At 40.1% G+C, this 54,081-nt stretch overlaps 1 protein-coding gene across 1 annotated transcript; it reads right to left on the reverse strand.

Moving 5' to 3' along the window:
* Positions 1 to 3,536: 3,536 nt before the first annotated feature.
* On the reverse strand, positions 3,537 to 46,526 carry CRB1 (crumbs 1, cell polarity complex component). Its single transcript, XM_018564546.1, has 11 exons — positions 46,179 to 46,526; positions 41,046 to 41,241; positions 40,810 to 40,946; positions 37,729 to 37,896; positions 31,362 to 32,297; positions 28,099 to 28,758; positions 26,046 to 26,672; positions 22,274 to 23,171; positions 14,187 to 14,315; positions 13,126 to 13,252; positions 3,537 to 3,768 (listed from the first exon to the last, which is right to left on the reverse strand). Exons 1-11 carry the CDS (start codon positions 46,498 to 46,500, stop codon positions 3,553 to 3,555), a joined length of 4,416 nt encoding a protein of 1,471 aa, XP_018420048.1. The 5' UTR covers positions 46,501 to 46,526; the 3' UTR covers positions 3,537 to 3,552.
* Positions 46,527 to 54,081: the final 7,555 nt, after the last annotated feature.

Raw genomic sequence — 54,081 nt, forward strand, 5'->3', positions numbered from 1 at the left:
AAAGGAATCACGGCCGCTCCGACAAAACGGCAGGAAAATGTCACTTTCGGCATTTAGCCGAAAGTGCCATTTTCGGCCGGCGCCCCCCCTTCCCTTTTCGCCCGGGGCCCGCGCCCCTGCTGCCCCCCCGGTTGTTACGCCACTGCTTAGATTTAAGAAGTATGTCATACAATAATACTTTTACAGAAGTCTTTCCTTCTAACTGGCATATAACACACATCTTCAAATATCCTACAACAAAGGTAGGCAACCTTGGCACTCCAGCTGTGGTGAAACTACAAAACCCTTTATCCCTGTGCCTCTGAGAGTCATGCCTGTGGCTGTCAAGAGTCTTGCAACACCTCATAGGACTTGTAGTTCACACTACAACAGCTGGAGAGGTGAGGTTGCCTTCCCCTGTTTTACAAGAAAACTTCTACAAAATGTTTTGCAGATTTCCTTCCATGTACCTATACAAAAAAACCTTTTATATATACCATGATTTATACAGACTTCCTGTTTTTTTCAGTCAAGGCACCAATAGAATCACGTAAAAGAAACCAGAAAAAGTCTAAAATATCATCTCGTTAGATTATAAATCCAAACAGAAGAGAGCTCGCTGGATAGTGCAGGTAGAATGTGTTAATAATATAAAATGGTAAAATGCACTTAAAATAAAGTGACTTTATCAGGGCATATCACCAGGAAACTCCTCCCAAGAGGAACCAGGACAGTGGCCATAAATGCACTCTGTCTGAAAAGCCGACAGTAAGGGAGGGCACATGCCAAACAGATGGGAAAATGCTGGAAAAACTTGATAGGGGCGACACTGCCATACTGTCCCAAGCCGGCTAATAAAAAGAAGGGGGGACCAGAGTGGTATCCTGGTTCTAATGCTACCTCCACAGTACCCATATGTTGTGGGGCCATGGCCCTTCCTCAGAGTGGAGGAGTGAGGTACATGGAATATATTTTAGATGCAGTTTGTGCAAAACAAGTCAGTTGTAAGCCCCATTCACACCTAGGCGTGTTGTTGCGCACAAACACGCGCAACAAAACGCTCAGCACATGAATTTCCATTGATGTCAATGGCCCCGATTCACACCTAAGCAAACTGCAAAACGCCTTTTGCTGGAAAAAAATCCTGAGCTCCTGTGGGGTGTTTTGCAATGCATTTGGCCCCATAGACTTCAATGGAAAAACCTGAAAAACGCACGGCACAAGCATTTTACATATTTTTGTGTTGTTATGCGCGTTCCCCCATTGACAGCAATGTCTTGCAATCTGCCAGCAAGACGCACATAAAAATGTGCAAATACAAGCAATATCCACCAGGGGAAAACACTCAAAAACGCTGACATTAGGTGTGAATGCAGGCTCAATGATAATGCACTGACGGTACGCATGTGGCAGCTGTTTTGTCTAGACCCACTTTGTTGTCAATTCTGTATGGCTGCAATGCTGTCACTATAGTATCAGAAGCAAAGGCTATCACTGGGCAGTTCTTCCTAGATTTGGCCCCCCTTATGATGCTCTCCCTCACCAGTGATCAGGAGCAGGACTAGGCAGGATGTGCTTCTATTCATGTATACCTCCGGATAGCATACTCCCAACTTTCTGAGATGAGAAATGGGGGAATTCAAGCACAATGGGGGAATTTCAATAAAGGTTTACCTCCACTTTTCCGGCAGTATGGAACTTTAAATGGTCCAGTGCCAAATTTAAAAAAGCCCTGTCACTAGTTTCTGTAACCAACGGTGTCTTTGACAACTGGTGATGCTACAAGTGGATGGAGCCTAATGAGGATGCTGAGGTACTAGTTCCCCATCAGGTCTGCTCTGCTGCTGAATGAAAGCAGGCAGTAGGGAACTTCTATAGCCAATAGCCAGCCTGCTATTGGCTATAGAATGTGCCTGCTGTCAATCAGCATCAGATCGGACCTGATGGGGAACCAGTACCTCAGCATCAGGCTCGGCCCACTCATCATATAAGTCCTCTGTATAAGTGGCAATGGTGGAGAGCTCAGTAACACTGAGCCTGTGATTTTATCAGGCTCAGTATTACTGAGCTGCACTGAGGACAGAGTGTCCGGTATGGACACTCCGGCCTCAGTGCTCCTCCACACTACAAATGGTGGGGCTTGAACCAAATTCATGTACCTGTTTCCAGCTGAAGAGTGTCACAGCTGAGCTGGATAGAAGCTGGCGTCTGGACATTTTAAGAAGGATTCTTTGCCCACAGATCCAGGTATCTTACAGAGGGAACTGAAGCCAGCTGGTGCATGAAAAAGACTTTGACCACTCTCTCTTTCAGGGTCATAGATTTACCTGTCTGCCCTCTTTCTATCAGCATCCATTTCTGGACGTCATTCCCATAGGATCTGTTGCTGCTATTTCAGAAAACCCTGTCCTCCATTATTTCCTGCTTTTGGATATCCTGCATCCCTAAAGCATCTCACCTGAGTTTTGTATTCAGCAATACATTGTAAAAAGCCCCTGAGATTTGAGTCTGATCATAACCTGAAGTTGTTGGTGTTGCTGGATCTGGAAACAGGGCAGGTAACTGCAGGTAGGAGAACCCAAAATTTACCAGCAGGCTCCTGTGGGGGCCATCGCTACAGTTATGAGGAGGCAGTCCCAGACAGTACCAATGCTGAGTTATCTTGGGGAAAGCAATAACAATTGGGTAAGGTTTATATCATGTCTGACTGTATTCTCCTAGGTAGATTGTTGCCTGATGCTCCCACATAAACATTACATTATCGAAGGCCATATCAGAAGACTATTATCTGATATCTATAGACATCTCAAGTCTTTCAATGCTGCCCATAGCCAGGTATACCTCTTTTAAAGACAAGAGATTCAATATTTGCCCATGAAAGAATGGTAGATATTGACGGTGACGTGTAGCTGCCTAAATTAAACAGATTTCAGATCTTATTGGTGTTTTCCCTCTTCAATAGGCTTGTACATGAAACGATTGGCTCTGCTTTTATGAACAATTTCATCAGCTGCCATAGGCGTCAGTCCACATTGTCCAGCAGGTTGGATGGTTTCCGGTTTTATTGCTACAGATTTTGTACATTATAGATGTTAAGGTTAAGTTAATAAAGCTCAAAACAAACAATAGACACTAGAAGGATGTTTGAAATAGAGCAATGATCAAATGATCAAATGATCAAATAGAGCAAATGATCAAAACACTTTGTCAACTGTATCTGTTTGGCATCCCTATAAAGAGGGGAAGAAGTGCATGTGCCCAGCTTCAGCTCATTATAGAAAAACAATAGACTGTGAAAGGTTTTTAACCCATCTGATCCATATTTTCCCTGTTAGCTGATGGCTGGTGCAGGAATCTCACACAACATTTATGGGTATGTTGTATCTTTAGAAATTGTTGAATCTATAGTCCTTTGTTTTATATCTGATGTAGGAGTGCATTATTTGGTAGCATGGTGTAGCATAATGTCCACAGTCTAAGTGATGAAAGTCCCAGGTACATCTGTTCACGGAGTATGCTGCAGATGGCTTGGTGGTGCTTCTAGAGCTGCACTGCTAGAAAGGAGAGTCCTTATTAGATGAGCCTCTCCAAATGAGGCGGCTGAACAATATTCCACATCTCTACTCGTGATCCTTCTTTCTCCTGTCTGCTTGGGCTGTAAGTTCCTTGGTTTGACCTCATGCTAGCTACAACAATGAATATGCACAGGCCAGCACACACAGCAAAAAAGAGTGCCAGAACCACAGAGGCCACAACAGTAAAAACTCCCGGAGGCAGGAAATCTGACAACTGGAGGAGAAACACAAACAGTTAAAAGTAAGATCACCTTTTATTCTAGATTATGAACATTTAGATTACTGCTCAAGTCTAGTCACAATTGGTTCTATTTAATGTGTAACTGTGGTTGGGCTGTGGACCTTCCAGTATTTACATTGTCAGCCGACAACAAGATGTAGACGTGTGCATTACAGAGATGTACAGCATATGTTTTTTTCTTGCTTAAATCCATCCCTCATTGATCACTGCAGCCTGTAAGTTTTTTTAAATACTTAAATACCTTCATGTCACTGTATTAAAATAAGTGCAATCCTTAGTGTTGGTGAAATAAAACTAGTCCCTTATCATTAGTCAATCGGAGCAAAATTAACTCCATAGGGTTGGTTTCCATGGCAGCAACAGGAACCAGGCCACTTGGCAGCTATAAAGTAAAACTGGTGCCAGCTTGCTGCAGGAGACAATAGTGATCCATGTAGGTTGTCTTAACTGCCTGGTCAACTGTTCTCTCAAACAATGGGGTGGCATACCGGCTCAGAGCAAACACCTGAGCAGAATGGTCATATTGGGAGACTGTCTTCTATGGGTACCTGTAAAGAGTTTTCAGCCAGGCTGGGATCCACTCATATTGGTTCATTTACTAAAAGAGTAAAGCATAGTCCTTTGCTTTAGTGAATAAAGTAAATGTTGTTCACTTTGTTTACCCAATCACATGCTCTGGAATTCTGCCTTGCGCATGGCTGGGCGATGGCTCAGCTTCACATTATTCAAGGTTATAAACATTTCCTACTCCCTTTGGTGAATCAACCCTATAGACTATCACTGAGAGACCGCTCAAGTGAAGCATAGGCATTGTACCACAATACTAACCAGGATGTAGAGCCTACATATGAATTGACAACATCTGGCTGTTCCCATATGTCTGTATATTTACACATTGTATACAAGGCTTGTAAAAATTATCATTAATAATAATTATTCTAATAATAACCCTCAATTTAAATAATTGCCATCAAGCAGATTACATTCACATAGTGTGTGTGTGTGTAACATTGATATATATGACAGGGATAGGAGGTCCCCATTGGTGTCACACCAGGCAGGGCAATGACTTCATTACTTCACCTTATTTATCGACAAATGTAGCATTTAGAAGAGACACTTTTACCTTACTTCTGGGACTCACTGTGCTCCAGGGCCGAAGCTAGGGTGGGGGGTATGTGTCCCGGGTGCAGCTTTAGAAGGGGCGCCACTGGTTGTGTGGATGAAGAACTTCTCCCTTGGGGGGGGGAAGCAACTCTGGCCTTTTGCCCCAGGTGACAAAATGTCTAGCTTCCCCACTGCGGTGCTCCCTCCTCTTACTCTTCTAGGGTCACTTACACCAGTGTTTCCTTGGCCAGGATGCTTCCCCTAGTCATGGTTGGAACATCCCTTTTGGGACCTGTTGTGCAGCCCTTGGACCCCTTCTTACTCAAGACAGTGAAGCCATTCTTTAGAATGATAGTTGTTAAATGGTCTGGTTTAATTATTTCATACTTTCATGGGTTTTTCTGAGCTGTATATCCCTTTTCACTTTTCATTTTTGTCCTCTGATCTTTTAGAATAGATCTTGCTGAGATACATTTTAAATGTGCACAGGTATTTTTTAAGGGGGCTGTAGGGAGTACAGATGTGGGAACATTGATTTGTACTGAGGCTGTAATAGCAGTGATCTTTAGCAGTCTAATGTAATCTTACTGGTCTGGTTGGAGCAAGTCCACAGTCTCCAACTACTCCTACAACATAACTGCAGTCTCTTATCATTTGTAGTATGCCCATAGTCTCTGGCCATCTACTGCTGCATGACTGTCATCTCTGGCAACTTTCTGTAGGATTACCTTCAATGAATATGATTTGTGGCCCTTTGTTGATGTAAGGGGCTGCATTTGAGGAACCCAAAATCAAGCAAGTTGACCACCACTGAGGTTCAATTCTGTTGGTGTACTTGTGTTCCTCCAGATGTGCATTCTCCAGTTAGGTGTCAACACTAACACCGTTACCTCACCAGTACACTTAATCTCACATATTTCTGTCATTTATTGGGGGTCAAGGAGCTTACTGCTCCTACAATATCCTTTCAGCACCTTCACAAGAATCAGATCATCTGCCATACAGAAGGCCTACTTGAGGTGGGATATCATACTCTCAATGCTAAATAACACTGATTCTTTACTTAGTACCCCCTAGGCCTACATAAAGAACTCAGCTGCCTAAGGCACCTATACACACACACTTTTTTTTCTCAGTCGTCCTCTGCTGTATCTTGCATCCATCCCAGGGCAGAGGATGCTTAGAGTCTGGCCTACAGAGTGGCATAGTTCCCCTAACACATGGAGCTCAAAAGCAATGTTCCTTACTTCTCCTTAGCCTGGTCTTAACTATCAAAATCCAACTGTTAAGCCTCCGCCCACCTAAACTACTCTCTTTGTTGAAGCAAAACTTCACCCTGTCATCTGAGAAAGCATAATCGTTGCTGCAAAGCACTACAACGCTCAAGATGAAGAGTCCCATTATTCTCAATGAGCTTGTTTACACCTGAGTTTTGTGTCACTTGCAAGAGGATGAAAACTGCATTCAAAAAAGCCTCTAAATCGCATAGGTAAGCTCATGCTCAGGTGTGAATGGAGCACTTCATTGTTTCTATGCGAAGATCAGCTTTTTGAAGGTTGGCATTTGCATAATTAGAAGCACTCCTACTCATGCTCCAAGCACTGCTTTATAGGAGGGGGTCTGTCTATTCTCCCATGGCCAGAAATCTATGTTTTAGAGGGCTCTGGAAGCAATCTGGGTAGGTAGTCCATTAAGGTAAAGGTAAGATGTGGGACCTTATAATGCCTACTATTTAACTTTAACCATAGTTTTAACTATATGACCACAGCACAGTTTTACTTTAAATGTTACCTTTCTTCTTTCTTTACTTTTTGTCAATTTTTAAATGTGAAACAGAATATAAGACATTCATTTCTTTAAATGATTTTAGGCTCAATCAATCAATCAATCAATCAATCAGAAGAGTAAAAAAAACAGGTGATTATTTTCTAAACTGCATTATAAAAAGTGTGGTTGGACTGTTTTCAATAGCATTATTTCATCAATTTTGTTTATCTTCACTCCTATTGCTATTCCTTTTAATTTATATACTATTTGCATCTTGTACTTTATTGTTAATAGACCCCCTACAGTATTCAGACAGTGCATCCACAACTGCAGCTGTTATCTTGTATTCCAACACTAGCAGTTTTTATATTTTACTATGTGAGAATATGAGTACATAAAAGCAGAATGTGACTATATAAAATACACATATTTAAAATACAGAGGGTGAAACCAGCTAGTGAGGACACAAACCGCAATAAAATCTGACACTGCTTCTGTTACTTTCCTACCCAAAAAAAAAAGTTTTTAGCTACATATATATATTTTAATGCTTTAAAGATAAAAAAACAATATACTATTGCTCTATATTGTGACATATCAGGAATTTATTTTTCCAGACTTGTAAAGATACTGACTGGTAATGAAATTCTGCGACTTTCAGGACCTGATTAATATAATGGATATTTCATGCATATGCAAGTCAGTCTGTGTTTTAAAAAGCTCCATGCGGCACCCCGCATTTAACCAGAGGACCTTCTTGGGCAACTCCCTATCTGCTCTTATGATTTAAAAAGGTTTTACAAACAAACAATGAACTTCTCTTATTTGCTACCTTCTGGTCTCTTAACTTTACCATTGAAAGAGTTTTGTTATATCTGTTCAATAAGTGCAAAAAAAACCCCCTGCTGATACAGCCAAAAATTCAGTATTTATTTATTACAGGTATATATATAGTGCCAATAATTTGCGCAGCGCTTTACATAGTTGCACATTTACATCAGTCCCTGCCCTCAAGGAGCATACAGTCTAAGCCCCCTATCTCCCATGCATACATACAGGGCCAATTAAGACAGCAGCCAATTAACCTACCAGCACAAGCGCTAACCACTATGCCACTGTGTTTGTAATTTCTTGCACAACACAATCCTCTGCACAATGCGCCAAGAAAAGCACCACGCCAGGGGTTTCCTGAGGCTGGGTGTCACCTGGGGGCGGAGACCGGGTGACACCCCGCTGTGACGTCATCGCATATGCGGGGTGGTCTTATTGACGCCTGCTGGCGCCCCTCTTGGTGATGGATGCCGGCAGAGAGAGGAGGGGACGTTCACCCGGCGGGATAAGGTATGCCGCCGGGTCCCCTCCTCTCTCCTGACACTTTCGGACTCTCGGTCCGTGACCGAGTGCCTGACTTTTCATAGGGGGTGACTGACAGTCATTTTGGTCACCTCTGCCGCTTTGGCACCCGGGTGCGGGCCGCACCTCCCTTGTGACGCCACTGCACCACGCCAAAGGTTTATGAGTCTAAGAGCATTTATTTCATCATAGAATTCCAAAGATAACCAGACAACAAGGGTCAAGCCTATAACATTCCTCCTTATATCAGGGCTTCAAGGGCTAACTTGAGTGATCACTCCTTACACAAACAGCTATTGAAAAATACTTTTGGTGAAGAGGAACGAACCCGCCATTTTACTCCTGTGTTGACTCACCCTCCAATAGCCATCACTTTACTCAAGCCAGTACTTGAAGCCCTGAAGAAGGGAGAAACTGATAGTAGTAGATAGCTTGTTATATTCAGGCATGTATGATGAAATCAATACTCTTGTACATTTGACAAATTCTTTGTGAAATCATCTATTACTGGTCAAAGAAACATCTGACTGGTTTCTAATGGGTTGTTGCATTCTGCATTTCGTCACTGTTCTGTGCTGCACTGCCTTACTACATACTGTATACCAGGGGCTGACTGGCAACTTTTAGCCCAGGGGGCAAGTACAACCCAGAGGCCCATGGTGCAGCAACTTGGCCCCCGTCCCGCTCTGCCTCTGCCCCCGCTTCCCCCCGCCCATCTGCCACTTTGGCAATCCATGTAACGGTAGTGTGAACGGTATGATGATGTGAGGACTCCTTGTAAGTCCATAAAAGGGGTGACTGGCTGGGTGATGGTGCTCTCCTCCCACTGGGCTCCCTACATGGTTCTGGCCTTACTCCGCTCCATGTCCACTACTTAGGCACTCTCACCCACTGTAGACCGCCGCTGGCTGTCCATGCTTCTGGGCTGTGAGCGGTTAGTGGGAGGGGCCGGACAGTGTCAAAGTCAGTGTTCTACAATTTTTCTCGACCCTATAAATTTTTTCGAACCCGTCACTTATGGTGGGGCTGCGTCATCTGAATCAGCTGTGTTCATGACCCTCTTTCTTCATGCACATGCGCACCTGGAAGTGACGCGGCAGAGAAATGTATGGGTTGAGGAAAATTATAGAACACTGGTAGTGGAGGGATGCTTCGTCAGTGTGCTACACGAGCGCTGCAACCCTGGTAGTTCTGCCACTGACTCAGAGTGTAATGCAGAGTGCAGAAGTCAGGGGTGTGATGCACAGTGCAGAGGTCAGCAATAAAGCACAGTGCAGAGGTAAGCGGTAGGACGCACAGTGCAGAGGCCAGCGGTGTAATGTAGAGGTCAGCATACATGCAGAGGCCAGCAGTGTAATGTTGAGGTCAGAGATCAGTATGTACGCAGTGCAGAGATTAGCGGTATAATGTAGAGGTCAGCATGTATGCAGTGCAGAGGCCAGCGGTGTAATGTGTGAGGTCAGCATGCACGCAGTGCAGAGACCGGCGGTGTAATGTAGAGGTCGGAGGTCAGCATGTAAGCAGTGCAGAGGCCGGCGGTGTAATGTAGAGGTAAGTATGTACGCAGTGCAGAGGGCGGTGGTGTAATGTAGAGGTCGGAGGTCAGCATGTAAGCAGTGCAGAGGCCGGCGGTGTAATGTAGAGGTCAGAATGTACGCAGTGCAGGGGCCGGCAGAGTAATGTAGAGGTCAGCATGTACGCAGTGCAGAGGTCACGCAGAAAGAACAGGTACTTACAGTGGTACTTTTCCTTCCTTCTTCAGGTGCTGTGTCCTCTTCTCTTCCTCTCCTGGTGGTGGGGGGGGGGGGGGGCTGTGAAGTTGCCTGCATCTTCTGAGGCAATGCCTTCAGTCGCCTCATGCTGTCTCCTGGCTTTAGGTCCCGCTCAGCATATCCTGCCAGCCAATCGGGTGCAGCCTCCCTCCTAGCCTATAGCAGCTGAAAGGGGGTGGAGCTTCCATCCGTGGCTGCCGAGGAGCCCGATCGCTGCACGGGCATCAAATGATTATTTTTCTCCTTTACAAACGGCCCCCGCTGGCACCGCTGCAGCGGGAAACACTTATTTTATTTCTCCCTTCTCAGCCGCAGCCCGAAAGGGGAGAGGTAAAAACGAGTGATTACCGCTGCGGCGGCCGTTTTTACAGTCATCAGAGAGGCCCGGGGGGGCAATTGCCACCCTGCCCCCGACCCAGTCCGCCCCTGCTGTATACCTACTTGAGAAAGCCACCTATGATATGCTTCATTTAACAGTATTGCTGATAGTAAAGATGATGACACGGATGATGATGAAGACAGTGGTTAAAGTGATGAGGACAGTGGTAAAGGTGAATACAAAGAAAACGATGATGATAATAATATTAGAAAGAATAAGCAAACATTCAAGATGAAAATGTATACATTTTAATGAACACAGAGATACATAAAACACAACAACGAACAGTACATTTAAAATCTCCCAAGCGGGCACATAGACAACAGTTCTAACCCTTCCACACTTTGCCAAAAACAAAATAAAAAAGGTTTTGCTATATCTTCACACTGTGGTGTTAGATAGTATGCCCCCCACTGTGCATTGTTATTCCTCCTGTCGACTTTACTTTAAGAATATGTTTGAATAGTTACTTCTGGTCATGAAGAAGAATGCTGTGAACTGTGTTTATCGGCATGGTCTGCAAGATGAAGATGATAGGGTCTTAGGTTCTTACTGTAATTACAATTCAAAAGACCACTGGAGGCAATAAATGTAACCATTGCTATCCCTGTAGTATCAATGCGTACATTTATGTGCTCATTCCCTCCCGTGGTCTCTTGAATTGTAAAATTGTGTCGATTTCTTTCCTATGACCCTTACTACCATCTAGTGGCTTTAATGTGGTGTTTTCCCCATTTACTTTATGAACCTATTGAAGAACGTTCGACAAGAAGAAAAATTACACATTTGTACACTTGTTTTTGCCCCATTCTTATAACACTTGGTTTACTCACACAGAACAAATAGGCTATGGAAACTTTTTATAAATAGACCCCTATGTGTGTATTATAGCTTGCATTTAGCATTCAGGTAAATACATGCTATAGACAAACAGAAATGTGTCTCTATCAGTGAATTTCTCCTACTATGGCACAGAACGGAAAGCTGCATCGGTAGAGATGCACCAATCCCCCTTATGTACAAAGGCCCTTATAGAGCAAATATTCGGGGAATGTTGTATGAGACCTCCTGCGCTGATTTTAAGCACCTAGGTACAGGTGATACAGACACAAAATGTAAACAACAACATTTACCCAAAGCAGCTTAAATATGTTGTTTGAAAAATTGCAAAGACGATTAATGAAATTGATAGTTAATGTACAGTCTTTGGAAACAATGATTTTGTGCATTGATAATTAGAATTATTGTTTTTATAAACCTATTTTGTTTATTATGCTTAATGAGGCAAAAGTTGTTATATTAAGATACTGCAAGTCTCCAGATAGTCCATCTATTAACCCCTTCATGACTGAGGCCCTTTTTTAAATTTTTGCACCCATGTTATATTCCACATTTTAGGCCTGAAAATGACGTAAAACCCCCCAACATTATATATTTTCTGAATGCCAAGACCCTATAGAATAAAATGGTGGTAGTTGAAAATTTTTATGTTGCGCAATATTAGCGCAACTCCTTATTAAACCCCAAAATTTAGTGACAAATTTAATTAAAGATGCAAGATTTATTCTTTGGAGAAAATACAGTGGAAATATCAAAAACAGTTGCAACTTTTAACAAAAGCTGAATTGGTAGAACTTTATTAAACAAATCAATGTTTATGTTAATATTTATCTGTAGTTTTTGATATTTTTTTCTTTATTGTTTTTTTTTAAGACTATCTGTAGAATAGAAGATAATTTCATGTCTTGTATAACTAAGTTTGGTTCACCATTTTAATCTGGACATAGGGAATAGTATAGGCATAGTCAAACTGGGTATTTTGTGGCCATATACATTTTTATACTTATGTATATTTATTTTTGTATACACTTCCATGCACTATTATAGAGCACATCTGTACCTTTTACCCTCCCCCCCTATTTTAACTTTGATATTATAAGTCAAGAACTCAATTGTGTCATAAAGTAGCAAAATACAGCTGTAATTTGTCACATTTTATGAATAAATAATTGCATAATTTGTTTTTGATTTGTTCTCCTTAATAGTTGATTGGTATTATACGTAAAAGAAACCTGTGCAGAGAGAAACCTGGGGGCAGCCATTGCTGTCTTTTCCTACCAAATGCTGGTTAAGTAGCTGCCATGCTGATCCAATGGGTTCAGCTCTTTCTGAGTCTCTGAAATGGGACAAGCATACAGATCAGCAGTTCTGACTTCAGTCTAACTTAATTTGCGGCATTCTTGTACCAGGTCGGTGGCTCGAAATATGTTGAAGTCAGAGAATAAGCATTGAAGCCAGGAAGCTAGCATTTTTATAAGGATGTCAGCAGTGCCAGCCTCCAGGTTTTTCTCAGCATAGGTTTAATGGCATAGATATTGCATTAAACTAAAAATAATAATAATAATAAATAATTTAGGAGGTCTGTATAGCAATCTGCTGGTTCTAGGCACATTGGTTGCTGCCCACAACTAAGCAGACAATACAGGCCAGTGTATGGAAGCAGTAGCTCACAAACCCACTGTACTACTTACTGTGAAACTTATTTTACAGTGTTCCCATAGAAATATTCCCATTGATATAATAAGATTTATTTAGTTAAACAAAATAAATATAACTGCCTGCGATACTCATAGCGACCAACCTGCAGTCAGAGAAATCAAATGAACTCAATGGATGCTATTTTCCTGTGTGTACTAGAAAAATAGATGGCTGCTTTGTATAGCATAGACACATGTCTACACCAGTTATACACCAGCCCCATTACCTGTGTGGCTGTATGAATGGGTATTAGAAGCATTGGCTGATCTGCCAAGGAAGGGTTCACTAATCATCATACTCCTGATCCCCCCACTCTACTGCTGGCTCATCATCCATGCGGAGTATCAGGTATGAAAGCATTTGGAAAAGGTTCTGCCACAGCAGCATGGACACGTAGAATGACAGGTCGCTTACATCGATCTCGCACAACGTTCCAGCAAAATTCAGGTCACAGATGCAGTGGAATTCGTTGGGTAGGTTCTGGCAGAGTCCTCCATTAAGACAGGGATTCGATTCGCACTCATCAAAGTCAATCTCACATCTGTAAATTCACATAACAAACAGTGAGAAAGGGTTCTGTTTTGGGTAAATCTGTTATTGATTGTGAACATTGCTTGCAGCCATAGCCCATTTAAATTGGGGATTTTCCTACTGTCCTGGCATTTATTTCCTATGATTTATAAACGAAAGTAAGAGAAACAGACTTTTTTTAAAAAAAAATGTTGGTTTTTTTTTTTTACTTCATATTGTTAAACAATTTTAAAAAGGCAGTTAATAAATACTACTAAAAGAAAGCTCAATTTGTTCCCCTAAAATGATATGAAATTGAATTATTAGGATTCTCAGGCAAACTTGCTGGGCTCTGAAAACTGAAAAATGGCCTTTTAATGAAGGGGGTGGAACCTGCCGGTACTGAAGTGGTTCAATTAAAATGTAGAAAAAAGGTTCCCCTGAAGAGAAATTGAAGGGAATTTATCAAAACTGGAACAGGCAGAATCTGGAGCAGTTGCCAATGGCAACCAATCAGCATCCACCTTTTCATTTTCAAATCTTAACTGAACAAACTGAAGAGAGAAGCCGATTGGTTGCCAATTGCTCCAGTTTTGATACATCCCTCCCATTATATTTACCTATCCCAATGTAAACACTGGCAGTTTTCACTCTCTTTAGGAGAATTCTCTTCATTTGACATTGCTGGGAGTTTCAGGCTGCATTTACACTGTTCCATGTAAATGCGGCGTGGGAAGTATGCAAATGGATAGGTATGAATAGGCCCATATGGTTTCCCTTTCCCCTTTACACTAAACTGTACTGCGTAGATCTGAACCAGCCCCATAGTGAAAATGGGACTACTGCAAAGTAGCACTCAAGTTAGATGATGTGGCACCTGACTCTGAGGTTTGGGGCATAGACTCTGACACGAGAGTAAAAATCATAACACCTAAACTCTGTCATGTTAAGAAGACACAACTAACCTTTTTCCAACAAATCCTGGTAGACAGGAACATCCCAGCACCCCATTCACCTCAGTGCAGTTACTATAATTATAGCAGGTGATATTTTTATTCTTGTCTCCACAAAATGTTGACGGCATTCTGTTAAATCTGCAATAAAAAAAATTAAAAAAGAGACTTTGAAGTACAGAAATTGTAAATGTTTTGTCAACTAGCTGCTGAAACCAAGAAGCAATAAATACATTTTGCAGATCAATGTGGTCTTTGCTCAAAAGTAGTTCTGATGTCTAGGCAGATGTTTGATGTCTCTATTTGTGGGGTCCTACGTTAAATGTTTGGGTGCACTCGGGGGTAAATGGTATATAAGGGAGGAAGCGGGGAAGGGAGCGGAGGCCAATAACATCAATGTTATACAGTCCGATTGTTTTCCTAAAGAAGATCTGGTCAATGGACCTGGGTGAGTTGACAGGAGTGCAAAATGATAATGTTTAGTGCGTCAAATTGGCTGGCCACTCACACACACAAACACGCATCGATGTAAAATATATATATTTTTAAAACATTTGATCAGAATATTTTATTATAACCAGCAGGGGTGTGGAATTCCTATCGCCCGGGACAGGGAGTTTCGGGCATTGGGCAAGTAGTTTTTTTCTACGTTTAGCCCGGCTGCGGGCAAGCAGCACGGCTAAATGTAGTGTGGGAGCCGTTTCGTACAAGTGATGTTGGACGGCTGCACAGCTGTCCAAAATCACTTGTAACGAGCCTGAATCTCACTCCCCTCGCTCCCCCTCCCCGGCGGCTGGCCGGCCATGTACCTCACCCGGCTGCCTCTGACTTCTTTTCTGCCATGGTCTTTGGGGTCCCCCCCTCTTGTGGGGGACCCGGGGCCAGGCAAATTAGATTAGGTTACAGCACGGAGCAGAGAACGGTTCTCTGCTCCATGTGTACAGTGATACAGGAATGCAGCCTTCCCGTCACAGAAGAACGAGCACAGTGCTGTGCTAGAACTCCCGTGTTGGAGTTGACAGGGTCAATAAAGAGAACCTGTCATGACCAAATGCTTTCAAACAGGGGCTTGTTATCCCTTGTGTAATAGCAATAAAGTCAAGTGAAAAAAATAAATAAATGACAATGAAAAATGGAAAAAATAAAAAGGCGATAAAGTAAAAAAAAAAAAATGAGAATTAAAAATAACCAATATTACAAAGTAAAAAAAAAGTAAAATTAAATTAAAACCCCGCTGCACCCACCATCTGCATGCATGGGGTATTGTGTGTGAGTGGGCGATCCGTTACCGCACGGCAATCGTGCACAAAATCGTGTGGATGGCCTAGCAATCACAGAATCACACACCACTGCAGATTGCGCTGGCGGTGCCATTATTGTCTAATGGCACCCCAGTCACGCCTGGCAGATTGTGCAGTTTCCCGCCACAATACTGCCCGTGCAATCAGTCATAATCACTGTTGAAAACACTGCATGGTGCGTGTTGCGAAAAAAGGTACATGTACCTTTTTTCAGTGATTGCCACACGGATGTAACTCCACTGAAATTAATGGGGCCGCGAGGCAACTGCTGCATGCAACCGCACACGATCGCCCAAGTCTGCACCAGCCCTAAGTGTAAATTCATTTTTCCAAGTAAATTGGAAAATGGAATTACCTGCTCAAATCTGGCCCCCTCCCCCTCCTGCTATACTTACCTTTCAGTGAATGGTCCTTCCCATCCGCCAATATGGGTGTACTATCTGTAACTGTGCCATGTATTCTAAATTTTGCTCGCAAATTGCAAGCACCCGTTGGTCATCGCGGTCACCTGACGCCACTGACCAATGAGAAGCTCTTCTTGGCTCTGCTAAATACGGTTTTGGGTAAAATTTATTTTTTTGTATCAGGACAAATAGATTGTCATGAGGGACAAGTAGATCGGGCCCCCGCGTTAGTCCTTGGACAAGTAGTTGTTTTTTTTAAATTTCCACACCCCTGCAACCAGATAGCATTTTTTCTCGATTTACTACAAATATGTTTACCGATTTTTACCATATTGATCCATATTAAGATTGCAATTGTAATCACATGTGCAATGGTTTTCAACATATCTTAATTTGATCCTTTCTTCATGTATAACACAGGAGATTGAATAAACAAATAGTTTCGGTAAACTACGTGCACTACAACTCCTCAAAAACCATCACAGATTTTTCCAACCTGTCTGCCTATGAGGTAATGTTAATGTCATCAATGTCATAATGGCCCGCTCAAGAAACACAGCGACAGCGGAGATCACCAATTTCTAATCCCTGATCAAGCACATCACTGGATACCTTGCCCGTGGAACATCGTTCACCCCCGTTCCAAGGTGCGGCCGCACTTGCAGGGGAATTGTCGGGCCACCTGTCCACAGTAGATGTGAAGTGAAACAGGTCGGGATCAAACTCAATGGAAGTTGGTGCAAGTGGTGGAAACATTACGCGATCAGCAGGATTACAAATGTTTTTTGAATAAAAAACCTTAACTAAGAATACCACTGGAATATCTATCATAGAAGTACGGACTCTTCCCCTTGTGGCCACAAGTGAGGAACAAGTGAGTAATCCTATCATCATATGCTGATACATTAGGATCCACCACCTCATAACGGTGTATCCGTTCATATAAATGACTGCTGCTCTGCCCTGCGGGTATTTCAACCCTGTTTATTTCTGTCCCACATTGAGTCACTTCAGGGAAGCTACGCGATTTTTAAACAAGTTTTAAATGTAATGAGGTGATTTATCTTTATGTGTTGCAATGTTTAAATAAATATGTTTGGATGCACTTTATATTATACTTGAATATCTAATTATTGGAGGGCTCCTACTATGCGATTTCTATGCTACGTGGTTTGCGCTGTTTGAATACATTTTTCTGAAACCCTGGAGCTCTGCCCATAATTATATTTATTTATATATATTTTTTCTTTTTAGCGTTACTCCTTTTTACCCCGTTTTTGCAATCTAATGTTAATGTCAGTAAAAAAAAGCAGCCGTTGGTAACAGATATGTTGGAGATCTGAATTTGTGTAGGTACACTACCTTTGCCTAAAAAGTAACATTCTCCAGAATGAGTCTTCCCAGTCAAAACATAATTAATGTTACATGTACTTTCATAAATCTAGATAAGTACAATTACTATCAGAAATTATGTTGAAAAAAACCCCAGAGAACACCCTAGAGAGAATGCCTATTTACAAGTATGTCCATCAGCTAGACCAGCAATGTACAGGTGAAACTCGAATAATTAGAATATCGTGCAAAGTTCATTTATTTCACTAATGCAACTTAAAAGGTGAAACTAATATATGAGATAGACTCATTACATGCAAAGCAAGATAGTTCAAGCCGTGATTTGTCATAATTGTGATGATTATGGCTCACAGCTCATGAAAACCCCAAGAACCCCAAATCCACAACCTCAAAAAAGTAGATTATTACATGCAATCAATAAAACAAGGATTGTACATAGAACAATATCGGACCTCTGAAAAGTACAAGCATGCATATGTACTCAGTACTTGGTTTGGGCCCCTTTTGCAGCACTTACTGCAATTACTTTTGCACGATATTCTAATTATTCGAGTTTCACCTGTAAGTGGGTGGTAGAAGAGAGAACCTTCTGCCACTGCAGCTTCACCTGATCCCCCTGAAATAAGCAAGAACTCACTCTGCACTATTGTACCAGCTTGTAATGTCACCATCAATGCCTCCTGAAGCAGCTAGCATGCACTGGGAAAATTGTCTGGGATTTGGGATATTTTCCATTACCTGTGTAATTTCTTCCCCATCCATGAAACCAGAGGAAGTTACATTTTATTATTAATCTATGGATGGATTGTTGAGCAAGTTTCAGCCATCATATCTACATGTAAAGTAACGGGGCTTGAGCGTGTTTAGCTTAGTAGGTCATCCTGGCTGTTTGTATGCTAAATAAATTTGCTGCACATGATTGGACTTATAGCATTTTTAACCCCTTCGTGACTGACGTACAGTGTACGTCGCCAGCATCGGGGCTGTTTAAACGGACTCCCGGCGACTTTTGCAGCCGGGACTCTGTTTAAACTTGTAGAGCCGACTGTCGGCTTTACAACAGAAGCGATCCTGGCGACTTACCTGTCGCCAGATCGCTTCTGCGTCCCGAAGAAGGGGCCGCCCCCCCCAGCTAATATTGCGCAACATAAAAATTTGCAACTACCACCATTTTATTCTATAGGGTCTTGGCATTCAGAAAATATATAATGTTGGGGGGTTTTAAGTAATTTTCAGGCCTAAAATGTGGAATATAACATGGGTACAAAAAATGAAAAAAAGGCCTCAGTCATGAAGGGGTTAAGGATATATTTAGACTTGGCCTTAAATGGTTCCTGGCATGTATGTGATATACAGTATGTGTGTTTTTCAACATTAAATGAGAATGTATCCTACCCGTGTTTACCAAGAACCATCTGAAGTGGGTTGTCCTTTCTTCCTTTCTATACATTCTTATTAATTTCCAAGAGAATTATTTTGACAATCATAAATTAGTAACAAGGAATCCCACTACATGCAATTTTCATAGAATTCATTGTGGCTAATTTCAAGTATTGCAAGGTAAAAGGTCACAAACAGTCATCTTGTTATTACTAGAGCACAGTGAAAAATAAAACAAAATGATTCTACTAAATCTGAACTCAGTCTCCAAAAATATATTTTATGTTCCAAAAATATATTTTATGTTCTCTAAAACTCTTAGATCCCCAATGTTTATCAAATAATTAAAAAGAGGCATCTATTCCTTGTTGTACTCCCAAATTATATAAAATGTTTTAAAGATGATACCTCAAATAAAAATAAAATAAAAGTTTCTTGGCTTCTTATGAGTTGAAATTTTTACTTGCTTGTCCTTGTTTGTAATGTTTGGAGGGGTTGTGAGAGGTGAGGGGTTTGTTCATTATCATTTGAAAAGTGGATTTGAACACTCCACACTCAGCTGATCACGCCAATGTTTGTAAACAACTGGGGACACATGGTACTATGTGTCCCCAGTTATGAATGAACAGGAAGAGCTTTACATCTCTTTCTGTTAATTCATCTGTTTCTCAATGGGGAGAAACACTCACTATAGAGGCTTCTACCCATTCATAACTGGATGATTGTAAATATTTCCTGAATCAATAGGAGAGCTTTCCATTCATTCGGACCAGGGGGTGTAGAAAAAGAGATCAAGGACTTTGTGTCCTCAATTTCTTTTTCTATTTCAAAAGGGAATTGTCAGGGGTCTATTTACACCCCTGATACATTGACGTCACCGGACTCCTCCCACCTTCTCTTCGTTAGCCGTCACGGACATCGATGTCACCAGACTCCTCCCCCTTCCCTTCGTTAGCCGACGGAGCCACTTGGGGAAGGGGGGAGGAGTCCGGTGACCTCGATGTCCGTGAAGTCACCAGATCGCCGACGGGACTCCCGGAAGCCGGCGGAGAGGTGAGTGTTTTCATTAGCGATCAAAAGAAATTGAAATCGATCAAAAACTTTAACGATTAACCCCTTCGTGACGGGAGACGTACAGTGTACGTCCCGTCACAAAGTGGCTATATGACTGGCCACGTACACTGTACATGCCGAGTTATATTAGCCTCTGTAATGCTGGTAACTGCTGATTCTCAGCAGTTCCAGTCATTAATTAATGCCTCACTATTGAGACATTCATTAATGAAATAGTTAAGCTTTTTTAAAAGAAAAGTTTTTTTTATAAAAGTAGATAGAGTTAAAAAAAAGTAAAACAATTGAAATAGAATAATTATTTTTAAATGTGCTCCAACTCTGATTAAAGCTAACAAAGGCACCTGTAGGGGGGAAAAAATTAGATAATATATTCACCTTTCTTCTGGCTTCCATAGTGTAGAAGGTGAAGTCATCCTTCTGCCAACAAAATCCCGGGATTTGAGAGTACTCCAGAGAAGACACTGCAGCACAGTTCTGGAAGTGTCTTCTCATTGAGATATGGGCAGCTCTACATTCCGCAGATCTCGCCGGAAGGAGAATGACATCCCTTTTCCTCCAGAGGACAGAAGCCGGAGGATGGGACTTTACAAGTCTGAATATATAGATTCCGCACATGTCACAATATACAGCAATAGCATCCATTTTTGGGAAAATTCGACCTTTTATCATTGAAGTCAGCTTGAGCATTTCCTCTACCGCCAATGATTAGACTGCAACATTGTATATTTGTAGCAATTCACAAGGCGAAAGCGCTGCAGCAGGGACTGATCTGTGGCAGACGTGAAACACACTAAAGCCCCATTCACACTGAGCGATTTGCAAATCGCGCAAATAGTTGCATTGAGCAAACTAGAATCGCGGCAAAATCCGCTCCAAAAAGGGTCCTGCTGTAGCGACGCACGACCCGCGACAGCGACCTGCGATAAATCGCTCAGTGTGAATGGGGCCTAAAGCAGAACATGAAACACTATGCCAGGGGTTTTCGCATAAGAGCTGAATATATGTTTGCACCCAGAGTAGTATTAAAGGAGAACTATGAGGTGAGTGCTTTTCACTCACCTCATAGTTCTAGCCGACCTGCGACAATATTATCAACAATTGCAATGGCATGTGAGACAGGGACCTTAGATTGCAAGCTCCTTGAGGACAGGGACTGCTGAGACTGTACAGTATTTAAAGGGATGCGTAAAATTATTGGTGCTATATAAATACCTGTAATAAATAAATCTTAATAAATTGATGAAAACCATAATTCTATAGAAAACCACAAATCAACCAGCAAAAAAAAAAGATAATTTCAGTTAATTATTATATTGATGATAATTGGGTTTACAATATATGACTGTTTTACATAAATATAATGTATAATAATAGGAATTATTATTGTTAGTATCATCATCATTATTATATCCATACATTTGTATTTATATTACTGGTTTTTAAAACATCCTTGTGTCCAAATATAGTAATCTGCTTTTTATAATTAAAAAAAGCAGAACATTTTAAACCATCTGTAAAAGTGAGTTTCCCAATACACTGTACTTGATTTCAGAATCTGAGAACCCCCAAGTATAGATTTTGGAACTCTGTTTGGGGGATTGCAATAAAAATAGTATGGTGCACTCCAAAATAGCTTTTGACCTCATATGAAATTATTATATGATTTGATTGTATGATTGTATACAGATTGTATACAGCAGATTGAAGAAGATTCATTCAAGGCAATTTATTAGCCACAAGTTATAAGTTCCTTTCTCAAGCAAACAGTGACCACTTGGTCAGAGTCATCATGCTACTTATATTATTACTGTATTGTTGACATTCAATTTTATCTAAACGGTTATAGCTAAAAGGGTTTTTTTTCCTGCTAAATATAACTAACTTGGAAAATAAAACACAAAAATATATTATTTAAGTTAAAGCTAAACTCCAGCCAAAACATTTTTTTTTTTGCTTTGGATAGAGGGTGTGTCGGTGAAAACGCCATTGGGGAGATTTCCCCTCACATTCTGTCCCTTGTCATTTAGACAAGAAGTGAGGTAAACCTTTTTTTTAAATTGGAAAAATGGAGTACAATCTCTACAAGGTTTTTGTTGCTGCCTCTGTCAACACTGAGATCTCCCCTCATTGTGTGTTCTGGTTTGTCAGGGAGCCACAGGGTATGACATCAAGGTATACCACAAGGTATGTGTCACTAAGACAGTGTGACCGACTAAAAAACGTTTTATATGGTTCATTGGTATAAAGGTAGCCTTATGCAAATTGATGCTCTACCTAATTATCAGGACTCCAAGCAAGCCAAGCCAGCTACAAATGCAAGTGATGGCAGTGAAGATTCTAATGCAGCTAAGTCAAACACATACACACATCTGACTTATAAAGATGATACATACATTCTTACCAAACTGAGAGCAGATGTTTCAGATTGTGAGAACATACTGTGAAGAATGAAGGTACAGTTGTGTTATTAAATGCAGATGAAATGGCATTTTCAGAACACTGTAAATGTAAGAAAGACCTAGGAGGTGTAACCACAGGGAAGTCATATCATGATTCTAAACAAAAGGTCCCCATAGCCAGTTCTCACCTGCAGTTTAGTCCTGTAAAATTTGCTGGGCAGAGGCAAAAGTATCCTGCTGTTCCTGCAATGCAGGTGGCACCACTTCTACACAGATGGCCATGGCAGCTATGGATTTCACAGTTAGTTCCACTGTAACCATCCTCACACTCACACTTATAGCCATTGTTGACCACACTGCAGTTTCCATGTACACAGGGGTTGGACGCACACTCAGTTATGTTGACTTCACAGAAAGTTCCAGTCTTCCATGCAGGACAAGTGCATACTGGTTGGGTGAAGACATCATTACAGCTGCCTCCATTCATGCAGGGTTGAGAGGCACAGGGGTCAGACTGCAGGCACCCAATGGCAACACTCGCAGGAGAGATTTTCACAAACTGTTCCTTTTGTGGTTTAGTTACAAAGTAATCTGAATCTGCAAAGTACGGTAGGTGTATTCCTTCTATTAATACAGTGCCCAGACATCCAGTAAAATTCCTGTTTGAGCCATTGTTGTTTATACCCACATAAATCTCTGTGCCCTCTTTTAGGAAGTTCAAATTTCCCGTGGCTTGTGAACCGATCATCTCAGGCTTTCCATCTATTTCCATCTGCCATATGGAGGACTGTAATCCAGGAGCAACCATTGACAAGGAGACACTGTGCCACTGGCTGTCACTCACTGATACCACACTTATCAACGTTACTGCGCTAAGGCCATTGCCACTTTGTAGGTAGAAATGCAGCTTTTTGTCCTGGACACTAATTGTGATCCTCTCTGGTTCTCTGTTTGCATGCAGCAGCACAGAGTCAGACTTCAGAGTGCGGAAGCCAATGGTCAGGTTGGTGAGGTCCCTGGTAATCTTCCCATTACTCCTAAATAGGATTCCATTGCCTTCCCCACTAAAAAATGCATTGGAAACACCTGTTTGAAAACATAAAAGTAAAGGGATTGATCATACCTCATAACAGATTAATAAACTATGAAGATAAAAAAAGGCCGGTCAGGTCACTGACTTCTGCTTATTCAAGATTATTATTGTCCTGACTGCATTGGTCAAACAAGCAGGAAACCAAAGTCTCCGTCCTTGATTTCCATTTCCAGCATACTTCGGAGACATCAATCATTTATTTATTTCCTCCGAATGGGGTCTTTTAAACAATCTCTCAATGACCTCTCTAGCTGTTTGTAATGCGACGTAATTCATTCTCAAAGATCACAACAAAGACTCTAAAGTCAGGTTTCAGCACCTTTCTAGCAGCTTATAAACACTTGTTGTGTGTTTACATTAAAAGACTGGCAGGCCACCAACATTTTTCTCTTCTAAAAATTCTAACATTTTTATGCCTCTGCTGTGAACTTTGAAGATAATATTCTAAATGGGAACTTTTTGTAAAGTACTTTTACTTCTTGTTCAGAATATCTAAATACTGTCGTGTCTATAGTGGGGGCACAGGCCCACTTTAACTTAGTCCATAGGTGTCAAACTCAAGGCCCGCGGGCCAGAAGCGGCCCGCGACGGAATTATCTCTGGCCGGACTGATCATAATTAAATATCATTAGATCTGGCCCTGGGACTCATGGGACAGAGGAGCCGGAGAGCTGCCGACGGCCAGAGGACTGCATTACCCAGCAGGCAGCAGCACAGCCTGACAAGGGAGGTGTGGCCATGAGGTGAGGTGACTGAGAGGGGTCCCGAGGTCCAGTCCAGACGACGTGAGGTGCTCCTTGGCGGGAATCAGGATCCAACACAGACAACAGGGAGCCAGGAGAGCTGCAGTCTGCAGGTACTGTGCTGTGACACTGTCAGACCCCCCACTGATATCTCCCCTGCGTAATGAGGAGAGAAAGCAGGGGAAGAATCCACAGAAGCGGGCACCAGATGGAAAAACTTTTTCGTAAATTCTGCTGTTGCAAATGCGCTGTACTATTTAATGTCTGTTTTTGGCTTTTATGATTTAAATATTTAGGCTATTTCCTAAAGGGAAAGTAAATAAAAAAGTAAAAAAAAAATGTTTTTTGTAATTATGTATCATGCTTTTTAATAATTAAAAGTACAGGCTTTGCTATTATACCGTGAGATGTACTGTATATGGAGCTGTATTATACTTTGTGATATACTGTATAGGCCGCGGTATTATACTGTGCGATATACTGTATAGGCCGCGGTATTATACTGTGCGATATACTGTATATGCCGCTGTATTATACTTTGTGATATACTGTATAGGCCGCGGTATTATACTGTGCGATATACTGTATAGGCCGCGGTATTATACTGTGCGATATACTGTATATGCCGCTGTATTATACTGTGTGATATACTGTATATGCCGCTGTATTATACAGTGTGATGTACTGTATATGCCGCTGTATTATACTGTGTGATGTACTGTATAGGCCGCAGTATTATACTGTGCGATATACTGTATATGCCGCTGTATTATACTGTGTGATATACTGTATATGCCACTGTATTATACCGTGTGATGTACTGTATATGCCGCTGTATTATACTGTGTGATGTACTGTATAGGCCGCAGTATTATACTGTGTGATATACTGTATAGGCCGCGGTATTATACTGTGTGATATACTGTATATGCCGCGGTATTATACTGTGTGAACCAGCACGGCCCTCAACTTGAGCATTTTTTTAATTTTGGCCCACTGTGTATTTGAGTTTGACACCTCTGACTTAGTCCAATATAAATCACAGGGTTAGTATAATAAGTACATTTTACACTCAGCAAAGCAAATTAGTATTCACTTCAGTTATCCAGTCAAATGCAGGGTGAATGGGGGGCCAAATCAAAATTCTTCTTTATTATATCAGCTTCTTTATCCTTTGGTCTTGAGTATTTATTCAAGCAGAGATACACAGTTAAATACATATATGCGAGACGCCTTACCTGCCAAAGGAATTTACAATTCTACCCAGCCTATTCTGAGATTAATATAGCCCAGCCAGGCAACATATCAAGGCTGGTGACCTCTTTTTCTGTACTGCAGTAAAGCAATTTAGCTTAGTTATTTTCCTGCCCAGCCTGTGATTTGACAGTGAAAGCAGTAGATTGATAAATTCACCATGACTAAGCTTTTCTTTATGTCAGCATGTTCCTTGGCAGCACCTATGTTTATGTAGCAGAGACTGCTTGGCCCCTGGTGCTGGCCTGCCCTCTCCCAGTCTGAGCTGTGCTGTGCATGGGTGTACAGGAGACTGATATCAGGAGAGATTCTGGGATTTATAGTAGTTGCAATAAAACATATGTTTTCATGATTTATTCATGATTATGTAATTGCATTATTTGTTGTTGTTTAAATCAGCTTGGAGATCAGCATGGGGATGCCATTTCTCTATCACATGTTATCAAGGTACACAGATAACTGTGGCTTCTGGCTTTGAATGTCAGCAGTCAAGGTATTCTTTTATGCATTTAGGATTTAGGGTATGATAACGGTTTGCTCTGCAATGATCTGACCCTTTAAGCATGTGATTGGCAGTACAATATCAGGAAGTAGTAGGAACTATCAATTTGCTCATGACCAGCCCCACAAACCTTAATGCTAGCAACTGCATCCCTGGTAACCCTAATATCTCCAACATGGCCCAGCTGAGCCTAATGGTAGCAACTGCTAGCCCTACCACTATCCTTCTGTTAATCCTAAACCGTGGATGTGATGTCCATTTGAACAGAGGGAGATTACATATCTGAGCATGGAAAGGGTTGCGGAAATATCTGGTAGGCATAGAATTTTCATGACCACAAAAAAATACAAGTAATACTGCTTGCTTACACTCATATCCGCTGGGCAAAGGCTGGCACACAGATCCAAGAGGGCACTGGGTGAGCTGGCACCAATTCTGCTCACATGTCTTTCCTGCTGTAGGGCAATTGTTTGTACACCCCTTTGTCACATTGCTCAGAAATGGGTCTCCAATCGACTTAGAACTATGGAAGAACTGCAGAGGTTGGTCATCAATCCTAAGATCTTGAATACAGCCTTTAAAGTATCCTCCATTTAGAATGGTTTCTAGATGGTTTACCAGTCCTCCTACATAAAGAGTACTTATGTTCTGTTGTTTATTCATGGTCATAGATATTTGGGATATTGATGTTGAAGAAGTGTAGACTTCAAAATTGTCTTTTGTCAACTTTAAAGAAACCAAGTGAAATTGAAAGTCATTGATATTGAACTCTCCTTTTAAAATGATGCCGCTTCCAGCTTTTGCTGTTAATTTGCCATCTTCAATAAACACTGTGATGTCATAGGTTGTGGAATTTCCCAAAGCAAATAACAAGCCGGAATCATGTTCTGCCCTCACAAATGCTGATAAAGTGATGTCATCCATATGTGTAGCCAGATTGTGGAAAATGGCATATGAAGATACATTCCCATGTCCAAACTCCACAGCTTGATATTCTGAAAGCAGCAATACAGATTTAACAAGCCGCGGTATTATACTGTGCGATATACTGTATAGGCCGCGGTATTATACTGTGCGATATACTGTATATGCCGCTGTATTATACTGTGTGATATACTGTATATGCCACTGTATTATACCGTGTGATGTACTGTATATGCCGCTGTATTATACTGTGTGATGTACTGTATAGGCCGCAGTATTATACTGTGTGATATACTGTATAGGCCGCGGTATTATACTGTGTGATATACTGTATATGCCGCGGTATTATACTGTGTGAACCAGCACGGCCCTCAACTTGAGCATTTTTTTAATTTTGGCCCACTGTGTATTTGAGTTTGACACCTCTGACTTAGTCCAATATAAATCACAGGGTTAGTATAATAAGTACATTTTACACTCAGCAAAGCAAATTAGTATTCACTTCAGTTATCCAGTCAAATGCAGGGTGAATGGGGGGCCAAATCAAAATTCTTCTTTATTATATCAGCTTCTTTATCCTTTGGTCTTGAGTATTTATTCAAGCAGAGATACACAGTTAAATACATATATGCGAGACGCCTTACCTGCCAAAGGAATTTACAATTCTACCCAGCCTATTCTGAGATTAATATAGCCCAGCCAGGCAACATATCAAGGCTGGTGACCTCTTTTTCTGTACTGCAGTAAAGCAATTTAGCTTAGTTATTTTCCTGCCCAGCCTGTGATTTGACAGTGAAAGCAGTAGATTGATAAATTCACCATGACTAAGCTTTTCTTTATGTCAGCATGTTCCTTGGCAGCACCTATGTTTATGTAGCAGAGACTGCTTGGCCCCTGGTGCTGGCCTGCCCTCTCCCAGTCTGAGCTGTGCTGTGCATGGGTGTACAGGAGACTGATATCAGGAGAGATTCTGGGATTTATAGTAGTTGCAATAAAACATATGTTTTCATGATTTATTCATGATTATGTAATTGCATTATTTGTTGTTGTTTAAATCAGCTTGGAGATCAGCATGGGGATGCCATTTCTCTATCACATGTTATCAAGGTACACAGATAACTGTGGCTTCTGGCTTTGAATGTCAGCAGTCAAGGTATTCTTTTATGCATTTAGGATTTAGGGTATGATAACGGTTTGCTCTGCAATGATCTGACCCTTTAAGCATGTGATTGGCAGTACAATATCAGGAAGTAGTAGGAACTATCAATTTGCTCATGACCAGCCCCACAAACCTTAATGCTAGCAACTGCATCCCTGGTAACCCTAATATCTCCAACATGGCCCAGCTGAGCCTAATGGTAGCAACTGCTAGCCCTACCACTATCCTTCTGTTAATCCTAAACCGTGGATGTGATGTCCATTTGAACAGAGGGAGATTACATATCTGAGCATGGAAAGGGTTGCGGAAATATCTGGTAGGCATAGAATTTTCATGACCACAAAAAAATACAAGTAATACTGCTTGCTTACACTCATATCCGCTGGGCAAAGGCTGGCACACAGATCCAAGAGGGCACTGGGTGAGCTGGCACCAATTCTGCTCACATGTCTTTCCTGCTGTAGGGCAATTGTTTGTACACCCCTTTGTCACATTGCTCAGAAATGGGTCTCCAATCGACTTAGAACTATGGAAGAACTGCAGAGGTTGGTCATCAATCCTAAGATCTTGAATACAGCCTTTAAAGTATCCTCCATTTAGAATGGTTTCTAGATGGTTTACCAGTCCTCCTACATAAAGAGTACTTATGTTCTGTTGTTTATTCATGGTCATAGATATTTGGGATATTGATGTTGAAGAAGTGTAGACTTCAAAATTGTCTTTTGTCAACTTTAAAGAAACCAAGTGAAATTGAAAGTCATTGATATTGAACTCTCCTTTTAAAATGATGCCGCTTCCAGCTTTTGCTGTTAATTTGCCATCTTCAATAAACACTGTGATGTCATAGGTTGTGGAATTTCCCAAAGCAAATAACAAGCCGGAATCATGTTCTGCCCTCACAAATGCTGATAAAGTGATGTCATCCATATGTGTAGCCAGATTGTGGAAAATGGCATATGAAGATACATTCCCATGTCCAAACTCCACAGCTTGATATTCTGAAAGCAGCAATACAGATTTAACAAATACAAAATTCTGCAAGAAGTACTAAATATTGCATTATATATATATATTCATGTATTCACATCAGTGAGCAGCCTGTGCCCCATCACAAGAGGATTTTCAGTACTGTGATATAAAAGTGATATGCGGCTCTTGATCCTTTGCTAACTCCATGCTAAGAATCTTTCAAAAGAATACAAATCCCCAGTATATTGGTAGACAGTCTGATGAACACAGTGCTAGATGGTTAGTAGCAGATAGATTCTTTTGGAAAACCTTGAGCTTATCAAATATGATACATTTTATGTGCATAAATTTATATACTGTTTAATCTGCGATAACAGCATAAGAACATCTGTTATTTCAGCATGACAGTTTTTAAAAACCAGATCTTCTGAATTACCTACTGTAAGTGAAATGTGCTCTGACTAAAGAGAGGTACTCTTCCTGGTTTATAAACTGTATATTTAGTTAGGAACATTTTATTGGATGTCCACTTGTTTCCATTTAACGTTTAGGAGTTTGTTAAACTCTGGTTGAGAAGCTCATTTAGTATTAGTAGTATACTGGCCTATAATGAAATAAAGTTAGGAAGAGCCCAAACTCTCAGCTGCAAATATTTTTCCTCACCGCTTCTCTGACTACTATAGGATTAATCTCCCCTTACAGGACACAAACAGCAATAAAAATCTAGAAAAAAATAATAAAAATCTAGAAAGAATTCTAATTGTATTCTATTTAAAAAACCCTCTAATTTTATTGTCTGTTTCCCAGTTGGAGGAATTATCTTTAACCTTCTTTCCTGATGACCAGAAAGTGAACAGTAATCCGAGACCCAGACAGCAATAAAAACATAACCAAGAATCAAGTGTTCCCACGCTCTGTCCTAAAAGTAGAACAGATTTAGCTTGGAGGTTTACACACACACAAAGGCCAAGTAGACCTAGTTACATATAGCAATGAGCGTACCAAGCAAAGTTTGGTTTGCTGGACGTTAACCGAACTCAGTGGGAATTCTGCAAACCCCAAAACATAGCTCCATTAAAAAGTCTATGGGAGCAGAATCGTGTACTTTTTTTCTGGCCCCTTTCAATGCCAATTTGCAAGCTTTTGTTAAAAAAAAAAAAAAAAGGGGAGAGGCTGTCTTGTAATGAAAAACATTAAAAATGTACAAATCCTTTAAATAGCATGCTTGGGGATGCCTTAAAGCTACATGTGATGTACGCCGTCACAAATGACAAATAAACAACCACCTCTACATGACAAATCCTTTTCTTTAATTGTTTGTTAGATAGGCGTAAGACTGATGTTTTTAGTTATTTGGAAATAGAAATGTGAGGAAATGGTGGAATTAGATGTTTACGAATAATAAGAGATTAGGGATAACTAGAGATAGTTGGCAACCCTATGTGAGGCAACTGTTTGCTGACTTATTTTCAAATATTGATGCTAATAGGAGCAAGAAAAGGGAAAATCAAGTTTTTTCATATTAAAATGATCCTATCACCACAGAGTCAATTATTTAAAAAAAAAAGGGGCAACCCTCCAAAGAATCCCCAAGACAATAAAAAATTTAACATTTAGAACTTATGCATAAACATTAAAGTGCTTAGTGATTATCCCGACACAGTATGTGACATCACCAATAGTTAAAATCAATACAATCTCAACAATCACATATTGTGTTGGGATAATCACTAAGCACCTTAATGTTTATACATAAGTTTTGAAAAACTTTAGCACAGTGACTTTATTGTCTTGAGAATTCAGAGAGTGATAATAGAATTCACTTGTTTTCACTGCTTCCGACACATATTGAAAGGAACACAAAAAACGCGGATTTTAAACACAATTGCAACCCTCTAAAGAAGATCGTCCATACTTACCTATTTGGTGACCTGTATCTTGAAATGTCACTGCTTCACTGCTCCCTAGTCGCTGCAGGTATTTCATATTTTCGGTTGTGTGAATACCTTCTCCACCCTATATGCTGTATTTCCTCTCACTAGCTCAAAAGTCACTACTGGACATATGAGACGGAGGGAGAAACCTATGCATGTAGTGGGGGAGCAGGTATTTGACCCACCTGCAGAAAATAGTAGAGACGCAGTGTTTCAGGACCCAGGCCACTATAAATGCCAGTATATATGATCTTCTTTACAGGGCTGCTCTTCTTTATTTAGGTGACGCTGTGGTGGCAGGGTCACTTTAATGTATATAGGCATGGTGCTCCACACATAACATCCCATATTCAGAAAACTACAGCTCTCAAGAATTCCAATAGATCTTAAATTTTCTAGATGGACCTATTAATTGTGTCAGATATAGTGAGTCATGTCCTTGCCACATACTGTATAGAGTCAAATGGAATTAGAAGCTGAAAGATGCATTCAACATCTAGAATTTAATTTGTATTTAAAAGGATGTTATAAAGATCATAAATATCTGCCTCTGGTCCCACTTACTTGTTCCTGTCTATACCTACGCAGAATGGCTAAATACTTTTAAAACAAGTTCACAATTTATGATATATTTTGTCTGTCACTAAAAATTATGGTAGCAAATTAGTTTAATCACTTTAAGTGATCTCTTTTCTTACCTGCGGAGCAGTTTATCCCTCTATAAGGTCTATAGCAATCACAGTGGTAGTTGATCCATAGATTCATACATTTCCCCCTGTTTTCACAGGGATGGTTCTCACAGTGGTCTTGTCGCTGGCATCCAACTTCAACACCAACCGATTCTCCAAATTCCTCTGTAATAACAGTGGAACCCACTCGGATATCCCTTAAGCAGCCCACAAACCAGGATTGTATTTCTTCTGTGCTATTGTTATGATTTCTCTCTCTGGTTTTCGCTGGTTGTATACCGCCTATAGACATTCCCTGAAACTCAATGATTGTTGGACCTTCATACTTGGACAGGGATACACACGTATTATCACAAGAAGGGTCAAGGACTCTAAGCTGAATGTTTTCTGCGATTATTATTTCAACAGTATGCCAAAGATTATCACTGACATTGTGAGACAAATGCAGAAGTGTGCTCCACTGAGTGTTAAGAAAATCCAAGAATAAAAAGCTCTTTTCTATAGAGAGCGTCAGGGAAGCCGGCTTGGTTCCAATGCTGAAAATAACAGCAGTTGTCTGGACCGTGGAGAAGCTCAGAGATATAATGGAAAATGAACCCCCTTGGGGCTGAACAGTAATATTTCTAATAGGAAGAATTGTTCTACCATTAAAGGAGAACGTTGTCTGTGCCCGACAGTCAGGGCCTCTAAATCCCGCAGGACAAAGGCAGGTGTGGTGGTGTTTGCCATCCATCATATAGGGTACGCATGAACCACCATTGTAGCATGTCTGCTTTTCACAGCCCCTGAGCTTCTCTGTGCAATCTGATCCTCCATAATAATGCCCTCTTGGATCCTTTATTGTAGGACAATGACAAGTGTAGGTGCCATTAAGATTTTCACATGTGCCACCATTCTGACAAGGATTTGACTCACATTCATTAATGTCTTGCTCACAATGGACACCTATAATAAATAAAAAGAGAAAACATAGCTGAATGAAGAACATACAACTTTTTTCATCACTATCCAATAATTTTGCAGCGCATAACAGTCATCCATATCAAGCTTGTATGACAACTTTGTTATAACGGCAAAGTCATTTTTATTACAGCTTAGAGCTAGAAACAGGCTTTATATATTAATGATGGCTTACCTAAATATATGAGATGCGATGAGAGATATACCCATATAGCTGGATAAAGCATTCTCAGGACTGTCCACTGTACAGATTAGCTGTATCTATTTGCATCCTATTACCTGTATTCCGTCACTGGATTAGTCCTCTGCGCAGACTGCTTCTTCAATCTTATAAGAACAGCTTAGTCTAATTCTCATTACCAGTTTTTATTCAATGGGAAGCACAATAGATCTGCATTGTGGGGGCTTCTTAATCATCATGCAAAACAGAAATCAATAACCAGCACAGATACAACCCTTTGATAACAGGATGGTTTTTTTTTGGCTGCAGAAAATTGAAATGTTATACAAAAGGTCAAAGTGGTAGCATGCATAACTGTGTCCTAAAAGCAGCAAAGTAGTTAAACTGCTCAGGGGATCTCAGTGATGCTCTTGAATAAGTGTGTTAGATGCAGTCACTGGCCAGCATTCCGTCGTGAGAAGGTTTTATGAGGACTCTGAGGCTGGAGGGGATATTCTAGAATCTAGGCTACAGAGGGAAGCTGGAACATGAAAGTCTTTACATGTCGTCAGTAACGAGTGACAATTAGATTATATAATTCTAACAAATGTGAAGTGAACATGATGGTTAGGTGGCTTAAAGCCAAAAAAGGTGGAAAAAAGGTTATGACAGATATCAGGTTTTCATTTCTTATTGTATCATTTGAGTAGATTTATCATCATTTCCTATCCTCTGTCCCTGGAACAGGAAGTGAGGGGAAACACAGACAGTAACAAAAGAGTTATGATGCTATTTTATGCTTTCTTTGGGATCCCTTTACTCATGTACTCCTGGGAGGAATTATGAGTTTTACAGTGTGACCACCTGAGGTTGTAGACCTTGAATTTGCCCCAATGCTTTAAGCTGACAAAGAATGAAATCAAAGTACTTAAGTGTCAGGCAAATGCTAAATCAAGGAACCAAAAAGCCCTACTTTAAAAGACTGAGGTACACATAGCTTCTTAAATAAAAAAAAATAGATTTGTGTGGCTTCCTTCCCTCCCTCTTAGTGGTACTATACAATGCCACCTATTCATCATCTCACCGAGAGACTAACATAAAGGATTGAGCTGACTGATAACAATAAACTCTATACAGTCTAGTACGATGTGAAATACCAAAATGTCTGCTCATAACCAAAAAACATGCAGTTATTTCATAGGCTGGGATCATATCAGGAATGGCAAGAAAGAGGTACTTTCTAAAAAAAATAATATGATTTAGCAACGTTAACAGGGGCTCTATTGATTCATGTTATGTGTCAGTTTTAAAATTAGAACAAGTCATACTAGAAATTAGAACAAGTCATACTACTCAGAACTAGACAATCCTTACTTATGCTGTACCACATGTAACCTACAAGGTGCTTGAAGAACAGTGTCGTTTTTTCATTTGCTAGCTTCAAAAAAGAACATGTAAAATTTAAAATAAAATGAAAAATTGGTAAATATGAATAGTAAAAAATAAAAAATCTGCAAAAAAAATAAAAGCCAAGGAGAAGCTAGCTAGCCATTTCCAACTGACAGTCGAAACAAAACTCCAGAGCCATGATGGCAGAGGAGGACCTGGATATACCAGGTATGCCCTATGGTCTATGCTGATGTTTTTAGCTGGTATGCCCAAGGTCCAGAACTGGTTAGCAAAGCCTTTATGTTTTCTTCATGGCCCCACAGCATTTTTACTACTTGACAATTTTGAGCATCTTAAAGTACTGGTGTACCAGCTGTACCAGTCTGCATTCATTTTCTTCTATGGTGCCCATGCTCCAGTATGTAGATGCGACTACTGTGGAGATGAATGCGAGAGGCAAGGTAAGCCATATTATACAATGTATGTACTACTCTTCAACTTCAAATATCCACCCACAGCAAAACTGTGGGGCCCCCCGGCTAACTCTGTAGTTGCTGGCAGTGTCAACTGTGACAATATGTGCCATTGATCTTAACATGGAATATGTATGAAAGAGAGGCAGCAGGAGAACTATAACCTTTCCCCAGCATAGTCACTAGGAAGTAGTGATGGGGAAAAGTTATACAAGCACTAATAATAATAATAACCATAATTATATTTTATATTATGATAAAGTGTTGATATTCTTAGGAAAAGGGTTGGTCCCTGGGGTACCACATCCCTTAATAAATGTGTAAAAATGACAATATATAGACTTTTTTTTTTAATCAATGATGCCTCAACTTATTTCCATCCATTATTATTTCACATCTTTAACCTGTAACCTCTTGTTTGGTATATCTCACTGAATCCAAAATGTAATTGAAAAAGAGAACCCTTTTGGAAATGGAATATAGGACCTGCAGTGCCTCCTGCAGTCTCTTTTTTCACTACTGTGCTTCCTGCTGATAAAGCCCATACATATTTTGCATTTAATTGAAATTGCAAAAAAACACGATTGCAGTTTTACATTTTGTAATATATCACTGCCATGGCTACACTATTATCTATTCAGGAAACAAATACAAAGAAATAAAAAAACATATAGCAACATTTATTTTAATTGCTTCACAAGAATGGTGCATGCCTATAAGTGAAGGTATAAAACTGTAGTTAAATCGTGTACAATATACAGTATTTATAATAGTTTGTAAATCCCTGCTGGTCTGGTATTGACAGACAGCTGTCTGAGCATATTCTAACCACAAGATGGCAGCAATCTTACACCAAGCTGTCTACATAGCATAATATAAAGACTTATACTCTGCAGCATGGCTTTATTATAAAGCACATAATCATACTCATCTAAGTGCGTGCTTTTAATTGATTGGCCATTTCAGAACTTTTTTAAAACATTTCCTGAAACTGACTCTAAAGGAGTTATTTTACACATGATCTGAAACACTTAAGGGCTGGTTCATACCAAATGCATTTGGACTGCATGAGTTGTTTTTTTTTTCAGCACAGCCCCAATGCAAGACAAATTTCCTCGTCACGGATGGGCACAGCTCACACAACTGGGTTGCAGTGGTGTGCACTGAAAAAAAAAAGTACTGCATGCAGTACTTTTTTTTTTTCAGCATAGTGGTCCGGGACACAGTGTGGTGTGATGTGAATCCAGTCAAAAGCTGGTATAAAACCAGGTACAAATTACTGTGTATACTTACTAGAGGTGCACCGAAATGAAAACTTCAAAACCGAAAGGAAACAAAAAAGAAAAAAATTCTAACTTTTTCAAAATATTTTATTCTTATTTATTTTTCATAAACTTTTTAGTTATATTTTATTTTTATTTATTTTTTATCAAATATCTTTTATTTTTTACTTTATTGTTGGGGGCTTTGGGGAAATATTAGGGATCTAAACAGACGCCTGATATTACCCATCTAAAATAGAAAAAAGGGATTGAGAACACAGAGCCCTCAATTTCTTTTTCTGCATCTCCTGTTATAAATGAACAGGAATCCTCTATATTGAGTGTTCCTGTTCATTCATAACTTGTGGAGATACTATGTTTACCATGTTCACAATCATGAATGAACAGGAGGTGATATAGATCACTTCCCATTCATTCATAATTGAGGATATAGTACACATACCATGTCCTCAATTATTTAAAATCACTGATCGCTGAGTGTTTGTACCTCGTTCTCCTAGTAATTCTTAAACAGTATGTATGAGTTGGAAAATTTAGGTGGTATTTCTGTATGTCTATAGACTGCTTAAAGCTGAAGGCTGGGCTATCACTTTAGTGTTAATACAAGGTGTTCTGTGATTGGGCAAGGAAGATTGTGAGGTTCATATGCTCCTTGTCCAATCGCAGAATGTCTTCTATTCTTTGAAGGGAATACAAGACATTTTATGAAAGGAGGAGCTGCAGAGCAAACTATCTGCTGTGATCACTATGCTCCAGTCCTGAGTGATTTAACTTCAGCAGTTACTGCCAGGAAATTGCATGTAACTAACATTTTTCAAGAAAGAAGCATCAGTCACCAGTGGGGCACATATCATTAGAAGGACCTTCTTGGTACCTAGCTAATGCCTCAATAAAGTTTTTGCCCACACTTCAGCATTAGGTATACAGCATTATTTGTTCATGTCAGAGGGGATAGGTGTTATTTAAGAGCATTGCTTTTCGAGTATTAGTAAGAGTGCAGGAAGAGTTAATATGACTTTGCTAGACCCCCAGTTCCTGGCAAACTTATATTCCATTACTTAAAACTCACAGAGCAACTCTTTTGTGAAGTATATCTGATGTCTTAGCAGGACATAGATTCAAAATCCTCAGCAGTCAGCAACATTATAGTTTTCAGCTTTTGGAATCTTTGTGTGCAGTGCACTCACACACTGAAAGCAGGACTGTTTTGAGTAGGCTCACACATAGATCTTAGCAACTTGTGACATGGCTAAAGGTTATGGGCCTCTCAGAAGTGGACTGGGTCCTCCACAGAAATAACAACCAGCTGCTGTCCAAAAATGTAGTTGCAAATGGTTTCTAGTCATGTGTGTGTTTATGTTCTCATTTACTATCCTCATATCTGATATTGTATTGAATGCCATATTTGAATATTTTTTACTTTTTAACGTAGCACAAAAATCATTAAAACTTCCTTTTTTTCAAAGCACCAAAACTTTTTTTTGAGTTGGATTTTTTTTAACTTTGACCTATAATCAAGTGATAATGTAAAGCCATGTGAAATGTCTTGCTATTCAATTTTGCATATGTTTTGAATTGCCACACATTAAAAGTAAACTACTAGAAAGAACTACTATATATTCACTTTAAACTTTGCTAGAGCCACATTTAGCAACAATAACAGATTTTACGCCTTCATGGGTAAATTGTGAATCATCAACTTTGCACAGTGTTCAGAAGAAACTCCGGTCAATTTGTCCAGGTATAATAGCTCCATTTTTACAGGTAAGTCAGATGACAATTGTTAACTGCAATTTTTAAAAAGGACCTCTAATACACATTTTAAACAAATCTGAGTAGGTGGATGTTCCAGTGAGCGCTGTTGGTTAAATTATTGGTAAGAGGAAACTACATTGAATTACCCAAATGCTTCCTAAAAAAGGTTGGTACCCACAAGGAGTATACCATCTAAGCTCCCTACCACAGTACACAGTAAAGTATGGCAATTATGGGTGGAAGCCAATTAGCCTATCAATATTTTAACATTGTGAGTAGAAACTAGAGCACTAGTAAGAAACTGAATAAAAATATACAAATGATACATTGCTGTTTTATTCTGTAAAAATACATACCAGATAATCCTCTGCCACACTTACAAATGTAGCCAGAAAACTGTTCTTCATCTCTTGTGTCTCTAACAGATCCATTGAACCATGGAAGCTCCACACACTCCATGCCAAATTTACAAGGCTGGCTTTTGCACTTGTGAACATCTGTCTCACATAGAGGACCTGTGTACCCTGTAACAGCAGTAGTTATTTTTATTTCAGGATTAGTTGTCTAAGTCACATTTGCACAGTGAAATATACTAAAACTATGATTACATATTTTTCTACTTCCTAATCTGAGATTGTATGAGAATTGCTGAAATACTGTAAATATAAAATCCACACATTGGTAAAGACTTAGTTCTGAGCACCTCTGGAATCATTGTCATTGTGGCATTAAATGCCTGGGTGACAAGGAGATTGGAGACACTTGTTTGTGGTCTTCATTTGTAGCTCATAGCAAAGAGATGCAAGAAGTTTATAAAGAGGACCTGTAAGAGTGTGCAACACCATCACTTCATATGCTCCTTCAAATTACATTTTAGTCATATTAACACACCTACATTTTGGAGCACCTAATGCAGTCCCTTCATCAGGCAATAGTGAGGTCATGGTTGCCTGGTTAAAGGGCTCTATCAACAGCTCCAAAATTTAGCTGTATTTCTGTGACTTATAAAGAAGCATGACAGAGTGCATGATGTGCTTGTGATCCATACTCTTTTCTATGACTATGACACTTTTCTATGTCACCATCTTTGGCATTTAAACATTGAGGGTAAGATATTGTATGGAGTTCACCACATTCCTCTAGTCATATAAACAGGTCCTGTCAATCCCTAGTTTTCTAAGGGTTGATGCAGTTACTTGGGAGAGTATGTGGGATGTTATATGTAGGGGTGAGTTTTGGATTCCCCACTACCATAGGTAGCAGAGTTCCTCTGGATTTGCAAATTGCAAACTTTTGGCCGAAGATTTTGCAAGTTCATGGCCAGAAATAAGGACCAAAGCATAATGCAGTGGTCAGCTGAGTCACAAGAGCCAATAATCTAAAGTAATGGATAACTCAGCCTCCTCACTATAAAAGGGTGGGCTTTTAACAGCCACACCGTTTGTGTTGTCAGGGAGAGGTGCTGTGCTATACTGTGGATTGCAGTGGTTGGCTACATATCTTTTGCTACCCCTCTCTGTTTTCACAGTTCTATAGACCCAACAGTTCTTCCTAGGACTGCTTTTTTTTCTTGTATCAGCAACAAATGTACTGTTCAGCTAGCTGCTTGGCCCACCCTTTGCAGCATTTTTGTGTTTCTGTTATGATTTATTGGGGTCGTTTTCTTCTTTCATTTAATTATTTTCTTTTTTTACTATTTTGCCCTGCCTAAGGGCTTGAGTGTCCCTAGTTTAAATTTAGTGTTTGCAGCTAGGCTGTAGCCAGCTTGGGTACTAAGCATTCACACTGCGTAAACTCAAGCTGTACACGTCCGTGCGGCACGCACGCCCCTATCGGGCCCTTCCCGGGAGGGACAGGTGCTGCGTGTAGCAGCCTGTTCTTCCCTATGGTAGGACGCGACCATACGCACACCCGAACTGCACATCCATGCGGGTCCGAGTGTCCATACTCGGACGCAGATAGGATGGATCCTTTCTACGTCCGAGCACATACACCTGGACCCGCACGGATGTGCAGTCCGGGTGTGCGTATGACAGCGTACCACACGCAGCACCTGTCCCTCCCGGGAACTGCCCAATATGGGCATGCACACCACACGGATGTGTATGGCCCGAGTTTATGCAGTGCCAATGAGGCCTTATTGTTTGAGTCGTTACATGCTGCCCGACTTCCTGATTGGCGGGAAGCTACCCGTTCCCTGGCTACCCGATTGGCCAGAAAGTCGGCTCCATGGTTCCTCGTCACCTGGTGATAATCAGCCTTCCCGGCTTCCTTAATGGGACTTACGGTATTGGTATTCGGTATTGGCGAGTACTGAAAAAAAATATCAGTACTTGATACCGAAAACCCGGTGTATGCCTAGTAAGAAACCTAGGTGACACATACACTCCGACCACAATCCTGGCAGCCAGTGCTTCACTATATATATACACAGTATATTAGGCTTTTAGTTCTTTAGGGTTGATATATTTTTTTTTTGGGGGGAGGGGGGGATATATTTTATTATGTGTTGCTAGGTCCTTTTTTTAAAGTTTAGAGTATGCATACACTTGTGTGCACTTACTAGTGTGCATCAGAGCACCACATGGCCTATTGCCATAGTATAATTAAAAACTAGGCTTTGCATTAACCTCAAAAAAATACTATGACAGGCAGGCCTCGCTTTAACATATTAAGATGATGCAGTGTGGTGCTTTAATAAAAAGTAGCAGACAAGCTATGCCATAGAACTGTTGTGCCATTGGCCATTGTTTTACCAAGCTACACCTGTTTTAGCTGTATTTATAAAGACAATATCTCCCTATAGCTTTGCTTTCAGATTTGTTGTGGCTGCTGCTGTTTGTAAGCCAAGCTCATTGCTCATAGAAGAAAGGAAAAAAATCACTTCCCCAGTCAAATATGCACTGCCAGAGTATGCAGTCCCTTATAGCATGAGCTAAGCCTGTAATTGAAAGGATTTATGCGTTTCCAATGTCTCCCTCAAAGTTTTATAAAAAGGCCTCATATTTTGGCATTGTCCCCCGTGGCAGTGACTGGCTTACCATGCCTTTAGTTTGACACTAGCATGCTTTTTAGTCCTACAAATGGCCATAATTGACTAACAATTCAATTGAGGTTGCTACAAAGTTTGTGAACTTTGAATTTTAAGCAAGATTTGCGAAAATGTTTGGAAACCAAACCTGGACAGATTCGGTTATCCCTAGTTATAGTTAGTCAGACCTCATTTTCTGATAAGCAACAAAGAAATCTAAAGTAAAACATTCGTATTTTTGAAGACAATATTCCAAAGATATTAAGATTTTTACATCATACATTCCTTTTGCATGCAAATTTATTATACTGGACACCCATGAACAGTATTCTATTCATTGCATTATATTCAGAGCTGTAGCTATAAAAAAGGCTGATTAACAAAAGTATGGGTCACCAAAGGTTACCTGGCCAGCAGAGACATTTGAAGCTCACAGAATCCTCTATACATGTTGCATTATTTTGACAGGGCTGTGATGAGCACAAGGACGCGGAGACTTCACAGTTTGCACCAGTGTATCCTACCATGCAGTTACATTGATACCTATAAAACGTCACACAATAATAAACTGGACACATGCTGTCTGTTCTTCAGAACGAAGATATTTTGTACAATGAATATATAATGAAAGACATTACTCACCCGTTATTCTTATCGACACAGAGTCCACCATTAAGGCATGGAGAACTCTCGCACTCATTTATGTTAATGTTGCAGAGATCCCCAGAGAAGCCAGCTGGGCACGTACATGAAAAAGATCCCAGCAGGTCATAGCAGGTAGCTCCATTCAGACAGGGGCCTGATGAGCACTCATCAAACTCCACCTCACAATCTCTGCCTTTAAAAAAACAAGAATAATTTAGTGATATACACAGTATACAGTTGTGTGAAAAGGTATTGGCCCCCTTCCTGATTTTTCATTGTTTTGCACGTTTGTCACACTTTAATGTTTCAGATCAGATCATCAAACAAATTTAAATATTAGTCAAAGATAAAAACACAAGTAAACACAACATGCAGTTTTTAAAAAAGGAAGGTTTTTATTATTAAGGGAAAACAAAATCCAAACCCACATGGCCCTGTGTGAAAGTGTTTGCACCCCCCTGTTAAAACATAACTTATATCTGGTTTATCACACCTGAGTTCGATTTCTCTAGCCACACCCAGGCCTGATTACTGCCACACCTGTTCGCAATCAAGAAATCAGTTAAATAAGACTTGACTGACAAAGTGAAGTAGACCAAAAGATCCTCAAAAGCTACACATCATGCCGAGATCCAAAGAAATCCAGGAACAAATGAGAAAGAAAGTAATTGAGATCCATCAGTCTGGAAAAGGTTATAAAGCCATTTCTAAAGCTTTGGGACTCCAGCGAACCACAGTGAGAGCCATTATCCACAAATGGCGAAAACATGGAACAGTGGTGAACCTTCCCAGGAGTGGGCGGCCAACCAAAATTACCCCAAGAGCGCAGCGACGACTCATCCAAGATGTCACAGAAGACCCCGCAATATCATCCACTTGCCTCAGTTCAGGTCAGTGTTCATGACTCCACCATAAGAAAGAGACTCAGCAAAAATGGCCTGCATGGCAGAGTTCCAAGACGAAAACCGCTGCTGAGCAAAAAGAACATAAAAGCTCGTCTCCGTTATGCCAGAAAACATCTTGATGATCCAAGACTTTTGGGAAAATACTCTGTGGACTGACGAGACAAAAGTTAAACTTTTCGAAAGGTGTGTGTCCCATTACATCTGGCGTAAGAGTAGCACCGCATTTCAGAAACAGAACATCATACCAACAGTAAAATATGGTGGTGGTAGTGTGATGGTCTGGGGCTGTTTTGCTGCTTCAGGACCTGGAAGACTTGCTGTGATAAATGGAACCATGAATTCTGCTGTCTACCAAAAAATCCTGAAGGATAATGTGCGGCCATCTGTTCGTGACCTCAAGCTGAAGCGAACTTGGGTTCTGCAGCAGGACAATTATCCAAAACACACAAGCAAGTCCACCTCTGAATGGCTGAAGAAAAACAAAATGAAGACTTTGGAGTGGCCTAGTCAAAGTCCTGGCCTGAATCCTATTGAGATGCTGTTGGCATGACCTTAAAAAAGGCGGTTCATGCTCGAAAACCTTCCAATGTGGCTGAATTACAACAATTCTGCAAAGATGAGTGGACCAAAATTCCTGCACAGCGCTGTAACAGACTCATTGCATCGCATAAGCTTGATTGCAGTTCTTGCTGCTAAGGGTGGCCCAACCAGTTATTCGTTTTAGGTGGCAAACACTTTTTCACACAGGGCCATGTGGGTTTGGATTTTGTTTTCCTTTAATAAAAACCTTCCTTTAAAAACTGCATGTTGTGTTTACGTGTGTTTATCTTTGAAAAGCTTCTCTCTTTCATTTCCAAATCTTAACTGAACAAACTGAAAAGAGAAACTGATTGGTTGCAATGGGCAAGTGCTCCAGATTCTGTCTGCTCTAGTTTTGAGAAATTCCCCTCCATTGTGCTTAAACTGTTAACACACAAACTATTCTAATTTCTTGTGTTTTTACTGAACACACCCATTAAACATTCACAGTACTGGTGGATATTATCAATACACATTACGAATAAACCTTGTAGCAGAATCTTTACAGGTCTAGCCAGCTCTCCAACTTAAACTGAACCTGTGGCCAGGCTATGAACAATTTCAAATTTACATATTTGTGGCAAGAAAATGAGCTTCAAATCAAGGCTTCACTGGCCTCTGTACCTGCAGACGCTGTGGAGCAATTCACCTTCAAATTTTACAGCATTGACGTTGATCAATCATTCTCTTAGCATGTTAGCTCACCTTGCCCCTCCTCAGAGCTCTTGCTCGGTGCTTACATTAGAGATTAGAAGGCTGAAAGTTATTGAGTTGCTACTTGAAGAGGGAGAAGAGAGAGCTAAGCGGCCTGAGAAAATGACCCGAGTGACTTCAGTGCTTCTACTGTGAACTTTGACAAATTGCTCTGCAGTGGCTGCAGCTACAGAAGTCAATGAGGGCTTGTTTTCAATAATTTACTGCTCATTAAAAATGGGTGTTGTATATTGGGTTACAAAAAAAGGTTAATTTTTAAATTTCAAACACACTAGAGATTGTGTTAGTAGCCAATGCAAGCGTAATGTGCTGCACCAATGCAGTGCGCATCAATGCACGACATAATGTGTGTAAAGGCACAGCACAAATGTCAATGGGCCCTCATGGTTGTGCCTTGCTGATATCTCAATGGAGTTCTACCAAATACAAGGTCAAAACATCAAACTCTCTGCAGTTTTAAATGACATGAAACACCACCAATGTGGTCCACACTGCCTGGGCTTGAGGTCACATGTGTGAGTTTAGAAGCAGAGGTTTTTTTTATTTTTTCCTAGCCAAGAAACAGGTACTCCTTTCCCAAAGCAAAAAGAGTGAAGTTTATTGAGGTCCATTGTAAGTGATACTGAAAAAAACATATTTAAAAGGAAATATAAAAATATACACTTTGCTTCTTCTTTTAGGATGATGGCAGGTGAAAACTGCAGTGTCTTTTCTCCCGCTGAGTCTAATACTTCTGTAGCTTTACTTCTGCAACAGTTTCTGTAGTGGATCACTTTCTCCCATTCTCATTAGAGGAAAAGCAATCCTCCTTCTTAACTATGCCAATCCAATACAGATCTCATCAGCACAGTCGGAGAAAAAAATGCAGCTTTATAAGCATCTGTCTGACATCAGCCTTGACTTCCAAAAAAAAGCAAAAAATCTAGTTAATACCATATCAATGTATTATCTTCACCTTGGGCAAATAAAAAAGGAGGTAGTTAGGATGTCCTGTGAAATCTAGTGTGTTTATCTCTAAGCTCTAAAGTCCTTTTAAGAACATAAAACAAGATTTTTACAATTGTTATAATTCAACAAAGAGAATTCTAGCAGAGCACCTGATAAACATACATGTACATAGTCCAGAGAAACAAATCATGTAAGTAGCAGTTAAAAAAAAAAAGTTAGACTACATTTGACACTTTTACCATATTCCTACAAAATATGTCAAAAAGGTGAGGAGCCAAAAAACCAACAAGGGCAGCACCATATTTGTTCATGCACATCAGTGGCGTCACTAGGGGGGGTGCGGTCCGCACCGGGTGACACCATTGGAGGGGGTGACACCAAAATGACTGTCATTTTGGTGTCACCATCTCCTGAAAAGTTAGCCACTCGGTCAGGGACAGAGAGCCCGACAGTTGCACGAGAGAGGAGGGGAACCGGCGGCATACCTCATACCGCCGGGTGAACGTCGCCTCCTCTCTCTTCTAGATGGCTGCCGGCAGGTAACGGCACCTGACTTCATCACGCCCGTGACACCATACCTTAGCACACCCCTGATGCACATTGACCTAACAAGAGCAATAGCACCCCATGTAGCTGCTATGGGATCTGGGGTGGGACAGGAGCCCCACTAGGGAGGTTGTTGATTGTGTGCATGCAAAGATATTAGTGTATTAGGTTGCCGTTGACAATGACCCTGTGCCCTAGAGTAGTCTTCATTCTAGAGGAGCTGGAGGAGCCTTCAGAACGGTCACTAATTACACATCACTTTCTCTGTTCAGTTAGGAGCATTTGCTTAGCTGTCTTGATTTATTGTCCTCTGAGCTTCTGCTTCTAGTTAGTGCTTCAACTAACCCTGTATGCCCAATGCAATCTTTCTCAAGCTGTAAAAAAAATGATAAAGACAGCTGAGGTTTGTAGTTCTTACAAAAAAGACAGTTTAATGAAGATTGTATGAGGGTTAGAGAGTGATTGTGTGCAGGAGCATTAAAAATAATGTACAATATTGTGGTTGTGAGCTGTTACTATTATTGCTACTGCAACTCTTGTGGGTTTTCGTTTTTTAATTTACTGATTACTAGTGCACCTCTTTCAGCACTTGCTCATTGTAGCGGTGGTAGGGATGGGGGGCTTAAAATTTACACTAATGTACTGAGATCTGCGATGCTCCTCTTCTCTTTCCTGATAACTTATATGCACAGCAATGGTCCCAAAAAATGGATTGACTATGTTTACAGCTCTTCTGTCCTTGATTTAGGCATACTTTATGCCAACTATCAATGACAATATTTTAACAGTTAACACTGCCAGATGCCATAATGAGAGGTCATCACGGGGGCCCACCAAAATTTTGCTACGGAGCTCCATGATCTGTAGTTATGCCCATGCTCAGACATTATCTTGGCTCAAATTCAAGAACACAATGTAATATATTGTGGCTTACCAGTCCTTTGATATAGCGGCTGCTTTTGTTTTCTTTTTTGGCTTTTTTAAATTGTATTTACACTTGGTGATCTGGCCAGTAACGCACTTCCCGTCCTAGCGTGAAAATATTCACTCACCGTACTGTATCAATAGAATAACTGTCACTTTAGGACAGGAAGTGTGTTAGAACTACAGAATACATCCCCCTCTATATTTATCCCTATAACATAAAGGGAGTATTCTTCAAAGATAGCTGGGACAGTTATCAGCTCACAAAAGTTACAAATCAAAAGATTTTTTTTGCACTTATAAAACAGATTTTTTAAAAAGCTGCTATATTTAAACAGACCAAAAGGGAGCAAATAAGTGAATTCATTAGTAAGGTTTACATACACTTTAAATATTCCTATGTCAAACTAATAACAACAAATCACTTACTGATTAATGTGGTTATTGAACTGTAAAGGTTGCAAAGTTAGGATTGCAGATTTCCTTCAGTATTATAGAATGTGGTTATATTTACCTGTGAACTGTGATGGACAAACACAAGTATATCTTCCAATCTCATTAAGGCATGAACCTCCATGTTGGCAGGGATTAGAAATACATTCATCAACTTCAATATTACATAACGCTCCTTGAAATCCAGGAACACAATAACATGCTTGTCCATTTCCCCTTTCCCTGCACACAGCCCCATTTTGGCAGGGGTTCCAAAGGCACTCATCTTCTGGGGTTTCACAGAATGTCCCCTTATATCCAACAGGACAAAAGCATGTGGAACCTCTGTCTGTCACATAGCACAGTCCTCCATGGCTACAAAGGGTCCTGTGGCATCTCCTCATAGCAATTTCACAGTTTTTTCCCTTGAATCCTGCTTGACAGCGGCATTCATAAGTTCCTGTATCAAGGGTAACCTGGCATGTGGCATTATTTGGACAAGGATTTGATAGGCAGGGATCAGATGAGTCCGCACAGCCTATCAAAGATGTGCACAACTCGTCATATTTACATGGAGGAGAAGAACAGTGTGTTGGGCTTTCATCACAGACAGTACCTAGAAAATAAAAGAAACACATCTGTCAAAATCATGTTCTATCTTACTGCTCCGTTTAAGCAATGAGGTGCTCAGAGATGAGAGAACATCTATGCCGCTTATGGCATTCATCTAAGGTAGTTTGCCTTTGTTGAGTCAAAAATTGTTGGTTACATTAGGTTGGTATAATGGACACTTCAATATATTAACCAGTTGACATCCGCGGTGTTAAACCCCCTTCCCATCCAGGCCATTTTTCAGTATTCAGCGCTGCGGTACTTTGACTGACATTTATTCCGTCATGCAGCGCTGTACTGAAATGAATTTTATACCCTTTTTTGGGGACAGATAGAGCTTTCTTTTGGTGGTATTTATTCACCACTGGGGGTTTAATTTTTTTACTATATTAAGGAAAAATTACCGAAATTTTAAAAAAAAAACAGTTTCCCCTATATTAAATGATAAAACATTTATTATTACCCAATTTTTTGGTAAAATATAAAAGATGGGGTCACGTCGGGTAAAAAGACACAGTTAATGAGGTTCTCTACTTTCAGGAATCTAGATTAGTATATGGGAGATCACTAACATGCTATATTTATACATTTCTGCAATGCTGCACTGAAATGAAGCAGTGTAAAACTAATGAAATGCCCATCTATCCATTACTGTGCCATCTTGGCATGCTTTTATTCCTAGATTACCTAAAACTGTCTGCTCTTGGCATGCCAGTATTTCTGGATTTCTTTTGACTGTCCTGAATGTTCTTGATATAGAGGGTGATATTCCGATCTGTCATCTGAAATTCTGGATGCTGGAGCACATGTTCGAGGATGCTCACAGATCTCTTGACTGCTAGCAAGTCTCATACACTCAAACTTGTTCATTTTATTGCTGTGTATGGTCATTGCTGTCATGCAGACAGATCTTTAGTGATAGAAGATTGTACTGTAAAGGAACATGGCAGGTTAAAAATACAGCAAAGGCACCTCTATATAGTGTGGTCCTAACTCTAATCTATGACAGTCTCCATCTTGGAGCACATGTAGCAAAAGATAAAATTGTTTTGCTACATGTGCGCCAAGATGGAGACTCTCATAGATTAGAGTTAGTACCGCACTATATAGAGGTGCCTTGGTGAGGCGGTGTGGCTTTCACATATTCTGCAGAAGACGTGTATCTAAACCTCTGTTTTTAACCTTAGTGGTAGACTAGTTTTTTTGCATGCTGGCTGGTGAGTGGGCTGGGAAACTTTTTGCTGTTGTACTGTATAAAGCCCTTCCATGTGCACCTTGCTTTAAAGCTGGTTATGAGTTAAAAAGTGTGTTTGCCATTTGTATTGCTTGAGTGATTAGGCTAAAAATATAGACATTTCTATCACTGATTTGCTTTTGAGGGCCCATTTACACATTTCATATTGACAAAGCACGCTACCGCAACACATGATGATGCACAGGAATAGTACATTGCCATTTTTTTGTTTTAACAAAACCCCCAATAATGTATGCAGTAAGGAAAACAAACCTGTACTATAGCGGTGTGACCCTTTGCCTTATCATATAGTGCATTGTCAAAAATTGTGCAGGATAATTTTGGATGAAAATAGTGAATTTTAGAATGTGCACCTTTATATACAAATCAGCAACAGCAATATTTTTGCTGTGACATGTTGCCATTCAGGTCAACTAAAATAGGCAGATGAAATGCATATCAATGTTTTGTTGAGTTAAGATTACCCACTAGTAACTGGCAATACCTTCTGCATTACAGTAAAGGACAATCCATATGCAGCATTGTGAAACACCTATTCATCATACTGATAATGTACAATATATGGGCACACACAGAAGGCTCAGTCTTAATTTGTTCTTCCTCTGGATGGTGCAACATGGAAAATGAACAGTAAAAAAATAATTTGTAAATAGAAGAAATATTAACAATCTTGTGCTCTCTTACCCTTCTGCTCGCCAACTCTTACGTGCTAGCACTGGCCCATTTTTTTTATTTATAGAAATAGTAAAGATGTGTCCGTTAAAGTTTTAACCAACATAAACATGTTTTCCTATAGACTTACATAAAAACTACAAATCTGTCTTACTCTGTATCAGAGCAGCAATGTTGTTAGCAGCCATTCAATTAGTTGCTATGGAAACCAGTTGATAACCATCGAAAACCATTGCCATGGTAACTAGAGAAACAAAAGATGAATATCTTATTTTTGGGTACCAATTTTCTGTGTCCTGCCAGATGAACACACCAAAAGCTGGCTTCTTACCTAGATTAATGACATTTAAATCGTCTTGTTACTGACATTCAGGAAAGGATTTAGTGGTTATATAAAGAATTACTATAGATGAGCTAATTCATATTTGTCTCATTAATTTGATCTGTATTATGCATATATATGAGCGTGTTTTGTGATTATACGAGGAAAGGTTTTTCATTTCAATAACAAGGATATATTGGCACGGTTTTATCACTCATGTTCCAGTGCCGTGACATGGAAAAAACAAGTTAAGGGATTACATTTTGGCATCCTGTAAATTTCTTCCACACAGCGGGAGATGCCAGATCTTGCAGACAAGCAACCAGAATGTGAATTGACAATGCAGAAAATTCAGTTGCTCGAGCAGAATTTAAGGAGCAAAACAAATTAGTAGAAATTAGTGTAAATGAAAGTCTTTAATTGAAGTCATCGAATATACTGTAGTCAGATAATTAGCTTCTGATTTACTCACTGCATTACCTTTATTGGATTTTTATATTCAATTAAATGCTGTTTGCTTAGATATAAGTACTTATTAGTCAATATTTTATTTTAGAACCTTTATCTTCACTGTTTTTTGAGCAGTTATATGTAAGCACACACTCCCAGAAAAAGATGCTTTACTACAGTCCCCATCTGGACGTGGCTAAGAAGAACGTTAGGTAAATTATATAAACAGCAGTAAGCCATAGGAACAGCAGCTTATCTGTGTCTGCTTTCATTTTTCGGAATACACTTCCGGCAGAAAAGCTAATGATCCACATGGGATTTTGTCCTGGTAACTCCAAAGCTTGCTTACAAAACCGGATTTCTGTTTATTTATAGGACCCAGACTATGTGATCTATGCAAGAATACACCAGCTAAAATGCAATGGCGGTAATTAATATAACAGGTTCAGTACATGTTAGAGTTTACATTTTGGGCCTATTTACATTTTATTGCTGTGTTGGGTCATTTTGTAAAGGCTGCCAATACATCACAACACAGCCAAATTAGTAAGACTCAACTGTTTAATGCAGCACTCCACAATACACAATTTGTGCATTGTGATGCATTGTAGTGCAAATGTGTTTCCCGCTATTGTTTTAGAGTGTTCGGGTGCCAATTAAAATACATTTCATGACCATGTATATTTAGGTTGTGGTAACAAAGGGTAAATGTAAATGAAACATAATAAATGTGTATGGGCCCTTACACCAAAAAAATCGCTAGTGGTCATAACTTGATTTGATAAAAATGTATTGGCGGTAGGGGGTAGGACCCAAGAAGCGCATTAGCCATTACAGTACTTGCCGTTCACTACTATGTATGAATGTCAGGGATCCAAACTCTTGGAACTTTTATGTGCTCTTCTGTCTGTTGGTTTGTGGAGTCTTTTGATTGCATGCCATCTTACCAGTATTTCAACCAAAACAGTATGTTTTGGTTGAAATAAATGTGAAAACATGCTTCAGCAGGCCAGTACACTCAGTTTTATCAGACCACTGTGTCTGCAATAAGAGCTGCCAACCATTAGAAAGCATGACATTGAATTTATATTAGACCTGGTTCCATTTGAAACATTCATTTAGATATCCTGATTTTGCATGAAGCACCGTGGAATTTGTATAGTTTTTGTTAAAGTGTTAAAAAGCAGAAGATTTCTGATGAGGCCGTCTACTCACAGTATGTTCCTTGTCAGCATATTTGCATAAACTACAACTGATTGCCTTCTAATCCATCTAAGTGCTGCTGTGTACTGGGGTTACAAGAGGATAATACTAAGTCAAATGCAGGCACTTAGTGTATATTCATTGCATTTAAAAAATAAATGTAATGATTTATTATTTCATACATAACTGCATTAATATGTGTATTTTATATTTCCCTAGCATTCAGCTTTGATTGAAGGTTTCCTTCAAACTAAAACAGAAACTACCCTTTTGTAGTGGCTACAATGAGGTTATCATTTTAGAGAAACAAATGCATGATACAACATGATATTGATTCCACTGGAAGTATCCAATTTATAAAAAAAACACATGAGTTGTTTAATCATTTAATAGCATGAGATTAACAGATTGACACCATCTGCAGCAAATTAAAATTAGGGCAGTAAAATCAGTAAATAAGGTAGGTATAAACTTGGGGTCCCATAGGTAACTGAGCCCTATTTCTGCAGAGCACTCCTATTTCTCAACTTAATGAGGTGGGGCTGTGAATGCAAGTAATTGTAATGTGCATTGGCGTCTAGGTAGGTGAGGGCAAAACTGAGGCCTCAGCTTCATATTAGATTGATAACCTGTTATTGACTCTCTACTTGTTTGCACTTTGTTAGCCACCCTTGTGTGTGCTAGTAAGCTGTATGTTTTTCCACAAATACACAGATACAGCAAGGCAAGCCACTCCACTGTTCCCTGCTTCTCCCTTCCCATTCTTTAAGCTAATAGATGGACATCTGTTGGAGAATGCTCTGTCCGTTGTGGTCTTGTACTGTACAGGAAGTTCAGTGAAGCTGAGCTGAGACAGTTGGAGCTGTTCAGAAGCATGATGACTGTACATGCTTGGGCAAAAAAAAAAATTGCTGCACAATGTATATTTGTTTGATCTGCATTCATTATTGAAAAAAGTTTAAGAGGTTAATGCTACTTTAATCTCATGCTATCAACAGAGTACAATCTCATGTAGTTTAATTCTTATGACAATGATGCTGATCCCTAGTCCTCAAGGCCTGTCTGTTTTTAAGTTTTCTTCACAGACTTAGTGTATACAGACATTCCTCGGTTACCGACTTACCTGCTTTGCGACCACTCGCACTTACGACGGACCGCAGAGCGACCTCGCGTGTCAGCGTCAGTGCGACGTTTTGCCGGCAGAAGTGACGTCCTCCGATCTTCACTGCGGGTCCCGGTAAGTATTTTCATTGCCCGATGTACAGTACACTGTTCGGTACTGTACATCTGCAACGCTATACAGTACTGTACTAATGCAGTACAGTACTGTATAGAGTTCCTCACTTAATGATGAGAGACCTGTATTAATGCAATCACCCCTAAACATTGGATGGAATACAATTACAGAAAACAGACCTAGCGAAGAACTAAGCTGCACCACTCCATGCCAAATACTGGCTGCAAAAGCTAATAACATTTTGGACAGCATAGCATGGAAGACAGAAATTTATGACGTGTTAATGGTATTACTGATTGGTTGATTTGGAAGAAACCCAGACTGTTTCTTCAGTCAGATAATTAATTCACGAGACTCATTAAATTACATTTTTGGAAATAATATAATCTTCCAAATGAAGTATAGAACTGTATAAGCAAGCCAAAATTAAATATCTTATTCTAAAATGAAAAATAACAGAGCATTAGTTGGCACTGCCATGTTTAGCATGACAGGTAAAAAAAATGGCTAAGAAAAGTATTTTGGAAATTCAGATAAAAAGAGTGGAAAGTAAAAAATAGTTTGTATAATAGCTCGCTCCCATGATGCACCTTAATCTCATGTTTAATCATTTGTATTGAGATTGTAGTCCATCACAGGAGTGAGCTAGGAGCGGTGGCTACTTTACAACACACACAAGGACCATGGGGAACAAAAGTAGCCACCCTCTAGCAGGAAGGACAGGGTTAGCACCAATTCAGAGATGATTTGAGGATCTACAGCCGAATGATACACAAATAAGATACATTTTTGTTAATAGTTAAGGTACTTGAATGCATTTTTAAGATTTATCTCCTGAGTTTAGTGTCACTTTAAGTCACCTTTGGTTTTAAAATCATATGAGATTTTAAAATACAATAAAGTAAGTAAAAAACAGACTGAGTCAGAGCCGGTTTCCTTTTGTGCATTTAATAATTGCTTCCACTATTATTTGGGCCTCACATAAAGTCTGTAGCTTTGTAAGAGTGACAGACGGTGACCTAGATTATCAGAGCCCCTCTCTGTGTTTCTTTGTTGTTGTTAACCCTTTGTCTGCCTAAACATCCATGTATTTTCCTTCAATAAAGCATGTGTTATCGTAAGCACACAGGTGGATCTAAGACTTTTGTTTATGGACAGTTAAATGAACACATGTCCCTGTTCAATGCCCTTTTAAAGAGATTACACTATTTAAGTACTACAACACGGCATTGTTTAAAATATATTTATTTAACGGCTTGAAGACAGAGTATTAAACCCCACGTCCTGTCCAGGCCATTTTTCAGTATTCAATGCTGAGGTATTTTGACTGACATTTATTTAGTCATGCAACGCCATACAAAAATACATTTTTTTATACATTTGGGGACAGATAGAGCTTTATTTGGTGGCATTTCATCACCACTGGGGTTTTTATTTTGTAATATAGAAAGAAAAAAAAGTACCAAAAATGTATATTGCATTATATTATGATACATTGCAAATAAATAATCTTTCTTTATACATTTAGGCCAAAATGTATTCTGCTACACTTCTTTGGGAAAGAAATAGATACAAAATAAGCCTTAAAATTGCATGCACCCATGAAATAGTAAAAAACTACCATACCCATAATTTCCCATAGTTTGACGCTTTAAAAGCATTTACCAGTCATCAATTTAGTGTTAACAGTGATTGATGACCCTGGAATTATTGCTCTCACTCTGACATTTGTGATGTCTAGCAAGCTCCTTATGTGTTAGCAAAGCGGATGTAACAGGTTCTCTTTATGGAGACACGCAGGGTCAATTAGGCCCCTAATTTCATCTATGGAACCCAAAGAAGCTGATAAAGCATGCATATGGCCATAGCCGACGCTACCCTACAAGCAAGTCAAGTGGCTGCTTGAGGGCGCCGGTGGGGGGGCGGAAAGTTGCGGACCGGGAGGGGGGCTTCTTTAAGATGGCAGCGGCGATCACACTTCTCTGCGCTCCCTCTCCCTCCTCCCGCCTTCTGCAGCTTCACGAAGCGGGCACTCAGAGAGGCGGCTCTGATCGCACCTGTCAGCGCTCCGTCTCTCTCCTCCCGGCCGCTGCAGCTTCAGAGCGGCCGGGAGGAGAGCTCTGGAGAGCCTCCGTTTGCAACCATGTAAGCCGGATGTACAGTATGTAACTTGGGGACTGCTTGTTCATCCGCAGATACAAAAAGCTGAAGTTATATGCATGTGTTGTATGTAG

This window comes from Nanorana parkeri, unplaced genomic scaffold, assembly GCF_000935625.1.
Source record: "Nanorana parkeri isolate BGI_ZX_2015 unplaced genomic scaffold, ASM93562v1 scaffold759, whole genome shotgun sequence".
NCBI classification, from domain to species: domain Eukaryota; kingdom Metazoa; phylum Chordata; class Amphibia; order Anura; family Dicroglossidae; genus Nanorana; species Nanorana parkeri.

Bases quoted from the DNA above. Each gene is read 5' to 3' on its own strand.
- CRB1 (XM_018564546.1), bottom strand. From the start codon at position 46,500: ATGAGGAGATGCCACAGGACCCTTTGTAGCCATGGAGGACTGTGCTAT. The intron at 40,947-41,045 runs GTGAGTAATGTC...GACGTTTTATAG, and splicing joins TGTGTCGATAAGAATAACGG to GTATCAATGTAACTGCATGG. The intron at 13,253-14,186 runs GTTAGTTGTGTC...GTGAATTTACAG, and splicing joins CCAGGATTTGTTGGAAAAAG to ATGTGAGATTGACTTTGATG.